This window comes from Aristolochia californica, unplaced genomic scaffold (genome assembly GCF_029961685.1).
Source record: "Aristolochia californica isolate CCGP_79_NKW_82.1479 unplaced genomic scaffold, dmAriCali1.0.hap1 SCAF_14, whole genome shotgun sequence".
Lineage (NCBI taxonomy): Eukaryota > Viridiplantae > Streptophyta > Magnoliopsida > Piperales > Aristolochiaceae > Aristolochia > Aristolochia californica.
In genome coordinates this window covers 3,407,401-3,460,671 of record NW_027181815.1, presented here as the reverse complement: position 1 = coordinate 3,460,671, position 53,271 = coordinate 3,407,401, and the positions used below count along the sequence as shown (strand labels likewise).

The following is a 53,271-nucleotide window of genomic DNA, read 5'->3' as shown; positions in this document are numbered from 1 at the left end:
GTTTTTTTTTTTTTCAATGGCTTTTTGTGTTTCTATGTGTCCCTAGTTTCTATGATGTGTAAAGGTTGTCTGATAAAGTTCTTTCTATGAGGACCATCTCAAATTTAGATTAGAAATGGCTAGAAGAAGACAACAAAATGCTCAAACATATGACATTTGGACCTTCGAAGAAGATTGCAAAATGCTCTATTTGTTGGTTGAGTAGGTCAATATGGGGAACAAGTTGCCCAATGGGGTTTGGAAGCATGAGGTGTATATGGACTGTGTCAATAACTTCAATGAAGACGCAATCAATAAAAAAACTGTTGAGCAGCTCAAGAATTGAACACAATTATGGAAGAAAACGTACCAAACAGTAACAAGCCAACACTAGTGAGTTCGTTTGGGATGCAACCACATAGCGAGTTGCTGTATGTTAATCTGAATGGCAAGACTACGTCAAGGTTAGTAAATCATGTTGTACTGCAAAACAGACAAAGTAAAAATTGTAACTATGCTTACAATAACATGTATTTTGTTCACCATGGGAAGATACTATCTCTACCATTCCAATAGACGTGTACCACGTTCTTGTGGGATTGGTGGTCCGTTGTATTTGCAAAAGGCATTAGACAAATCACTTGCTAAATTTTAAAAATTTTACAGGATGAATCAAATTATATTTCGCAAATTGCCAGAGTTACTTAATAGTAGAGGATTTTTATTAGCCACAATGACCATCTCAGTAGATGAACAACTTACATATTTTCTCCTAACTGTTGGTCAAGAACAAATGTATAGTGTCACAACAAAGATGTTTAATAGATCGAACTAGACCATAAGTAGGCATTTCAATAAGGTGTTCGATGTTATTCTCAAACTTCACTCTTATTACATTAAACGCCCTTCAAAATGCACTCACTCAAATATTTTAAACAATCCAATGTTTTATCCGTAATTTGTAATATCACTTGCCTTCTAATGAATAATTTCAGACTAATATACAAAGTTAGTCAATATTAATTGAAATGGTATAATTAGGATTGTATTGGAGTTATTGTTGGAACTCATATCAAAGCGAACATCCCACTTGAAGAACAACAAAGGTTCTCGAACAGAAAAGGGTTATCTCTGACAAAAAGTGATGGAAACATATACATTTGACATGCAATTCACTTATGTACTTGTTGGATGGGAGGGATCAGCAGCTGATTCCCGTGTACTAAAAACCGCATTGACTCGCCAAGATAGATTTTTTGTACTTGAAAGTAAATAATATATTTTTATGTAGTATTTTTTTATCTTCAATTATTTTATGTGGAATATATTTTTCTATTGTAGGTAAATATTATATAATCGATGCTGGTTATGCAAATCTTCTAGGATTTTTGGCTCCATATCGAGGAACTTGTTATCATCTATAAGAATTTAGACATAATATTCCTAGAAATAATAAATAATTATTCAACCGAAGGCACTCACATTTGATGAATACTATTGAGTGAACCTTTGATGCTTTAAAAGCTCAATTTCAAATGTTGAAAGATGCTCATCCATTTTCTTATAAGATTTAGATAAAAATTACGGTTGCTTGTTGCATATTATATAATTATATACGTAGAGAGGATTACAATGATATGTTTGAAACATAAGAAGATAATTCAGGTGATGAGTTTGGTGGAGGAGGCGATGCGGTCCAATTAGTAGGTATAAATGATGATGCAAATAGCGATGATAGTGATATCAATGGTCTTGTGGATGAGGACAACCAATCAACAAACATTCGAAGGCAACGTGCATTAGAATCCACAAGAGCCGCACAATATCGAGAGGCCATAGCAACTCACATGTAGAATGATAAATGATGGTTGTATCCTATTGCTTTTGAACATGTATCTTGTCATTCGTATGTATTAAACTAGTAACTTGATGATTTTAATATTAAAGACACAAACTCGTTGTTATCTTCCATGGCATAAACGTTTGTTTTTATCCTGCAAATTGTGGACTACTACGAGTAACTCGGTTCATTTTCAAGCATGTTTTTTAATTTTCTTATATATATGTTATTAATAATCTATCTTAGGTTATGGATAAAATAGTATATTTATTTATTTATATATTTATATATTTATATATTTATTACTATATTAAATTAGATATTTTAGATTGGTAATTAAAATATAGTTAAAGTAAGCATTTGTTCAATTAGTTGTCAATAACTATCCCATTTTTATAAATAAATAAACTAATCCTTTTTAAATTTTGTGGAAATATATGCTTAATACTATGTAAAAAATCCATCTTGTGTTATTAATAAAATAATATTTTTATTTATTCATTATATATATATTAATTATTGTATTAAATTAATGATTTAATAGTGGTACTTAACATATTGTTAAAGTAAACATTTGATCAATTCTTTTGGTTTAATTAACCTATTTTTATAATTAATTAAACCAGTGGTTTTAAATTTAGTAAAAATGTATTATTAATTAATAGTATGTACAAATATATATTGTGTTAAACATTTGATCAATTATTTTAGTTTGATTATTCATTTTTATATTAAAATATATCTTATGTTATTAATTTATTTATTATATTTGTTTATGTTATTTTTTACTTTGTATTTATTTATCTTTTATAATTAATCAATTCACAATTAATTGGCACGTGTAATTACTGTGTTAATGTACTATTCTGTAATCATTAATTGATATAATATAATTAATTAGTATTTTATTATATTTTAATTTTACATTAAATTACTTATTAGTGTAGTAATCATGTTTGTTTTCGTTAATTTGGTGTTTAGGTATACATGTTATATTTAAGTATATTATTACAAATTACTCATCCTCTTGTTTTTGTTATATTTCTCATTTTAGAGCATTAACCTTGGAAACTGTTTTCCAATGCACTTAAATTCGTCCACCATAACACCCAATTTGAAGTTGAAGTTGATTAGTTGTAAAATTTATAATGACATCAGGATATGAACTGCGTAATGCACATGAAGATCATGTCCTGAGTCAATCGGCTGAGTTGCCATTGTTAAAACTTTGAATTTTTTAGCTTTGTTTTTCTTTTCTTTAATTCACAAATATATGAATGTAACAGTAATGGCGGAGGTTTATCTTTAACCCTGTCGTATTGACGCTGTTTGGACATCGCCATTAATGGTGGCTTTCTATTCCGTGTAGCGATGGCGCCGTGCAGACAGATACGGGCGAGAACAAAAATTACTGAATTAAGCGAAGAGCTTCGGCGTGCATGAAATTCCGAAGCTTCCGCAACCTTAATTCAGTGCCACGACACAGTAGCCGAGACGGTGCCTTTCTGACTCTTCGAGCTGCTTCTCTCCACGCCCAAGTCATTGCAATCGACAAACGTAATTACGTTAAAAATTTTGAGGAAAGATGGACGGAAAAGGACAGGGAAGTATACGATTAATATAAAGATAATGATGATAGAGATACAGATAAGAATTAGATACAGAATCAAATTATAGAGTACTAATCTAATTCTATCTCCTACACCATAACGGCAATATTATTCATATTTCCTAAGTATAAAAACTAGGGGTAAAAATCTCCATCATGTCGACACTCTCTTGCTCGTCCGTTTGGTATGAGTCGCCCCAAATGGTCCTTCCTGCAACTTCCTTCGCCTGCCCAAAAGCTTCCACATTTTCAAAATGTCGTCATCTTCCTTGCTCTATATTTGCTGCCTCCGAAGAACAGAGTCGTAGCCTTGGTGGGTGCGTGGGATAAAGCAAATCGTGCGCACCCCGAACTCTCGTGTTTTGCTTCTGCTGTTCTTCTCTTTTCTGATTTCTCTCCCCGTTTCGGTTTCCGCGAGGGAGATTACTAAGGTAGGAGAGTAGAGATCTCTGGTTCCGAGGAAAAGAAAAACACCCATGTCGTTTTTTGAGGTATATGAAGCTGTGATTATTTCGGGTCTATGGCGAAAAAATGAGGCTCGTAGTCTTGAAAATTGAATTGTTATTTTTTTTTTGGGATTCGGTCTAGTCTGATTCAATTCAAATTGGTGTTTTTTTGTTGTGGGATTTAGAGCCATTGGTCTAGTTTACAGGCGTGAGGAATAAAACGCAAGTTTTATCGGGTAAGAGATCTCTTTCTAATCTCTTGTTTGGGGTGATTAAATTTAGATTTTTTTTTTCAGTTACAGAATCTTGGCGACCGTTATGTTTAATTCCTTCGAATATGTTTTCTTTTCTTTCAGACGCTCTAAAGAACTTAATATCAGAATCGCTGTCTGCTAAGAGTTGTAGTGGCACGGACATTGACGAATGCCGCGACGATTCCGCTGCGTTTTCCCTAAAGCTAATCGCAATCGCAATCGCGGCAATTTTTATGGCCGGAGTCACCGGTGTGGCAATTCCGCTCCTCGGAGGAAAGCGGCGGTTCTTACAAACGGATGGCAACATTTTCGTCGCAGCTAAGGCTTTCGTGGCCGGCGTGATACTCGCCACTGGCTTCGTCCACATGCTGCCTGACGGCGGCGAGGCGCTGGCAAGCAAGTGCCTTGGTCGCGATTCCCCTTCTCGCCGTTCATCGCAATGTTGGCGTCGCTCGGCACCCTTTTGGTCGATTTTGTTGGGACCCAGTTTTATGAGCGGAACCACATCCTCCGTTCCGGAGTTAACGATCGAATCGGGAATCGTGCCAGCGACCCGCGCATCGGCACGGCCACCCGCACGGGCAACGTTCGTGCGAGGTGGTGCAGGGGAAGAAAGTGGGGCACTTTCACGGTGGAACAGACGACGACGAGGGCCCCTCTGAGCAAGGCCGTCATGTCATCGTATCGCAGGTAAGTTCGAAATAGTTTCGCACTTCTTGCAGCGCCGAATGAACGTGCAGAAGCGTTTGCTGTTGTTGTAATTGTGGCTTTTTTTGTCATTGTGTTGGGTCTGCAGATACTGGAGCTTGGGATTGTTTCTCATTCGGTGATTATAGGACTGTCATTAGGAGTATCACAGAGCCCTTGCACAATTCGTCGGCTGATGGCTGCTCTTTCGTTTCATCAGTTCTTTGAAGGGTTTGCATTGGGAGGATGTATCTCTCAGGTATTACTGTCTGTTGATGAATAATGTAGCTGGATTACTGATGATAATTCCTTTAGTGCGTTCATGGATTGTCCTACTGGTGAGACTTCCCAATACTTGCGCCATGATCCAGTAGATTCCTGATAGCTTTTCTCGGCTTTGGGATATAGTTGTTTAAAGATGTATCTATTCCTAGTAAGCATCGGAGAGGAATGGACTTGTAACCGCTAAAACTAGGGGTGAGTGTCTTAGTAAAATGTCTTGGATTTTGAGTTTGGTGTTGAAACGAAAAACACCGCCATATAAAATGGCAATCTGTCATGTATCGTCAACATCTCGGACTTTTGACAGGGGAAATGGCTTGCCCCTGGCTAAACTTGTGAGCATTGTAGATTGTAGTATCTTTATATGGCTTTTGAGCTCCTAGTAAGTTACAGAGTTGTGCCCAAATGACAGTTGAAAGGGCGACTACAGAGTTGGTCATCTGGTTTCTTGACCAATTACTCCATGTGAATTGTGGCAACTCTGTGGATTGGTTGTATCAGTTCAAATGTAGTTGTGGATGATCTAGTAGATGCTGCTGTTTAAATCAGTCAAAAAACAGACCCAATATAAAGTCTCAAGAGTTGAGAATAAATATGGGCAGGAGGGAATCAACACAAGTAAATGATGCAAGGGAGGGTGTCTCGGTTGGTTAAAGATCTGAAACTTATCATCTTGCTCCTCCTGAAAATCTTAGACGACTTACCTGATATGTGAGAAGCCTTTTCTAGATGCTCCTCCCCTGAAATAATGTTCTTTTAACTTGAAGCCATGATTGTGACCATATCATCTTGAACTCTTCTACTCTAGATGCAGATGAATTTTTGGGGGATTGGATTTACTTTTTTTTTTTTTTTTTTTGTTCTTATTTTTGTATGTAAACATGATGGATGCAGGCCCAGTTCAAGACACTTTCAACTACTCTGATGGCTTGCTTTTTTGCCATCACAGCACCAGTTGGAACCACTGTATGAATGGGAATATCATCCTACTACAACTCAGAAAACCCCAGAGCCCTTGTAGTGGAGGGGATATTAGACTCAATATCTGCTGGTATCCTCGTGTATATGGCCTTGGTTGATCTCATAGCTGCTGATTTCCTCAGCAAGAGGATGAGTTGTAATCCCCGTCTCCAGGTAGCCTCGTACTTTGCCCTTTTTCTCGGTGCTGGTTTCATGTGTTCTCTAGCCATCTGGGCATGATGATGACGATAATGTAATTTTACCATGTTCAAAAGGGTTGGATGTAGTGAGATGTGAAATGTATTTATCATTCTTTCAAGAATAGAAGCCTAGTTCAAAATCATCTTTTGTTCTTCTCCATTCTCCTTGTGCCTAGTTATTCTTTCCTCATGCTTATACTCTGTAAGACTGGTTGTTTCCACTAGCGAAAAAAATTGGTAAGAACTTCATTCTGAAGGCCTGTGTTTTACTTTGGGGGGCCTAATTTTGGTGGAGATGAGTTCTTCTTTACCCTGTGGAGTAGAAACCCATCAATCTTTGCCTTAAAATGAAAAAAAATGTATTATTTATATTGTTAGTAGTTGATTGGATCATAAAAAAAATTATTGAAGGTTTTGTATAATTTCAAAATAATTTATTTTTGTCTCAACCTCGTAAACTTGGCTTAAAACCCATCATTGTAAAAATTAATTCTCACAAAAACTCGTTAAGCAGTCAGAATGTGATTAGGTTTCCAATTTGTGAAAGTTTTTTCAAGGGTTTTAGATTAATCTCGGGGCAGAAATGGAATTTTAAAATCCAACTCTGGCCTATTAGTGCACTCTAAAATGAAAGTGAAAATTATTTCACTAGTGAAAATAACCCCAAACTTGTTAATATACACTCTAAGTGGCGGGTGAAAGTGAAATACCTAAATTCTTAAGACAAATGAGTGAAAGTGAAATTACTCTTTAAGGCTACAGAGTTTATTTTCACTCACACACTCACTCTCTCTCTCATTTTTTTTTTCTGCTCATTTTGCCTTTTTTATTCTTGCATTTGGATATTATAAAATTAAGTATTTGTTTAATTAATTTATTTTAGATATTTTTTTTTTAATTTTATTAATTTAAACAAGATGAAATTTATTTTAGTTTATTAAAATTATATTTAAATAAAATTATCTTATAAAACTAAATCAATCAGAGTAATTTTATATAATAAATACTCTCTTTTTTATTTATATAAATTCATAATTTTAATATTTTATTTTATTTATAATTTAAGAGTGAGAATTTTGATATTAAAAAGTTACAATTTGATTAATTATTTGGATAATATAAAATTAAGTAAATAATAATTTAAAAATATTATATATATATATATTAATTTAATACAAGTTAAAATTTATTTTAGTTTAGTAAAAAACTATATAAAATAAAATTTAAATCTATTAAAGTGATTCTATACAATAAAATACCTTTTTTATATAAATTCCTTATTTTAACATTATATTTAATGTCTATTTTAAGAGTAAAAATTTAGATATTGTAAAACTAATAATTTGATTAACATTTGGATGTTGTAAAAGTAAGGATTTGTTTAATCATATTATTTTATATATTAATTAAATAATTAAACTTAATTTATTCTTAATTATTTATTAATTTAAACAAGTTATAATAAAATTTCTATTTTTTATTTACATAAATTTATGATTTTTAATATTATATTTAATTAATATTTTAAGAGTGAGAATTTAGATATTAAATAGTTACAATTTGATTAAGCATTTGGATATTATAAAAGGAAAATTTATTAAAGTATTTTATTTTTATAAATTTATTTTTTTAAAAAAATATTTATTAATTCAGATAAATTAAAATTTATCTTAACTTATTAATAAAAATAAAAAAATAAAAAACTAACATATAAAAGGTAAATCTATTAGATTTTCTATTGCATACATTAACAAAAGAAAGTTTCACTTTCACGGTAATTCACTTTCAAAAGTGCACTAACACACCCCCTCCCTCAAACTTATAATAGTGTTGGCCCAATTCACATTGAAGGAGATTCCAAGGTAGTCTTTGGATGGGGCCGTGACACTTCCTTTACGCCATGGAGGTATTGAAAAATTTTCCAGGAGATTTTAGAGATTAGCTCATTTTTTTCTTGTATTTAGTCTTACACTTCGAGATCTGCAAATTCGGCAACAAATTTGTTTGCCAAACAAGGAGCATCTCTTCAACATCTTGTTGTTAGTGATCTGCTCCCTATCTCTTTGTAATTTTTTGCCTTTTTAATGGATTACATCTTTATAAAAAAAAAAAAAAAAAAAAAAAAACCTTATAATAGTGTTTCTTCCCCTTTTTTCACTCTCTTTACCGTGTGTTTGTAGCTGAAGGTCTTTTAAGAAACCACTTTTTCATCGGGGCCGTGGTGTAGGGCAATGTTAGTGGAGAACCCATTTCGGATGTGGCACTGGTTGGATAAATGGGTCACATGTGACAAGGTACTGCCGTACTGGAACAATAATAAAATCCATTTGAATATTATTATAAGGTTGCTTGGAAGCCCGGTTGCCTCAGAGAATCCAAAATGCATGTGAGTCGAATAATTACAGTGTAAGGTGCAAGGACATCTTTCTCTCAGCCTTATTGAAAGTGGACAACGGACCCAACATCTGCAAAAGCCTTTTACTTCGTTGTAAATGTAGAGGAGGGGTGCCCTTGTGCACTTGGCTAAAGTCGTTACTCAGAAGCAATTTTCAGCCTCTTCTTTCTTGTTGTTTTCGCCTGTTAGTGCCAGTGAAAAATAAGGGAAATGAGCCATGGAGAAGATGTTGAAGATTGGGAGGATGAGGAGTCCCGAACGCACACAACCCAGTTTGTTTGGTCAATTGTAAATTGCTTGCCACCATTGTAGATTGATTGACATGAATTACCATCAGTTGAAACCGTTTGTCTGATCTTGCTTTTAATTCAACTCTTTAAGCATACTTACCTACCTCACCGCCCCCTGCAAGACTGGAGCAACTCCCTATTGTGTTTCACCATTACATGCTGGAAAAAGCACTGAAGCAGCAGGCACTGGGATCTGAGTTCTCAACCGGACATGGCCCGCCATAACAGTCCAAACGGTAGGGTTTCTCTTCTGAATCCTTTAATGTAAGAAGACTGCTTTAGCCGTCACATCTCATCCAAGTAAAACTCCTAACAGTCGGCTAAAGCAGTGGTTGGATAAAGCCAAATTGTCTACCATCGAAAGACTTCAGGGGTTGCGGTGCCTGTTGGTTGGGAAAGTTACTAGGGCTGTGTAGGGCAGATGGGCTTCCATCACCCCCGACGCCTTCTGTTACTGTCTGACATCTGCTGCTTCTCTGCTTTAAATTACGGATAAACAGTAAACTTGCCCATAATTGATGGGTGTTTAAAAGTCAGGTGATGATGCTAATTCTTTCGTATGGGAAGTCAATCGTACCATGAGAAGCTTCTGATAGTCAAGAAACCAGGATGAAAGCAGGTGTAAGGCGGAATGGAGGGGTTACAGAACGAATGAAAATTATTTGTCTTTTCTATGTTTTGATTCTTGCATGGGACGATAATAATGGCCAGTTGATTTCAGCTTTACGTTTTAGAGGATGCATGGTCTGGCCCCTCTGGTTATGCTTGCCCTCTGAATGATGAGGCCTTTTATCCTAGTGAGAATTGAACTCATGATTTTACATTAAAAATCCCCCGAGTGTCCATTGAATAAAGATGTAGTCCGCATTTTTATTGAATTTTTTAGACCATTCAGAATTTTTTTTGTGAAACGGCTCCCAGTTCTGGTATTAGATACGAGGAACTCCGATTTATAATATATTTAAACCTACTAAAATTGTTTATCGCGAGTATGAACCGTACTGACAACAGTCGTATCTAATGTAAAACATGGCATCGTATCAATGGTTGTTGTTGTTGTTGTTAGAAACATTGCTTACAAGTTAGTTCACTGCAATGGCCAAATAGTTCTTAAATGAAGAAGCTTAAATTTCAGAGTTTCAGTAATGATGTTTCCTAAAAGTTCGCTCGGCTGAATTACCGAGTAGTAATGAGCGTTTACAGATACAGAATGAATTATGGGTTGGTGCCATCGGAAATGAAATCAAATGCTGTTTGACTCCATCCGCACTTCCCGAGACTTTAATGCAGACAAGGAGAAAACAGTAATAGAGAAGAAGGGTCAAGCTATCAGCTTGAACAAACCAGAAGTTTTCAACCGGAGGTACTAACCACACCCACCATAATTATTGTTATTGAATTTTGATATTAGTAAATATTTTTTCTTTGGACTGGGGAGGAATCTTTTTCTCACTGTATCACTTCTTCCCATCAACGTCTCTCCTCTCGTATGTTCTCTCTTGCTTCATTTCTCTTTTTAGAGAGCATTCTCTCTCTTCTTCAAAGCCTTCTGTGTTAATTCCCTTTATTCAGTCATGAGGGGAGAAACCGTCGCTTACATGGGAATCTCGAGCAATTGCTATTGCCCGTTCGCCGAAGAGAAATATAGTGTGCGCAAATCCCAATCTGGATTTCTTGTCCTATGATGCCATGTTCGTGCCTGAGAACGGGTTTTGCGTGGACTGCTTGTGGATACTTCCCGTCTTTAGTTCGGATGGATTACTATAGATTGCTCTTTTCCTGTTGGGCGGTTGGGATGAGAGGCTTGTGTTTTTCAAGATAGAAATTAAACAGAATGGGGCGACGAGCTTTCCTTTCGGTGTTCTTCTGGGCTTTCGTTACCTCTGTAGTCCATGGATCTCGAGGTAAAACAATGAGTTTAGTATCTATTGTATTGATTTGTTTTCTACCCGTCCCGTCTTTGCCTGTCTGAGATTGAGTTATTGACGGCTGTTCGAAATGATGGGATCATCTGTCTGAATCGATTTGTTTCTCTTTCGTCATGTAGTTGAATTTATACGACCTTTTCTGTTTTTCCTTGGTAAAAGAACAATATATACTGGATCCGAGCTCCTTTTTATATTTCTCATGTAATAGTGTCGCTCTGATCATTTGTTTAGCGACTAGTGTCCGAGCCCGAAATTTGCTACTCAGTTCTTTTAACTTTTGTTGTTCTCACACCAGTTCGTTCAGTAATCTTTGCAATGGAGCTGAATTGTTTATATATTTGACAGTGTCTGGTTGTAAATTCTCAAAATCTTGCAAGGACATATCTTCGTTCAAACTTTACGTGCAATATCTCATGTTGACCTATACAGCATGATCGAGTTTATCAGTAATGCTGTATGAACTCATGAACTCAAAAATTGCTCGAGTCTGTTTCTGATTAGCCTGTTCTATCCTCATCCATCCCCAATTTTACTCTCTTTTGAGAGATTTGCTCAATTGGCTGAGCCCTTTCATTCACTCATTAACATTAAACGGTTAACATCACCTAATTCCTTCTCTTTTTCAGATGTGGTGTCTAAACCTCCCAAGAATCTGTTTTCACTGGCTATTAATGAGTCTAAGTTAATTTGTTGTTCAAAAGAAAAAGTAGAAGTCAATTTGGTTGATAAGGATGAAAAACATTATCTTTTGTTATGTAAAAATGAGATACTAAAATAGTTTTAACACTATCTTTTTACATTGCAAGGAAGTTTGCTTCCAATCTGCCATACACGTTCCTGTTAACCTAATGAGTGATGAGCTTCATTGTATTCCAGTAACATGCCTGATGGAATTTCGGTTCCTTGCTTCATAGCTTCAAAATGCTGTGAATAGGAAAACCTTTTAAGCCATAAAAGGGTGATATTTAAAGAAGTTGGAGAATAGTAGTGTATTCCTTTTACTTTATTACCTATTTCTACATTTGTATGAAGCTTTCATTCGTGTAGCATTTTGTCAATAAGATTGACTTATTCTTAGAGGATATTCTCAGTATTCTCTTGTTATTTTTGTTTCGAGCGGTCTTGCAGGGTCTCCATCATCAAGTGGTCTTTTGATTCATTCAAGGGAAGTGGCACCTACATATCAGGCAAAGTCACCTATAGGCAATGCACCAATATCATTGCCTATACATAAAGGTAATAAGGATTGATCAATAGACTTTTTACTTGCTGCTAATGTGATTGCTTTTTTTTTTCCCCCACTTTTGTTACTTTTCACATCATCCAGAGGCAAATCTAGATGTAATGCAGTTTTATTTGCAATGCAGAATCAGTTTTACCTTCTCCTAGGGCATTGCCTCCAACTTTAGCAGCTGATCCTCCATTTGTCCAAGGGAAAAGAAAGCCCTTGCCAGAAAATGCTCAGTCCCCTCATTTAACAGGGCATAGACAATCAAGGGTGATGTCTCCTTCTTCAGGAAGTCAAGAATCTCATAGACATGTTGTGACAGGTATATTCCAATGATATGTCTAATAATTAAATCTGTTGAGCATACTATCTGTGTATTCTTTTTAATAATGGTTAAATTGCATCTTATAACCTACCTAATATAATAAACGGTGATAATTTTTAATTTGAAGTGACTTTAACACACTCTCTGTTCTTAAATTACAGCACCATATCCATCTCAGCCAAGAGTACTGCTACATACACCACCTATCAAACATCAAGGCCTGTACTTTATGTCTGCTTCTCTTATCATTTTTCAACTATTTTGTTTTTGGGATGTCAACATTATAAACTGGCATGCAAATAAAGCTTTAGATAAGTATTATATAGATCAGAACTTCTCTTTTACATCCTCATTGTATTGTGGGATGTTAATACTGTTTTAGACGTCTGCTTTTTCAATTGGTAGGTAATTGTTTAGGAAATAAATGCTGTTTGGTTAACTCTTGGGGCTTCTCTTTAATGATATGGCCAGTATGTGGAAATTGGAATTGGCCCATTGGTTTTCGTTTGTGTTGAATTTCTGGAAAAGAGAAAAACTTTACTAACTTGATATAATTTGAGTACAATGAACCTCTATTTATAATAGAGGGAACAAGTAGAATTTAATTACAATTAAACTACTCTTGTCCCAGTTACCCTCAGAATTAACACTAAAAGATAAGTCCTAGAACAATTGAACATAAATAGAAGACTAACATAACTAAAACACCTTTAACTTAGACTCTTCTATGAGACCTCCTCCTGTGTGAGACTCCTGTAAGACTCCACCATAATAATTTTGGCTTGGTGAGATTTCTTACTCGGAAAGTCATGTAAAACTCTTCCATATCTGCTCTTCAACACTCTCCCTCGAGATGGAGTTTATAACTTCCACTTACAATGAAAACAATTTTTGATCTTCAATCTTGGTCTTTAATCTTCATTGGCTAAATTTTTTTTCATAGATGTTAAATCTTCATCATTTGTTCTCCCCCTTTTTTGAATATTTTAGTCACATAAAATTACCACAACATGTAGAACAAAATACCTTTTTCTTGTACTTCTCTTTCTACTTCTCCCCCTCAAGCTGGGGATAAAAAGGACATAGAGACCCAACTTAGATAAAACACAATGTGGGAGATGAAAATCACTCCTAATTGTACGACAAAGCTCCATACACCAGTTAAAATGCTCATAGTCTGAAACACACTCCGCTCAATTTTAAAAGCGGAAAAACGACCCAACTTTAGGGAACAACAAAGAGACTACTCACTTTTATAAGGGTAACTAAAAAACAAATCATCTCTTGAATGAAGAATAAAAGACTTGACTTGAGTTGGATGTTGGGCACACTCTTATACTTTTTAGGTAGTGGGTCTAGGCATTAATATAAGAAGTGATAAAAACATAAGAAGATAAACTGAAGAAATACTAGAGGAACACAATTTTAACTGGAATGAGGCGACTATGCAACACTCATACTTCCAAATGAATCTAGAATATGATCTTTTTTTTTTTTTTTTTGAGAAACTAGGGGAGACTATAACGGTAGAACTTTTTGACTAAATATAACTTTTTGGAGGTGAGCATAGTTTTCGGAATTGATGATGCGTAAGATATACAACCAAGTAATAAAAACGCAAAACTTGAAAACAACATCAAAATAGAATTTTTTTGCATACCTTGAACAAGCACATCATGGAGTGATCAATTTTGACTAAAACTCTCTTAATAGAAGAGAAATTTGGCTAAAAAACTAGGATTCTAGGAGAAAAGGAAACTCAATTCACACCAATGCATGGAAAAATAATAAGAGAGAAAATAGGAAAAAGGAGAGATTTTTAAAAAAAACTGAGCTTTAGTACTTATGATATCAATATCTCCCACAATATAGATTAGAATTATAAACCGTTTGTTTTTAAGAAACTAGACTAAAAAGACTTTGAATTGATACCTAATTTGATATAAAAAACTTCGTTCTTGAATCTGTTATGACCTTTTTATTTTCTTCATTTTATAGCTTGACGGTTGCCGACTCCAATGCGAATATCTCCTTACATAGATCAAATTGACAAAAAATTTCTTCTTCTAAAACTAGACTTCTATATATTTCGTTCAAGTATAATATTTCTTCATAAAATATACTTATTTTGAGAGAAACAATCTGATAGATTTCAGACTCTATAATGTAGTTGAACTGAGTGCTCTCTCTTATTTGGCTAGCATGACCATTGACTCTTCCAATATTGATATCTCCCTCTTGAAAACTCAGATTGAGAATTGGTTTAATAGGTAAGAAAATATACTTACAAATCTATCTTTTGACATATAATTCTCCATATGAAGTCTTGTTCTTGATGGCATAAAACACTTTGAAAGTTGAAGTTTTTTGCTACTACTCGAACCTCTCTTGCAGTCCATCCTTTGCTGCTTCAAAAATCAATTTCTCTTTTTAGAAAACTCCGATTGCCAAAATTCTTTTTGCGTTGGAAAGTAGACTGGAAGTTCTTTCTGTCAATATATAATTTGCAATATGAAAAGTTCAGTATGGAAATACGAACGCCAAGAAAAGTACAGATATTGGGACAGGAAAGGAAGAAAAAGGATCACATTATCTTTGTGGATTGACCGAGTCAACTCACAGAACTCTAATGCCATGTTGAATTTTTGAAAAGACAAAATTTTACTAACTTGATATAATTCGAGTACTATGAGCCTCTATTTATAATAGATGAAACAAGTAAGATCTAATTATAATTAAACTACTTTTGTGCCAATTACACCTAAAATTAAATACTAAAAGATAAGTCCTAGAACAATTGAACATTAATAGAAGACTAACATAACTAAAACACCTTTAACTGAGACTCTTTTGTGAAACCTCCTTCTATGTGAGACTCCTGTAACACTCCTCCATATTAATTTTGGCTCTGTGAGGCTTCTTACTATGAGAATCATGTAAGACTCTTTCATATATATTCTTTAATAGTTTGGTTCTTTTTTACTCATAAAAGTTGATAGATACTTATTAGTAAAATTTAATTGAAATTTTAATGAAAATGTATTATAGAAAGAGAGAGGAGAAAGTGTTATAAAAGAAAAAGAGAATAATCTAACTATTGTGAATTGATGGGCAAACCTCCTTAAATAGACTACTGATTTGCAGAAATTTTAGTACAATAAGGAGCACTAAAACACAAAAGAAAAAATAAATAGGACTCATAAAGCTAATATTCTTTTTACTTTCTGAATATAGAAATTAAAACTATAAACTGACATAGAACTAAAACATACTGACATTCTGAAATCTGTCCAATGATAAACTGATTGCAAACAGCTTCTCTAAACAGACTAAAGTTTCTATTTGAGCTGTAGTTCCTGGATACTATAATTCTACTAAACCTAGCTAGATGTTTGACTTTCTGAAACTACCAAACCTAAAATGGCTTGAATTATAAGCATTTGGAAGTGGCTGTGCTGGTGTTGAAGTTCATCCTCCACAATTCTGACTATTCTCAACTCTTTTTTTTTACTATGGTGTATGTTTTGTTTCTGATTATATTTATCTTTACCTCTTAGTTGCAGACCCTTCTACTCCTCCAATGTCAGAATCCCACCCCTCTGATCACCATAGGCAACATAATGTACCAGTTGCTGTGCCTCCAAAACCAACATTCACCCACTTGTCACCTTCCAAACGATCCCCAACTAAAGGTACTCTCTCTCTCTCCCTCTCTCTCTCCTTCCCTTTGGTTGTTTTGATTTTTTTTGCCCGCAAAGGGTTTATTAAAACATTCTCCCATCTCTTGCAGGGTTATCACCCATAGTGACACCTACACCTGAAACTAGTACCAGTGAACCACATGTCCATTTGTCTGCACCTTCTAGTCAACTTCCTCATCTTCCACATAGGAAAGTGTCGCATCATCCTGCCTCAGCTCCTATGTCATCAGTGACTTTGCACAAGCATCATCCAAAGATGGGAGCCATGAGTCCTGTTCCTGCACGTGCGTACAATATTCCTCCATCTTCCCACAGCCATGGTTGGTTTCAGCTGAAATTACTGCTAATCAGATCGTCTTTGATAAGTCACACTAATTTGAATACGCAATAAATGAAAATCTTTCATGTTTGCCTTTTTTAATGTTTCAGAAAAAGCTCCAGTTCATTCACACCCTCGTATGATCTTACCTAAGAAGCATAGGCAAAGGCCCCAAGTTCCTCCACCGGCAAATGAAGGTGGTTTAAGACTCTGACAACCCAAAACTATATATCACTGATTTGAGTTCTGTACCATATTGAGTTAACCTTTGATTGAACTGCTGAATTTCAGGTCCCCTCTCACCCATGCGGTCTCCTCTTTCTCCACAGATTGCACCTTCACCTGCTCCATCCAGGCTAAGTATAGGAGACTTGGTTTTCTTTTTAAAAATCTTATTAGTGTTTTTGTCTTTTTGTTCTTGAAACTGAAGCTGTTTTACTGACATTTTTTATTTTATATAGGGCCCCTTTACTCTCGAACAATCTCTCCTCAAGGCTCTGACCTGAAGAAGCCAAAAATACCAATTGCACCACCTGTTCATATATTACCGCCCCCACCTCCTAATGAAGGTAGCCTAATATCTAGTTTGTGTTTATATTACTTGTCTAGTCACTGGTACTTAGGAATTTCAGAGTTTCTGTTTCTTTCTTTATTTTTAAAGATTTTTTCTTAACTTAGAAACTGTGGAAAGATGAACTGAAGAAAATTTTGGAACTCCAAGACAGGAATTAGGGAAACCTTGTATAATATGCTATTAAGTTGTCTTTAATGTCTACAAGCCTTTTTCATATTCATCTATCTCCACACCTCACCGAAGCTGAAAAGAAGAATTTACATCTATGAAGGCTATCAGACTTTATACTTTTCTGCTTCGTTTTTGCACTTTTAATCATAATCTTGCTCATGTATCTGGAGATTGCAAAATATTAAAAGCTTTGCAAGAATGATTTTAAGCAGACACCTTGAAGTCCTCTAGTATAGCTCCATGTAAGTGATAGTATCTGCAATTGGTGATTTAACAGCTTGATTCATTTGAATTGCAGACTGTGCAGCTTTGGCATGTTCTGAGCCTCTAACAAATACCCTCCCTGGGTCACCCTGTGGCTGTGTATGGCCCATGCAAGTTGGGTTCCACCTTAGTGTTCCACTCTATACGTTCTTTCCATTAGTTTCTGAACTTGCCCAGGAGATTGCAGCTGGCGCTTTCATGAAACAGAGTCAGGTTAGAATAATGGGAGCAAATGCTGCCAGCCAACAGCCAGATAAGACCATTGTTCTAATTGATCTGGTTCCTCTTGGACAAATGTTTGATAACACTACAGCAGTGTTGACCTATGAGAAATTCTGGCACAAGCAAGTTGCTATTAAAACCAATTTCTTTGGCAACTATGAAGTGTTATATGTTCGTTATCCAGGTTAGGTTCTGTGAATATGTTACACAAATACACACACCCAAAGATGCTGAATCCACTCATCTTGGTTCTTCTATCCTGTACAGGACTTCCTCCTTCTCCTCCTGTGCCACCTTCAAACATTAGTATTGATGACAGTCCATTCAGTGACAATGAAAATGGAAGGGCAATAAAGCCTCTAGGAGTTGATGTGAGAAAGCAAAAGAAAGGCAAACTTTCTGGTAGCCTAATTGCGATTATAGTTCTATCATCTGCTATTGTTTTTGTCTTATTCCTTGGGGTTGCTTGGCTTTTATTGTTAAAACATGGGCGCTTGAGCAGCCAGCCTTCACCCACTCCACGGAATTTAGTTGCTCCAGGAAAGGTACCAGGTAAGAATTATAGCAATATCTAGTAAAGCTTGTAATTGTGGGCTGAACCTGTGTCTCAGCTGCTGAGATCCCTTCAAACTATCCTCAAGGTCTCTGGTGCAAATTATGATATAACAAATGATTAAATTTTACCTTTAATAACAGTTAGTTCTGTTTTTGTGACAATAGGTGGGGGTGGATCTACAGTACTTTGTAGTGGACCTAGTTCTGCTTCTTTGTCTTTTAGCTCTAGTATTGCACCATATACAGGGTCAGCTAAAGCGTTTAGCCTGGTGGAGATTGAGAGGGCCACAGACAACTTCAATGACTCAAGAATACTTGGTGAAGGTGGTTTTGGTCTTGTTTACAGAGGAATTCTTGAAGATGGAATAAAGGTGGCTGTTAAGGTTCTCAAAAGAGATGATCAGCAGGGTAGCCGAGAGTTCTTGGCTGAGGTTGAGATGCTTAGCCGTTTGCATCATCGAAATTTGGTTAAGTTGATTGGTATTTGTACAGAAGAGCATAGCCGATGTCTGGTCTATGAGCTCATCCCAAATGGCAGTGTGGAATCACATTTGCATGGTAGTGTGCTTTTCTTCTGCTTATTTATTTATTTAGTTTTTTGGAGGAAGTTAGGCTCAACATAATTTTTGGTCAGATGTTGACAAGGAAATTGCACCACTGGATTGGACCGCTCGAATGAAGATTGCACTTGGATCAGCTCGCGGTCTGGCATACCTACACGAGGACTCAAGTCCACGAGTGATTCACAGGGATTTCAAGTCCAGTAATATTTTGTTAGAGTATGATTTTACTCCAAAAGTGTCTGACTTTGGATTGGCAAGAACAGCTCTGGATGAAGGACATGAGCACATATCCACTCGGGTTATGGGAACTTTTGGGTATGAAAAGTTACTGGCTTTTTTGTCCTTCTTTAGATCCTTTGGAAAGCCAATCGTTATCCTCTAACTTGGACCATCGTATTTTTCCAAAAGATAATCAAATTTCTAAACTTAGGGTCACATTCTTTGAACTAAATAATTCAGAACTTGCCACTATGAAAAAAGTAATGTTTTACATCCAAAGGATTTCATATTGAAAATAGAGTCAAAAGAAGGAAATGTACTGATCATATGTCTAGTGACAGGAAAAAAAAATGAATGAGCTAGATGCTCAACTGAGTTTTATCTTTTTTGAGCTGGCCACGTTGGAAAGCCTTTGTTGGTGGTGAAACCTTGTTAACTTTCAAACAAATCTAAATTTAATATGATCAGCCAATGGAGGAGGCCTTGAAGTGACCAGCTGAGTTTTGGGCTTCTATTTTTGTTTCCATGTTTTCTAGTCATTTTGATTATAGGCATAAAATTCTGTTGTTTCTAGATTTTTCCTTCTAGTCTAGTCATGTTGGTGAATGGGCATAATGTCATATTGATTTCTTGTTTTCCAGCTATGTGGCTCCGGAGTATGCAATGACAGGCCATCTTCTAGTGAAGAGTGATGTTTACAGTTATGGTGTTGTCCTTCTTGAACTCCTGTCAGGAAGAAAACCAGTGGACATGTCACAACCTCCAGGTCAAGAGAATCTAGTAACATGGGCCCGCCCTCTTCTCACAAGCAAGGAAGGCTTGGAGACAATTATAGATCCAGCTCTTGGGACTGATCTGCCATTTGATAGTGTGGCTAAAGTGGCTGCAATTGCTTCCATGTGTGTGCAACCCGAGGTTTCTCATCGTCCATTCATGGGGGAGGTTGTTCAGGCCTTAAAGCTCGTGTGCAATGAGAATGAAGAGAAGAAAGAAGGATTTGGCCTTAGTAGCCAAGCAAATTTGTCTGGTCAAAATGCAGAGGCTATAATTAGTAGTGGTTCAGGTCAGATTCCAGAGACTCGATCATTTATATCTGCAGATTATGAATCAGGGCCCGAGGCCGAGAGGGCATTATCAGCATCGGACATATTCAGCACCTCAACAAGGTTAGTGAGGCATTCTACATCAGAGTCATTTAGGAGGCATTCTAGCTCAGGTCCATTGAGAACAGAGAGAAGCAGGCCTTGGTGGAGAAGCTTTCCAAGTGGGAGTGTGAGTGAGCATGGGCTTGCACTCAAGTTTTGGAGGAGAGGATCAGATGGAGGGCAAAGGTGGCCATTATGAGTCTTCTCTTCTGAATCATGAGTTCAAGATCTCAACTATACCTGCTTATGGGCATGCAAGATGGGAAGCTTGTGATGGATAAACACGCATTGTCTGTGAATAAGGGCAAAATTTCTGTTTCACAAGAGAGCTAATAAAAGACCACTCATAATACCCAGCATGTTTGAGAGACATTTAAACTGTCGTGTGCATAGTAGCTGGAATAAAAACAGGAGCTGTTGGATCCTCGCAAGGCCTCATCCATAATATTGAGAGACATTTGCTGGGCGAGTAATCTGTCTTCCTTGCTTTGTGACGGAGGATTTTGTGGCAATTAAGTTCCAAGTACAGTCCTTTGTTTTTTTTTTTTTTTCCATCTCTTTCAAGGCATTACTAAGTTCAAGAACATTTGAACTTACTATCCAGAAATGTGCCACAGTTGTATTTGAAAGTGGTTCTTTGTGTTGTAGCCCCATTGGATCATTTGTGGAATATAGAGCTTTTTGATGGAATATCTGATCACTTCTAGACATACTTAGAAAAGGGTAAGGAGACTAGACTCAAACACAACTCTACTTTTTAAAAATATATATTATTTTTATAAGAATGTCACTTATTTTATTATATTTTAAAAATATCATTATTTTTTATTATTAAAAAATAAAAATAAAATCTGAGTTACCATAAATATAAATATCTAATTTTCTTCTTCTTTATAAACTATTGCCCTTCCTTCACACAAAATTTACACCTATTTCCCTCTTTTGGCCTTCTCATAATATAATGTACTCCTTTTAAATAAATTTTTATTTTTAGCACCACTGCTTATGGACTTAAACATATTTTTGTGGATAGATATACATCCAAATCGTAGTAAAATAGAGAGTCGATATGTCCGAGTGGTTAAGGAGACAGACTCGAAATCTGTTGGGCTATGCCTGCGCAGGTTCGAATCCTGCTGTCGACGTTTTAATGTTTTTCAGCAGGTGAGGACGATTCTGAGATGATGGCACCGTTGGCTCCATTTGGGTGCATCCCGCATTCAATGGGGATGGTCATTTGCAGCATATTGTATAAACGTGGCTGGACATATTCGATGGGGATGGTCATTCCCAGCATATTGGATAAACGTGGCTGGACATATTCAATGGGGTTGGTCATTTGCACCGTTTGAAGCAATTTTTCCTACTCCTTTTGCTTTGTGCTTCGCCTAACAGCTCCTTAAATGCCAATCTGCAGGAGGAGAGCAGCAAAGAGTTGATTCAGTTGAGCCTGTGGAGAATGTCTGTTTTCCAAGCATTGAAGATGGCAAACTTCTTTATTGGCCTCTTTCTCTGTCTTACCTTAGCGAGAGGTTTTTCTTCATCTTCTCTTTCTATTCATCTCTTCTCAACAACTGCATCTCTAAGTTGAGTCTTGTTCATACACTGGAATCCTTTCATGATCTTCTTAACACAACAATAATCTGTTCAGGTAAAGCTCTTAATTACCCATTTCTGGGGAAGGCGAGCTCATTCGCTACTGACACAAGGTCTTATGACTATATTATTGTGGGAGGAGGCACAGCTGGGTGTCCACTGGCTGCAACACTCTCCCAAAACTTCAGCGTGCTAGTGCTGGAGAGAGGTAGATCCCCATACGGAAACCAAAACATCTCTTACATGCAGAACTTCCACATCTCATTGGCCAACGTCGCTCCAGGCTCGCCTGTGCAAGCCTTTGTCTCCACTGACGGGGTCATCAATGCCCGAGCTCGAGTCTTGGGCGGTGGGACTTGCATTAATGGTGACTTCTACACAAGAGCCAGCCCAAGGTACAACGGAGAAATGAGAGTTGAATTTCATGATCGACTTCAAAAACTTTTTATTTTTATTTTATTTTATGATAATCCAGGTTCGTGAGGAACGCAGGCTGGGATGCGGAGTTGATGAAGGAGTCTTATCCTTGGATTGAGAAGCAAATAGTTAACTGGCCAGAGCTTGCGCCATGGCAAGAGGCCTTCAAAGATGGACTTCTACAAGCAGGTATCTTGCCCTTCAATGGCTATACCTACGATCACTTGTATGGGACCAAGGTGGGCGGTACCATCTTCCATAAGAAAGGGTTTCGGAACACAGCTGCCGATCTCCTCTCCCCTGGCAATCCTGCAAACCTCCGCGCGTTGATTCATGCTTCAGTGCAGAGGATTCTGTTTGATACAACAGGTACATGTATTCCATGGAATTTCTGGCTTGTGAATTATCAACCTCAAGCTTTTATGCAAAGAGTAACTGAGTTAGGATGGATGTGACTGTAGGGAGGAAGCCGATGGCCATTGGAGTTGTTTTCAAGGACGAAAATGGGAATGATAACAAAGTTGTCTTATCAAATCGAATTAACGGTGACGTGTTACTGTCGTCAGGTGCAATTGGAACCCCGTAGCTGCTGATGCTGAGTGGGATTGGGACGTTGTCAGAACTTAGGAAGATGAAGATCCTACTGACTCTCCGGAACGATTTCGTTGGGAAGGGAATGTCAGATAATCCCACGAACACCATCTTCATCCAGGTCGTCGGAATCACAAAGCTAGGGTCCTACATCGAAACCTACAGCGGATTCTGCCAATCTTCCGGCAGCATTCAACGCAACCATGGAATCTTGTCAGCTGAGGTAAAATGCCCACTGAATTTTATATGATGAAAATTCTGTGGCAGATTCGTCAGCTGTCCTCCATCCCTCCCAAGCAGAGGACTCCAGAAGCTATCAGAGCCTACATGGAACCCAAGCAGAACCTACCGTATGAGTTGTTCAGAGGAGGTTTCATCCCGTCTCGCTGCTCCCTCTCAACAGGCAACCTCAGACTCAACTCCACCGACGTGGATGACAACCCATTAGTTACCTTCAACTACTTCAGCCACCCAGAGGACCTGAAGAGCGCTGTGTCGATGGGGTCAGGATAATGGAGAGGATCGCGAGGAGCAGGCACTTCACAGAGCTCACGGAAGACGACGAGTACACCATGACCATGCTACTGAACATGACCGTGCAGGCTAACGTGAACTTGATTCCGAAGCACTCCAACAATACTGAATCCCTGGAGCAGTTTTGCAAGGATACTGTAATAACTATATGGCATTATCACGGGGGCTGCCATGTGGGTAAGGTTGTGGATTCGAATTACAGGGTCCTTGGAGTCGACAGCCTCCGAGTCGTTGATGGGTCGGTGTTCAATGAGTCACCGGGAACAAATCCTCAAGCGACTGTTATGATGCTTGGCAGGTAAGGCGGAAAGCATTTACTGGTAGTCTTATTCTTTTCATTTGACACATTACAGTGACCTCCACTTCGTCTTCCTTTTTCTTTCTGCAACTGTTCTATTTCTCATTGTCGTGTGGATTACATGGGAGTGAAATTGTTGAGGGAAGTACTTGGATCTGCTGCTGGAGTGTGACTTGTGAACGCAGGAAACAGCTTGAGTTCTTGTGTTGCGAGATGAACAAGACTCGCATAGTTTGATTTTAGTGTATGTTCAAAGACTACGAATAAATCAAGAACTCTCTGAGATCCTCAACTCAGTTATGATGCCTAACCCAGAAATGGAATCTAATTAAACAGAATTTGAGCCGTCACTAAAAACCAGTCATGGACTAATCCAGTAGAAGAGCTTTACATCAGAAGGGTCTTATTCACAAGATCAATCAATGGGTTTAAGCGGTACATGGTGAAATACTGTGTTTAAATAACTTTGATTGCCCTCTATTACTTTAAGGCATTCTGGTCAAGTAATTCAATTAAAATGGTAAAACACTCTTAACCAGACATTAACTAGGATGAGGGTCAACTGCCGGCGAAGAAGAATAGGTTGCAAAAGAGAGAAACTGGATGAATATCAATGCGAGCATCGGTCCCCATTTATTTGGTTCGTCAGAATTTATTCCTCGTGGCCAAGCGAAGGTCAAAACCTCAAAAATTCCCAACAGTGGAGGCCAAAGGCAAATTCCAACCTCTCTTGCCTCTATAAATAGAGCTCATTCTGTTCCAAGTTTCCCATAGCAGTAACAGAAACAGCTGATGAGGAGAAGAGCGGTCTTACGTGAAGAAGAGAGCCTTCTTTGGTAGCCAAGAATGACTTGCCTATTCCCTCCGCATGGGCTTGTTTTACCTATGCCCTTTGTTTATGTCCAAACTAGTCCTGCCTGTGGTTGATAGCAAGTCTCCTTGGCTAATCTAACAGGCTCTTTTCTTTCATGTAAGATCTTCTTTTTTTTTTCTTTTTTTTTTGACATGTTTTGCTGTCTATCTTGATTCTAGTTATTTGAGGCGCATGTTTCAAATCGAATGTTGAGCTATAAATGATCAATAACATGTAAACTTCTCACTTGCTTATAAATTGTTGGAATTATGGTTTCAAATATATTATTTATAAAATAAAATTATCATGATTTTAATGGCATGGAACCCACTTCTAGATGTTTAGTTATTGGATGTTCAGTACGGGGGATAATGGCCAGCACATCCCCCTGTAGAGGTAGATTCATTGGGTGTATTGACTGGATACATCCCTTGGGCATAAGGAGATGTATCTCTCTTAAGGGGATGTATTTTTCTAAATAGTCATTAGTGTTACACCCTTTGGAAATTTATAAATTCATTTATAGTCTTACAAGTGAGGTAAAGGCTAATTGCACACCCAGTCTGGCTGAACGGGAGCAAGCTTATCACTTGTAAACGAATTATCAAAGGTTATCTTGTGTATTTCTAAGTTCTATTTATATTCTTCAATATGAAAGGTATGTTCTCTTTATTCTTATTATATTCAATTATATGATATATATATGACTCTCATAATAAGAAAAATTATGAAGGATTTAATATCTATTTTTATGATATTTATTTTATTATTATTAGACATCAACATTCATTGAAGTTGTACTTGGAAGCTCTTCTTATGTGCCTCATATTAATATAGCATGTGGGCTTGAAGCTTTGAACATACTCCACTATGTACAGTACCTAAATAGGTCCAGATCCGAGCCCATTCCGCTTACCTTTTATCTGCACTGGCTGTGGTCCGGTATCCAACGTTCAGGGTGGCAAAATACGGACGGCTGAGATGAGTTAAAGGAAATCGCCATGTGGGTTCCTGTATCTCAACGGAGTCGATCGCGACAATAGACGTGGCGTGTCTCTCAGCGTTTACTCATCTCTGCTGGTCAGTGTTCGCCTCTTCCCATTTAAAACCCTACTTTCGTTCCCTCTTCCTTCTCCAGATCGGAGAAATCCAGATTCGAGTTTTTGAAGATCTACCATGGCGACTTTGAAAACGGAGGTCATTCTTTGCCTTTTCGTTTTTGCCCTCTTTGCTTCCGCTGCCTTTGCGAGCGGCGATGCCCCGTTCATAGTCGCGAGCAAGAAAATCAGTCTCACCAGGCTCAAATATGGAGCTGAAAAGGTCGAAGTCTCGATCGACATCTACAACAAAGGATTGGAGTGAGTCCTCTTAAGCCTTCATTTTGTCTTAATTCAATCTTGGTGATAGTGCTCTGATCCTCTTATATTGGTGGGCCCCTTATTCTGCATTCAATTTTGGTTTTTGCTATCATTTTGTATATTTTCGCCATAAATTTGTTATTTTATACTCTTGGCGTTCTGTTTGCGGCCGATAATCTATGTTTTGAATTGTGATGAAGTTGTCTAGTTGGTTGCATTTTATTGCACTCTTTCATGCTAGTTTTGGTTCAATTATTCGCTATGCTTTCAGTGAATAATTAACTCAGTTCACTCTAATTAACTGCCAGACCCAATTCCGATATAAGAGGATTATGTCATATTAAAGACCATATGTGTTTTTTTTTTCTAAACTTAACACATGAATCAGCATCAGATCTTAGGTCAGTATGCTAACACTCATCCCTTTTAAGAAGTGAACCCTGGCAGAAAGCTGTTGAAAAATAATCACTCACATAATTATAAGTAACACAAATAAACCCAATATTATAAAGACAACTGCTTCACCAATCACACAAAAATAAATAATTCAATATTACCTACAGTAGGTTCGAGGCGTTTATTCACTCTCTTTGAAAGAGATTCGTCTCCTATATTGCATCATGGAGACGTGCACAATACTAAGAAAGACCCATGAACTCAACAAAATTTTTTTGATTGCTCGAACCGGATCAAACGAAAGTCTTATTCTCCTTTTCTATCAAGAACCAAGGAACACCCTTAAGAACCCTTAAGAATACTTAAGAACACTCAAGAACATTGGGACACGAAAAGATTTTTCTTCTTGAGCACACAATGATGTTTCTTCTATGTCTCTCTTGTTTTGTAGTTCTATTTATAGTGCTCTCTAGCAACTTTAGTAAAAGATCCCCTTGATCTATAGAATGATTTGACTTTCCAGATTTGTAACTGCACGATCTGACAGTCTAGATAAGTAATTGCCCATCTGAATTTCAGATTTGTAATTGCATGATCCGACGGTTTAAATCAATAACTGCCTAATTTAACCATTCAGATTTTTAATTGCATGATTCGATGGTTCAGATTAATAACTGCCTATTCTGATCATTCAGTTTTGCAACCACACATCGAACAATTTAGATTTATAACTGTTTTCATCCAATGACTATCATCCACGTCCATCCCAATGGTCGGATCGTTTTGATTGTTTTGTAAAAAATTGCACTTGCTTGCCCAGACACTTGCATGTGTGAATGCACATATGTGTGTGGTAAACAAAGAAACATACGAGACTACACGCACGTGTGAGCATGGGCACTTCACATGCATGTGCGCATGTGTCTCACACACGATAACTCAAGTGAGAATAAAGATTGAAGTATTTAAACCTTTTGTTTCCCATTGCTTTTAGCAATGTGGAACTAAAGGCTAAACAAGTCCGCATGCATGCCCGAGGATCTCTCGTACGTGCGTGTTTTTTTCAAATTAAAAAAAAATCTTAAATAACAGATTTGTACTCATGCATATGTTATTTACTAAATTGTATCAGATCAAACATTTCTTATGTGATAGGGAAGATTGAATAGGTACACAAATAATGCTGATAAAAGTCATTGGGATGCTATTGAAAAACTTTTAAAATATTTTAAAGGTACCATTAACTATAGTATACAATATTCTAGATTTCCTACTGTATTAGAAGGGTCTAGTGATGTATACTGGACTTCTATTTCTAATGAGACAAAGGCGGTTTTGAATTTACACTAAATGAACTTGAAATGAAGAGGAGAGGGGGGGGGGGGGGGGGGGGGGGGTGTTAGTCCACAATGAACTTCATTTAGACTTCAATTCATCTTAAATGAATTGATTCAACTCATCCTTGGGTGTTAGTGTAGACGAGTTCAAGTGCACTGGAAAACTGATTCCAATATTAGTGCCCCAAAATGAAAAATATGATATAAACAAGAGCATGGTACCTAAACAGATAATTAACCAAAATAAACATGGTTACTACCCTTATTAGTGAGATAATTAATTAGAAAAATGGAATAATTAAACCAAAATAATTGATCAAATATTTTCTTTAACAATATTTTAATTACTAGTCTTACATTTCTAATGGCCGGAAAATAGGTTTTATTAAACCAAAAATAAAAATGAGACAATTAAACCAAAATAATTGATTTAATAATATTTTAATTACCACTATTAAATCACTAATATAATACAGTAATTAATAAAATAAATATAATGAATAAATAACGCTGGTTTAATTTTTCCTAACTTAGGAAAAAATAAATCACAACGTCGTCTTCCTCACGACGCCGATAATGGCAAGGGCTAGCCAGCAGGCAACAACGATGGAGGCGGCACTCCAACTGCTGCCACTCTGACTGGATGCTCTGCGATAGAGCGGCCAAGAGGGAGAAGAGAGGGAGGCGGCACTCCAATTGCCGCCACTTTGACTGTATACTCTTGGAAATGTCACCGATATGAGTGTGACTGTGAGGTTGTAGTCTAACAGAGAATTAGGGTTTGTTATCTAAGAGGTACTTACAAGTGAAGATACGTATGCATGGCCATTACGCACTACTCCAATGAAATTCACATACAGAACTAACACTTAGTTGTTTGACAATCTTAAACCTATACATAAATCCAAGTTCAAGATTCGTTACTTAGGATTGGTATGGGTAGCAAAATACCAATTAGATGAAGGTTCAAGTCTGAAAGACACTTGTCATTGAAAGCTATAGTGTATTGATTGCTCGTACTTTGAATCTTAAATATTTTTGCCTTTTAAATCATTTGTCAATTTTTAAATTTTAAAAATGGTGGGGAATATTAAGAGTTATTTTTTTTTAATTTGAGCACACGTGCACGAGAGAGATTTGGATTCACGAGCAAGACTTATCTAGCCTTTAATCCCGTATTGTTAAAAGCAATAGGGTGCAAAAGGCTTTAATACTTCAATGCTTTATTTTCTCTTGAGTCATCATATGTGTGAGACACACTTGCATGTGCATGCGAGGTGCCCATACCCGCACGTGCACGTGGTCTCGCATGCTTCTTTGTTTACCACACATGTACATGCATACACATGCCTGTGTTTGAGCATTACTTGTAACACGTTTGACATATGGGGCCAAACAAGTGCAATCTTTTACAAAATGATCAGAAGGATCCTAGCGTTAAGATGGATGTGGATTATAACTGTTGGATAAAAACGGTTATAGATTTGAACTATTGGTGTGCGGTTACATATCTAAATGGTTAGATCAGGCAGTCACTGGTCTGGACTGTTGGATCAAGTGATTACAGTCTGAACAATCAGATCAAGTAGTTATTGATGTGAACCGTCCAGGCATGCGGTTACAGTTTCAATGGTCAAATCAAGCAGTTATAGTCTAAACGGTCAGATCAGATAGTTACTTATTTGAACTATTGGATCATGTGGTTACAAATATGAACGGTCATATCAGGCAATTACTGATTTGAAACATCGGATCATGCTATTACAGATCTAAACAGTCAGACCAGTCAATTACTGATCTAAGTTATTGGATCATGGGATACATATCTGAACTGTGAAATGAGATAGTTATTGATTTGGACCGTTAGATCAGACAGCTACTGATATGGACTGTCAGATCGTGTGATTACAGATTTGGACAGTAAGATCATTCTGTAGAGAACTCTACAAGGGGGAGGTTTTATTGCACTAGCTAGAGAGCTCTATAAATAGAGCTACATAACAAGAGAGAGAGAGAGAGAGAGAGAGAGAGAGAGAGAAAGAGAGAGAAGAAAAATCAATGTGTGCTCTAGAAAGAAAATCCTCTATGTCCTGGTGTTCATGACTGCTCTTGAGGATGTTTTTCAGTCCTCGAGACACAGAAGATAAATCCTTTGTGTCCTGGTGCTCCCGACTGTTCTTGAGTGTTTTTGGGGTGTTTTTCTGTCCTTGATAGAAAATGAGAATGAGACATTTGTTTGAACTGGTTTGAGTAATTAGAATAATTCTTTGGAGTTTATGTTGGTGTTTTTATTTTGAAAATGATGAATGCACGTCTTGAGCAAAGAGGTATTGTTTCATTATTCATTTTTGTGTGATTGGTGAAGTGGTTCGGCCAAGAGGTATGTTTCGGCACCGGCTTTATAATATTGGAGTTTATTTGTGTTACTTATAGTTCTTTGAGTGATTATTTTCCAACAAAAGCAAGTGATAGAGCTGAATAGAAGAGGACTGATATAGCTGAACTCGACATTGTGGGGATAAGAGCCTGATAATAGTGATGAATCATCTAGTTTGGTTGTGCTGAAGGCACTTGGATACATGATGTGGACTTGAATTTTTTCAATAAAGGTTACTGGCACACGTGATGCCCCAGCCTCTTGTTATTCTTGGACCCCAGGACCTCAATAAGAAACCTCATACATGTGACCTCTGAGCCAAAGGCCAATATTCTCTTTGATCTTCATGGATCTGAAGCTGTTTTCCCTATCATTTTATTATCATGATGTTGTTTTAAGCTTCTTGTTTCCCAAGCATTTGAAGTTTTGTCTGTGGTTGTTTGAACATTTATTGATCTTTTAGCATTTTTCAGTTTTGTTCTTGTAGTTATGCTCACCAATTGACATTGATGTGAGTTCAAAACAGTTGGATATCTTGTAGGAACTGCATAGTTGTTTTAACAGCTTAGCAGGACTTTGTAAGAACATATTTGCGGTGGGGCAAGAATGTTTAGCACTTGGTTTGTTTTATGAGTCTTACATATTCCAACGTGTAGCCCAATGATTGACAATTTAAAGATGAATAGTTCAGAACACAGGAAAACACCTATATCACCCTTAGCCCTGACAGCTGTTTTTCAATAACTTGCGTTATTGGGACTGCTGACGGAAGTTGATATCTGACCATCAAGCTTACATGCATGAAAAAGAAAGCCACACTCTTCTAAGAGTAATCTGTTTCTTTTTTCTTCTGCATTTCTTCTTAGGATAGTCAAGGTCCTAAGTGGAATTCTGAAAGTTATTTCCTATCTCTGTCTTTTGAGCTGTTAATATCAAGATCGGTTACTTCAGCCCTGGTGGATTTTTTTGGTAATGGTAGTAAAATGTTATCCATGATATTTCCAAAAAATATAATAAAATGCTATCCATGTGATTTTATCCCATGTGAGCAGGAAGGATAAGGATAGGATTTTGCTAAGACCATTGTTGCCTTCACTTGTAAGGACAGCAGCAATGTCAGAGAACCCTTGTACGCACTTTTTGGTGGCACTTCCTTATTGTCCTGCTGGACTGCAACTTGGGTTGTTGAACACCTGGATGCTTTTCGGATATCTTTCTATGATGACTTGGGCTGAGATAGCTTACCTCTCTAATGGAAAATCTGTCAAATGTTGAAAGATGAAACTAATCTTTGGCTAGAAGGGTTAACGGGTCAGCTATACCAGCGTCAGTGACTTTCCACTATCTTGCTATTGGGATGTTGGAAGTGACAGTATTATAATAGTTACTGCTGTTCTATTCTTTTTGTCATTGCTATTAAGTTATGTGTGGTCATATCATTGTATTGTTTTTCCAGGACTGCATACGATGTAAGCCTCAGTGATGATAGTTGGGCTCCAGATGTATTTGATGTTGTCAGTGGCAATACTTCTAAATCATGGGAAAGGCTTGATGTGTAAGTTTATCACTACATTTTTTCTTTAATTTTCCAAAAGAAAATGATGTAGATCTTTGACATTATTATGGTCTTCAGGGAATCCAAGGTTTCTCATTCATTCATTCTGGAGTCAAAAGTGAAAGGCCTGTTCTACGGTGCACCTGCTGTTATCAAGTACCGGGTCCCTTCAAAGGCAGCACTCCAGGTCTCAATCAGCGACCCTACTGAAATTCTTCTTTCAAATGTTTTCTTCTTTTTCAGACTCTGGTTAAGTTGATTAAATTAGCATGGTTTTCATGTTTTAGGAGGCTTATTCAACACCCATACTACCATTAGATATCCTGGCAGAGAGACCTCCAGAAAAGAAGTTTGAAATAGTAAGTTTTTCTTCTTTTTTTTTTTGTGGGAAATCCTGGTTCTCTTTCTTGTTTTGTGAAAAATTGGTTAGTGCTCTTCCTGTTAGGAATTTGTCTCCATGATCTGTTTTAAATAATATCTGACTTCAAACTATTTTTTGTTTCGTGGAATCACAATCTATTACCCCACCGAACATCTCTAGGTCAAGGTAAGCATTGCATAAACAATATTTTCCTCAGTAAATCTTTTCTCTCTTAAGCCTTTATTATTTCCTTGAAAAATTCTCATATATAACACATCTTTTCTTGCAGAGGCTGCTTGCAAAATACGGATCACTTGTCTCTGTGCTCTCAATCGTAACCTTGTTCATTTTCATGATCACGAGGCCACCAAGATCTGGTGCAGCCAAAGGCAGCAAAAAGAGGCGTTAATTTTTTTTAGTTGCGCAGATAATTTTATACTGTCTAAGAGGCAAGCATCACACATTGACTTGCAGAACACAGGCAAACTGTTTTTTAAGTTTAGGGTAGATTTTTACTTTGTAGTTACTAGGCTCAACAAGATGCTGAGGTAAGGCTCTGTCGTGTCCGCCCTGCCAATGTGTCCCGTAGACTGACTCATGGGTGTTTTATGGATTGGAAGCGGAATTTAACAACCAGTGACTCATTTGCAAGTGAAGGTGGCCCAAAAGGAATCTTGAGGCTATTCAGAGATTATTCTCCCGTTGAGCTAGTGGACATATGTACGTGTTTTTCCCAGCTTTAACGTTTCTGTTTTTTCTTCTGAATGACATATAATTGTTAACTTCATAGTTGGGGTGGGTCTCCATTGTTTTCTCTACTTTGACCACTTCATGGCTTTCAGACGAAGAAGGTTCCCATTGCAGCATCAAATCGCCATGCCTGTTTTGAGTAATTAAATTTGCTCAATTTGCATTTTAATTCATGAAGAATGATTGTGACTCGATGCAAATTACAAATAATCGAGAGATATTTTTAAAAAAAAAAAAAAAAAAAAATTGCCCATGTTCTGTTTCCTTCCTATGCTGGATCTTGTTGTTGATGTGGCCTGAAAACATAAGAATCGACTAGAAGTGGCGTTACTTGCATGTATCAAATTATGACGACAATTTCAGATTTTGAATATGGAGAGGCTTTATCAGAATGATATATGACATATTTGAGATTACAGAAATTATAATCCCTTATTACGAATATTTGACTTGTTGCGTCATGGGCACTCCAATAAAATATGCTTGTCAAGCTCAACAGAACGTCAATCAGAATTGATAACCGGTGAGTCTTCAATGTAAGTCTCTGCCCATGCATCCGAAACCATTCCAATTTCCGGCTTCTGTCAAACCTCTTGTATTTCTGCACGTATATTGTCTCTCTGACTCTTGAGTTTCATGAGAGTCTCTTAGTACGTGTGGTATTTGATCCAAGCCGTCCAGATTCCGGATAGTTGGGTCCGAGGGAATAGCGGCCAGGTCGGGAAGAAAACCACGTGTACGGCTAGGAAGTGAGTGCCAGACTGGCAGGTTAAAATGTGAAAAATATTAAAAAAAAAAAAAAAAAGATCATAGAAAGGAGATATAAAGGGAATGTTTTGGACACCGGGAAAAAGCTGGCAAGCAGCAGATTCCTGAGCCTGAGCGCCCCAACTCTGGAGTCAGGAGAGTCAGGACTCGGGAGTGGAAGGAGCCGAGCCGTATGCGCCGTGGCAGCTCTCATCAGAGAAACGAATATCTTCCTTCCTCTTTTCCCCAAACATCTCGTGACCATTCCCCACATTCCTCGCGTTTCGCCCGTTACCTCCGACTTGTTCCAGAATCCTGCCCCGCCGTTGCCTTTCAAAACCGTACGCAACCCCGAACCCGAGTCTGTGCACACGGATAACTCGTCCTCACCCAACTCACTTCTTACTTGCCACGGGTTCAGGTTGACTCAAACTAAACATATATATTGATGTCACATCGAGTGTGATACGGTCTCCACTTTACAGACCCATTTTCTTTTTAAAATTACAAGTCTGGTCCGGTCTGGTCCGGCTAGCTCTCTAGTGCTGGTACTGTAGCAATCACAAAAGCAAAATGCGTTGTGGGTCCCGCAACAAAAAAAAAATAATCGGAAAAGAAGCTCTCTTCACTTCCTTATGGAATGTGACGAAGGTGTCGGAATGTTCCCTTAGTGGCCGAACCACTTTCTTTTGCAGCCCCTCTCATACGTTTCCACGTTTAAGGTTATATTAGTCATTTCATTCCTTTTTGACCCCCATCGCCCTCTGTATTTATCCAATAGGTTCGCACGTACCGCGGACGTTTTATTTCAAAATCCGTATGGCCGGCGCACGTGTTGCATTATTGAACTTAAAATTTTAAAATTACCAATGATTATGTAATAAAACGTGTTTAAATGTATTTGTTAAAGTCAACGGGCGTATGATCTGGTTGACTTTTTAATAATAAACCAAAGTGGTAGTTGACTTTTCAAGGTGGAGACTTAAGAGAAGGTTCTTTGAAAGAAAACATGATGAACAAAAATTAGAGACTTAAACACAACAAAGTTGGGGAAGATACTCAAGTATCAAATTATTGGTGCTAGTGAATAAATACTATCTAGGGTTAAATTTGTCATTTTTGTTTATTTCCACTATATTTTCAGTTGGTTTTCAAATTTAACTTTTCGATTCAAATGTGCATTTAAAACTATTCGACATTAGAAAAGAATCTAAAACTCGCATTAGGTGTAAACGCGCTTGAAAAGCGAGTTTTTTTTGAGTTTGAATTTGAAATGAAAGGACAGCGAATTCTTAGTGTCAAGAAAATCGGTGATGCTTTACCTACAAAAATCACCAAATATGGTTTTATGCCGCGTCCTCCAATTGCAAAGTTCAAAGTTGCTTGTTTCTTATAGGGTAAAAATGAATGCCAGTTAGTATGTACTTAAACTATGATTAAGTAGATTACTATACCATACTTATTTTTGTTTTGCTTTCAACGGTAATTTCCTTTTGATGTGATCTTAACTTGTATTTAATCTAAGTGGAGGGTGGCCTAACCCCAACGGAGTCCCAACTGCTCCACGTTTTGTTTAAACGGAAGGGTACTTTAGTCAATTAGCATCATAAAATTATGTAATTGACCAGCATCTCCTTTCACGAAAAGATACAAGCCCTAGTGTTTTTCCCCCTCGGCCTAAAAAGAAGATATCCATTTGTCATCTTCTCAGAAACAGAATCCCCCTATTGGACGAAAATACCCTTGAAAGGAATCCCATACAGAAAATAGGGGTAGTATAGTAGTTTAACGTCCTTTAAATAGAAAACCTGGTAGAAGATATCCCAGTCTTTCAAACCTTTTGCTTATGGTCTCGGGGACTTTTACTTTTTATTCTCTATTTTACCCCTGTTTTTAGTAATATTCCATTGGGTGTCCTAAAAGGGAGCCAGCTTTTTAATTTGGCTTTTCTCCCTTCTCAGTGCTTTAAAACCAGTTGGATTTTTTTTTTCTCTCTCTCTCTCTCTCTCTGTCTCTTCTCCCTCTTCTCCTTCTTCTCCCTTTCCTCCCTGCAGCTATCGGTTCCTTTTGGTTTCCCTTTTGTTCTCCGTGTTTTTTTTTTCTCATTTTGTTTTCTCTCAGAATGACAGCGCCGAACATGGATACGATCACGGCTTCCTTGGAGAGATCCATGCAGAACTGTTCTCTCGGCGGCAGCCGTGGCGGCCGAGACGACGATGGAGACGGGCGTAGGGAAGCTTTCCTGGTGGAGAACCGACCGAGCGCCGAGTCGACCTTGGAGCTAAATTCTCATGTTTCCCTTCCGTATCAATGGGAGCAATGCCTCGATTTAAAGGTTAACAGAAACGCTCTCTTTCTCCTTTATATTCCTTCTTCCAGAAGTAGGCGTCGATATTTCTTTGGGGATTCTTTTTGTTTTTTTGTTTTTTGTTTCTCCATTCTTTTATCTGATTACAGTTCTATTTTTGTTTGTTTGATTGCTTGGTGTAAAGAAGACGAACGTTTTCATTAAAGATAAGATCTTTGCAACTTTTGGGTAATCTATTTTTTCTGAGAAAGTTACGGCTTTCTACAACCTTTTTTTCTTGGTTCCTTTGTTTAGACTTTCTTCTTGCTGGATTCTGAAATATTATAGGCAGCCATTGCTGCTGTTTCCTTTTCGACGTTCGCGATCATCATCGGTGGCGACTGAGAAATTTGACCACTTTCCACGCGGCCTGCGTAGTTCTTTGTTTTCCTCTATTTTATCGGGCTTCCTTTTCTATTCTTTTTGTTCTCTCGTCTTGTTCTGATTTGCTTGTTTTCATCTTCCCAACTTTCCTGCTTCACTGAGTTTTTTCTCTGGATTTTATCTGATGCTGTGACCTTCTTTTCTCATTCAGAAGGTTTCTTCCTTGCAGACGGGAGAAATTTATTACATAAATTGGACGACGGGAACCAAAGCGAAAGATGATCCGCGCAAAACAGCAAGCTTTGAAGGCGGTTATTTTACAGAAGAAGACAGTTCAGACGAGAGCGAGGACTCTTCCTTCGTTTCATCTCCGTCTTCGAGAGAAGACTACCGCTACGAAGATCAGGTTCTGGTGGTCGCCGGGTGTAAGAGCTGCTTAATGTATTTCATGCTCCCCAAAAGGGTCGAAGCGTGCCCGAAATGCAATGGCTTGCTTCTGCATTTCGATCGGCCCGAAAATGGGTACTTGTGAAAAGATTTCCATTTATTCATTCTATTTTTCTCTCTTTGGAATCCCCCTGATGAAAATGATTTCATGTGGTTTCGCCATTAAAAACCAAATGGTATCTGTCTTTCTGCTTTTTTCATCCTTCACCATCTTCTTCCTCTCTTCCTCCTCTCATTTTCTTAGGACCCCATCACTGCTGCAAACATAGAGCTGTTCAAGGTCAATGAGACGGAAAGCAAAGAATAAATCGATCATGATTACGACGTGTGCTGCGTCTTTTTAATTCTTTCTGGGTTTATGCTAATTTCCATACGCATGTTGGTTTGTTAAACTGCTGATAAGAGAGAAATCACCAGGATGAATTCTTGTTTAATCCCGTATATATATTGTTTATACAAATACGGTCAATCTACGATTCCTGCCAGCAAGCTCTCTTTGACTCATCCATTTTTTGCTCTGCAGATTTTTTAAGGAATTTAAAAAGAAAATTCACACCAGTAGTTGCAGGCTTGCAGATATCCTTTAGCTCTTATAGAACATGCAGGGTTTGCAGGCAACTATGTTTGCAACTTGCCAGTACGTGGTAGTTTATCGACCGATACAGTATCTGGGATTTCGTGTTCTGAGAAATATCCTATTTCTACCATCGCTCAAATCCATTAACAGGATTGATCTCATTAAGGGAACCCTTTTGGGATTTGTTTACATTTGGTTAAGACGAGGGAGAGTCTCTATCTCTGTGAAGGGATTAAAATACCTAAGAGCAGTGTGTCAGGGGTAATTTGTCTGCTCTTTCCATGGATGGCAAGCCAACAAGGGCCTGCCGCATGTGAGCCATGTGCTGGCCGGCGTCCACGAGGTTCCCCGCATTCTCACCGGTAAAACCAGAGCTTCGTTTGAGAAGCGGGAGGCGTTCAGTATTGATAAATTAACAACTTATTTTTAAACTTTAAACGAGAAACTAAAATGAGAAGGATTTGTCGTCCTTGGTTTGATCTCCTTGCTGTTTACTGTTTGAGTAATTAGGGTTTAAGTCCAAAGATGAAAAAATGTGCGTGGTTTTAGGTGACCTCTGGAAATGGAATTTACGTTTTTATATCAGAAGGGGTTGAAGGAAGATGAAGTAGGGGGGAAAGGGGTACTCTCAACAGAAACAAATATAGCATTATTTGGATTGGATGGTGCGCAGATGGAGCGAAAGTTTGGAGGAGAGGCAGGAGAAGGCGACGTGAGGAGACAAAAAAAAAAAAAAAAATGTAAAAATGGAAAAGCAAGGAAGCCGGGTTCTTCTGCTCTGGGACTGGAATATTGGAACCGCAAGAAACAGCCGGGAGAGCTGGAATTTGTGGGTGGACCCCTTTTGACGGTCATGGCGTCCGGAAATATTCGTTTCGAATTTTATCAACTGGTGGAAGCTGGAAGCTCCGCTCCCGGTTACTGTGGCACGTACAAAAGCTTGCTGCTTTGCAGCGGTCCCGCAGTGTGCAACCTGGAGCAGACAAAGGAACCTTTCCTTGATTGGCAGAAAGGAATCTCAGCAGAGTCGCACAGGGACGGGGAGAGAAAGGTAAGTAACACGGGGAACGAGACTTTCTTTTATTCCATCTTCACTCTCTCTCTCTTTCACGTTCGGGTTTCAGAAATCAAAATTCGATTCTCTCTTGGCCGTTCGTCCGTTGCAGTACACTTGCTTGCCGAACAGTCTCAAAGACAAGGCTTTGATCCGGCCATGACTGCCTGCACGCATGTCGATGCTTTATTATTCCCTGCGAGAGAGACTCTCGCAGTTACGGTTCTTTCCTTCCAATTCATCGTTAGAACTTAGCCCCAGCCTAGCAATTGCTCCACACACGCCCTAATTCATCGTTAAAACTTAGCCCTAATCTACATTATAACATCGATGAAAGTTTTCAAACATGAAAAGAAGGTTATATTCGTTGTTATCACAGTTAGCAAGTAAACATATTTTGGAAGAACTACATCTTTAGACATTACCCTTTATAACTTTTGTTTACTTGCTTGCTTTTTAGGGCTGGAAATCCTCATCTAACAAGTAAAACTTGTAATGGAAGCAATTTACCTTTATTACACCCCATGCATCATGTTGCCAATCAATTTAAAGGGGACATAAAACAAGTAAAGTCTCATAACATATTTGTTTTAATTGTCTACTAGATTTGAATTACAAGGCTATATTTAACATTGCCACATCTAGTCAGTCATGTTTGGAAATTGCCCTTAAAATGAAATAGACATCTATAAAGGTTATTTTGTATTCTCTAAGTAGATTCACTCAAATAAAGGAGTGGATGATCTTGTAAGTTTCAAACTCTCTCTATTTTAGTATAAGACAAAAGTCTCTCTTTGCTCTAATTTAGACAATATGAACACAAAGATTACTGGACTTTACGCTTGATTGATGCTTTTGAATTTATATACATTCAAAAGTTTTATTTACATGTCTACCCGTTTATGTATGGTAATAGATAAACATCTGGGTAGTAGATTACTCTTTTCTAGTTCAAGATGAAGTGTGGAAAGGAGTTGGTTTAGGGTAAAGATTGAAATATAATAGAAAACAAATCTATGGGGGAGAGGGAGAGGGAAATAGTGAGAGAGTCATGGGGGTCCCGAGGGACAGAGGGACCGAGAGAAGGAATTGTGAAGGGGAGAGCAAGAGAGGGAGAGAAAGAATAGAGGGGATTGGGATGGGAAGCTGAGAAGGGCCGAGGGGGGGGGGAGTCTAAAGCCCTTCCCACGTTGAAGCCACTGTAAACTCAGCTTCAGATCAATCCCTCCCTTTCTCTCTCTCTCTCTCTCTGTATTTCTATGCAAATCCGCTCTCTTGCTTTCTCAATCATCTATCTTCTTTCTCTTGCATTCTTTCTGACAGCCGCATTTACCTTTTGGTTCTGGTTCTTTCAGTTTGTCTTTTATTTGAAAGTTAAATTCCAATGTTGAAAAATTAAGTCCAGCATTGTTGTCTTCTCTTCTGTGGGATTTGAACGGTCGTTTGCCTGATTCGTAAAATTTCTTCATTTTTTAATCCTTCCTAATGTCATGATTAGTTGTTGATTTTTTTTCCACATTTTTTATTCTTTCCTACTCTGCACGTCACGGTTAGTTGTTGAAATACCCCTTCTCTTCTGTATTGGATTTGAACGGTTGTTTGCCTGATTTGTAAAATTTCTTCATTTTTTATTCCTTTCTACTCTGCATGTCATGATTAGTTATTGAATTTTTTCCATCTCTCAGGTTGGCATGTCTTAGTCTACCTTGTTGAACTACCAGTAGTTTTGATTCGGATATCTTGGTTGGTGAAAATTGTCTGAAAATGTCTCCCCTATGTTTGAGAGCTTCTCTAGTAAATCACTTGCTTTTGAAACTTGAGGATCTTACTGCTGGTTGTTTACTGAACTTTAAGGATCTTATTTATTTTTGTTTGCTTTTGATTTTGTTGAAAATGGATGAAGAATGTTTATGAAATTTTTTGGGTTTTTGACCCCTCCAATGGCCTACATCTATTTTACCAAGGAAATAATCTGTTTTTATTCCAGATATATTGCTTTTGGGCTGTTCAATGCTCTCTTTCACCTGGGTTACTTGTGGCAATAAGTGTGCATGCTGGTTCGTAATCCACATTGAATGTTCCCAAATCCCTGAAGGCTCAACACTCGCTGTTTTTTTACTGGGAGCAGTGTGTCTTTCTGTAATTTCCCCCCTTCCTTTCTTCAATTTTTAACAGTATAAACACACCTCCGTTCTTCCTTTGGCCGAGGGGAGAAACCTGTTTTTCAATGGACTGATGTCTACTCCTGCTCTAATCCTCCCATTTTTTTCCCTCCCTTCTTCCTCTTGCTGATCTTCGATTTCTCTCATATCTCTCTTTCTTCCATCTGATAAATAGTTACTGTTCGGACCATTGGATTGCGCTGCCCAAAATTATTTCTAATTTGAATCTTTTTTTATCTTCTGTTTCTTTCTTCTCCATCTATGATGGCAAACCGCTGCTCAATCTGCTAATATTGATATTGCTTGCTATCCCATCACTATTAAGTTGAAGCGAAAAAGAAATAGGAGTAGCACTCTCATTACCGTAAGTTTTCATTTCATTCTCATCTTAGTTGTTTATTATCCATGAAATTTCTTTTTGATTGGAACACAAGGAATGAAAACAGCAGTCAGTGTTGCAAAGTGTCTGGAACTTTTACATGATAAAGCCATCCTCTCTTACTTCATGGTCTGAAGTCCTCAAACATTTTACTTGGAGAGAATTACCATCCCAAACTATCTGATATGGGTCTTGCAAAACTGGGACCTGTTGGAGATGTCTCCACCGAGTTAGCAATGGTGATAGGTTGTAATGGATATTGTGCCCTTCAGTATGCAATGTCAGGAAAGCTGAGTTCAAAATCAGTATCTATAACTTTCGTGTTGTTCTTTTGGAGATTAATTCTTGTGGGGAAGCAATTGACAATTCTAAGGATGCCGTGAAGCCGAGTTTAGTTGCTTGATTCACTACAGTTTTTTCTCTGGTTCTCTCATTTACCCATTGTGAGTTACACTTCTTATATTTTTAGTTTGGTTTCTTTACATAGTTTCCTTGTTTTGTTAAACCATGCATGATTGCTATGTCCAGTTGTTTTGTGAAACCATACTAGATTGCATCTGCCCATTTGTTTTCTAAAACCATGCTGGATAGCTTATGTCTCATTGGTGATGTTGTCACTGCTCTCACTGACCTTCACAAACATACATCCCTGATTTGCAACCACCAGTGCAAAGTTGACACTTGGCTCAGCAGCATCTACTCGCTCAAACTTTGGTAACAATTGTGGGAAGCAAAATGATGAGTCTCGAAGAGACGAATCCACTAGACAAAACAGAGAATGTTTGTGTTTTTTAGTTGAGGTTTCAGGAAGTTTGACCCTTCCAACAATGTCCTTATAATAACTTGTTGTTCAATTAAATGCTTCTGAACATCGTCTTCTTTGCTGTCATTGCAAAGTTGTAGATTATTAGCTATCATAGTACTAGGTCAAGTAGTATGCATAATTTTCTTGTTTATGAGTGAAAACTTTTTTTGATTGGATGTTAGATTACCTTTTATGATTTGTATTCTTAAAAAAGTATATATGATAGTGTTTTTATACGAAAAAGAAGCCTCTGTGGCCTAATGATAAGACACCAGGCAATTGGAAATCTGGGTTCAAGCCCCAGTAGAGTCATTTTTTTTTTTCATATGGTTGATGGCATACACACTGATTCTTTTGATGTTCTTGATTAACTTTATTAAAGACAATGAGATTGAACTTCCAACATGTACAATCCCTGGTTGAATTTTATAGCTCGTCTTCTTCTTAGTTGTTTAGATTTCATCTTCTAAGAATATATTTTTCTTGATTACATAGTTGCCTGATGGACTACTTTTCGTATTGAATAATCTCTAAGACACTGGAAAATAATAACTGATGGATTTTTTTCTTAAGTGGCTATAGAGATTCTTCTGATGAAAAAGCTGCAGTTTAGGTACAAAATTCTACCCTTTGTGTGGCCTTCCCGTCATTATTCAGAGTGTCCAAGAACAAGAATATAGCTGCACTGCAATAAGATCTTTCGCAAGACTCCCGAACGAACAGTAAAGAGAACACGATGCAATTGCAGCTTACACTGTTGGATGTGCAGGTTCGTCGAAAATTGATGAAGAAGAGGAGGAATGTCCATGCCCACGAAAAGATCAGCAAATTCTTCCACAGGTTCAGATCGGAGTGCTAAGAAGAGTCTCAATGGTGCTGTGAAACAGAAAAGCCCAAAAGAGGAGAAACACTTCATCTACCGGTAGTAAATGGCGAGCTTGAAAAAATCAAAAGCTGAACAGGTACCTACTCTTCCAGCAATTTAAGTTTGACTTGGGACCATGCCAGGAACATCCAGAGTGGCTTCGTCGTTGTCCAATAGAGCAGAGTAAATGTATCACCTACCTGTGTTAAACTGGTTCATTCAGAGAAGAGAGCAGCTTCATGGTAGTCGATTTATCTCAAATTACAACATTTGGATAATCTGTAAACGGTTGTAGCAGAGGTTGCTGGGAGTTCTTCCGACCGAGTTGGTTATTCCTTTGACTTGGTCATTTTATGGTAGGGTTGTATGACTTGGATCCAGGGTGGGTTGTCGGAGTACAGCCTTTGGGGCTCAAGGCGAATTGAAGGACTCGCTAGAAAGTATTTGAGGATGAGCCCTCCCTGAATCTTCACTTGGTAAGTCGCAAAATATTTTGCTGAGTATAGTGGGGTTTTAAACATTTTCCTGCAAAAAATTATGCTGACAGTATATTTTATTAATTATTTTAGCAATGAAAATTTTTAGGCGTACTATGCTAAAAGACCTCCGTAGAAAGAGCTGGGAGTTGTTTGGCTATTGTAAAAACGATGAACAAGTTTGTATGGGTTTTGGCTTTAAAAGTTGGGAGATTAGAGTTACTTTAAAAGATTTAAGTTTCTGGTTTTGCTTTCATCTCCTTGTTGGAAAAATCCAGAGACAAAGTCGAGGTTCTCCCCTTTTCATTTTTTCTTGCAATGGAGAGATCAGAAACAAGAAGGAAGGGCAGTGAGTTACTGTTGGCTTTTACTAGGGAAAAAGACGAGGCCAGTCAAGGAAGTAAAACTGGTTATTTACCAGCAAAGAACCAATGGACAGTCGCATCTCTCCGTGATCTGTATTTATTGATCAAAATTAACCATTGACTGCTTCAATAAATACTTCTGAGGTGCAACTTGCAAGAACGAAGAAGGGTACTTTCAAAAGGGAAACTGTTGATCGGTACACTCAGCTTCTGTATTTTCGTGTCAGTTGCGCCGCTGGTCGCCAATGGATTGTTTACCAAACGCAGTCCCAGAACTTTAAAACTCGGTAGCACCTCTCGAAGAATCAAACCGTCTGTGTTGGGTGAAGGCTCACCTATGGTGCTAGGTGCCTGCTTTGATGCAAGTTCAGGTTCATCCAGAAATGAATACAAGTTAAAACGACTTTTTGGCAAGTGATAAATATAGGATTTTTCTAGTCCTTTCCCCTGTTCTTGAGATGCATTTCATGAATCGATATCAATACTCTGAGCTCAAAACAAATCTTTGAATAGAACAATGGAGATTTAGGTTTTTGTATGTGCTTGCAACCATCCATTTCCGTCTGATGTCCATCTCCGAAAGGTTGTTCTGAAACTCAACTGACTATGACTGCACAACCAACTCAGATTTCCATCCTTGGTTGTACAGAAATCAACTACTTCTTTCAGACTTTTCATCTCTCCTGCCTGGAATTTATGAGGCCCAATTACTACCTCCGCATACTCGAACTGAACCACCTTATTGTGGTAGTGCGAAGTAGGGGTGACTTTGAATCGAGCCGGCTCGCGAGCGGCTCGAGTTTGCCTCGGTACTGGCTCGGTTCGATTCGTTATTTATCAAGCTCGAGCCGAGCTCTCGAGCACCGAAATTGGCTCGTTTACCTTAACGAGCCGAACTCGACCGAAGTCAGGTTTTGTTCGTCGGCTCTCGAGCCAGGTCGAGATGAGTCGGATCGGTATCGGGATCGGGAGCGGGAGCGGGAGCGAGGGGGGGAAATTTTTTCCTCCCCTTGTCACTGCCGAGCCCCTCCCGTCGGTTGTTGTCGCCGCCTCTACCGCCGTCGCAGCTGCTCGTCGGCCGTCTCTATCGTCATCGTAGCTACTCATCGGCCGCCTCTATGGCCGTCCATTCGATTTCTTCCTCTCCTTGTTGTCGCCTCTGTTTCCGTCGCCGCCGCTTCCGTCACCGCCGCCTCCATTGCAACCGTCATCCCCGACGACAGGTCATCTCTGGCATCTTAACCTCCTTCCTCCGCGGCGGAAAACCAGAACCTAAGTTCAGGGGAGAAATAATCTCCCCCCTCCCCCGCGCAAAGATGATTTCGTACGTGCGATATCATAAAGTAAAAAAAAATAAAAAAATTCCTTAAACTCTCTTCCTCATAGCTCTCGAAAAAATTAAAAATAAATTTTATAGAAATAAGTTTCTATAAACTATTAGTGTCTCATTTTTTTTAAACATTTTTCTAATTGAAATTTTTTATTAAAAATCATATAATTTTCTAAGTAAGATTTTCGTACCAAGATGGGGTAGAAAACTGTATAGAAAATTTTTGAATAAGTATTTAACAGTTGATGCTGTAATACTTTTACCATGAATCAATTTTCATTGCAATTTTGTGTTTGATATTTTATTAATTAAAAAATTTATCGATAAGTATAATAATATATTAGATTGATTATTAATTTTTATTTATTTCCCTAGAAAAGGCAATAAAAGGTCCATTTAACTTTCCTAAGAAAATTTAAAATATTTCTTGTAATTTTCTAATAAGTCACTAATAGTAATAAAATTTTATTTAAAGGTTTTTTTTGGAATATGTATCATAGGAAAAATATTTTTAGTTTTTCCTAAATTTTCATCTAGGGCACTAAGGAGGCCATAATAAATTATGACCAAATTCAAAAATTAAAAAACAAGCTAGACAACAATTGGAGTAATAAAGATTAATATTGGTACATTTTTAATCCATTTTTAAAATTTGAATCCCCTATCGTTATATTTTAAAAAAATATATGCATAATTTTATATATAATTTATTCAAAGCCACTCCTACGTGCGAGATCATAAACAAGGAAAAAAAAAAAATTCTTTGTCTCTTCCCCGTGGCTCTTAAAGAAATTGAAAAGATATTTTAGTAGAAATACGTTTCTAGAGACTATTAGTGGTTTTTTCAATAAATGTTGAAAATATATTTTTAGTAGAAATATGGGAACCTCATGTTTTTTCAAAATATTTTTCTAATTATAAATTATTTTTAAAAAATCATATAATTTTCTAAGTAAGATTTTCTTGCCAAGATGGGTTAGAAAACCATATAGAAATTTTTTTAATAAGTATTTGACAGTTGATGATATAATACTTTCAGCATGAGGCAATTTTCATAACAATTTTGTGTTTGACATTTTATGTGATTAAAAATTTATCGATAAGTATAATAATATATTAGATTAATTATTAATTTTTATTTATTTCCTTAGAAAAAGCAATAAGAGGTCCATTTAACTTTCCTAAAAAAATTTAAAATATTTCTTGTAATTTTCTAGTAAGTTTCTAATAGTAATAGACTTTTATTTAAAGGATTTATAGTTTTTATTTGGGTGATTGTAAATTGATAGTGATATTTAATTTAATTTTGTTGTGTTTGATTATTTTATGAAATTTATTTATAATGTTATGCAGTGTATGAAATATATAAACAATTTCATGGAGTATTTATAGAATGTATAGAAAATTTTATGGAGTATTTATGTAGGTATTATGTATATTGGTTATGCCGAATTTGATACAAATATTATATATATAGATTATGCTCAATTTTAAGTAGAAGTTATGCCCAATCTTATACACGTATTATATATATATATATAGGTTATGCCCGATTTTATGTAAAATGTATTCATAATTTTATATACATTTTATTCGATATATATTTTTTAAAAAATTTTAAATATATGTTGAGGCTCAAGCTCGGCTCAAACTCGTTGGGCTCGAGCTCAGATCAAATTTTTAGGCTCAATGGCTCAAAATATTTAAATAAAATTCGGGTCAAATATAAACAGGCTCTTCTCCGCTGACTCGATGCACTGCTGGCAAGTACCTCTTCCTCTCATCTTCCCACACGAGTAGATGAATCTGGTTGTGTACGCGCACCGGACCAAATTCCCCTGTGTGGAACCTCATCCACCAATCCAGATCAGCCTGGATAGGAATCTCAACAAGCCACCAATCTCTTTTCTCCGTTCCCAGTTGCGTAAGCTCGGATTCCCATGCTTGCAGAAGCGACTACGACCGTGCCCGTTCGGCTCTGGTCTTCTATTCTAGCCTTCAATCTCGGGATTTCGATTAAACAAATCGGAAAACATAAAGAAATCCGTTCTCTAGCCAATTTCTCGTTTCTCCCTCCTCTTCCGATGCAATGGTAGAATCAGTGAGATCGTATATTCTCCTGTCTTGTCCCATTTAATCCTCCTAAAAGCTCAACCTCACTGAAAGGCGTTTTATTGACTGAAACCTAAGTTGATTGTGTTAACACATTCGGCGTACGGTGGGGCTGGACTCATTAGGAGCTGCTTTTCTATGCTTTTATAGCTGTAGTTTAAAGGATTCAAAACCGAAACAGATTCATGGACTCCATCCATGTGCACATTGAAAATGTCATCAGAGGTAGGAGAAGCTCTGGCCCATGTTGTTCAAATGAAAACTACAGCACAGAATTTGATTTTTAGTTGTTTTGTCCTAAAACCATCTCCATTGACAAAATTGTTAATAAAATTTGGTAGTCTTTCGGATTTTAAAAAATGGTTTTTAACTGCTTTTCAGTTCGTACTTGACTGGTTCGCTGCTTTTAACAGTGTTGATGATTTACGCGATATCCCACTGAAGTGGAGTTAAAAAGCAGCATTGATAGATCTTGCAATATATGCTTCTGTCTTCTCTATCAGCCATGAGAGCACCATTTACATCTCGACCAAATCAATTACACGGAAGCAGTCAAAAGCATCTGGGTTTCTGTTGCCATTTCTCCATCTAATATCCCCACCAAGCCATTAACTAATTTTAGTTCTATACTAATAAATATAGCAAAAATGGAAGGCGTTATTACACTTGCTTCCACCACTATTCATCTGTTTCACTCCTTTTGCAATTCACAGGAGCTGTGATGCGAGTATTAAGGAGCTTGCAGGGTGCATATAAGGTAGCAGGACGAGCACCGGTTCCATTCGAACTTGCATTCATGACCTCATAAATGATTTACCAGCTTTGTTGCTTGTCCTTGTCTTTAATAAGTTGAAGATGGGTTAATTATTTAAGTTCATCCATCTCCTTTTGTTCAAGGCCAAGTGGAGCAGAACGAAGGAGGTGGACTTGGCTGTGATCAAGTTTTCATGTCCAGATGATGGCAAAGTTTTTGCTCAAGATCTTGTTGTGCCTTTGCATACTAAGAGTATCCCAAGGTTCTTCTTTACACTTTGTTCCTGTCTTGTGCTTGCGAGAACCGGACTAGAGAGATACAGGGGCGGTTGTTTCATGCATGTACTGTCGAGGATTTCTGCCGTTCTTTCTAAAAATGCTTCGTTTGTCGCTTGATTTCTCTCTTGAGTGACCATTTTCTCCATTTATCTCCCGGCTATCAATAACAAATTTCCTCATTGGTGGTTATGGGAATCGGCTACCTAGTATCTATTTGCAGTACTTGCTTACGTCCCAACCCAATGAAGTCAAAAGAAATGAAGCAAAGATGATGAAATTCCCTCTTTCATTTTCTTTTTTGCACACTCTGTGTCATGTATTGCTCAGAGCTTGTGGCAATAATCCATATCTTCCCGTTTCTTCTGTTCCGTCTTCTGTGCCATCCTCTGTTTTCCTCCTTTTCGTGTTAGTCCAATACCAGGCAAAAACAAAGCAGTGAACGAAATTGCAAACATGGGTTTCTTCTTTTTTATTTTTCTGCCGAAAATCATGACCAGGGTGTTTCTTTTCTTCTCTTTCTCTCGCACAATGCTCTTACTTAGCCAGGTTCATGTGAAAATACTGCAGGGAGAGGGTTGAAGCATCCATTCCTGGAGAGAGCAAGCTCGTTTGGTGGCGATGAAAAGGCGTACGACTACATAATCGTAGGCGGAGGAACTGCCGGGTGTCCTCTGGCAGCCACTCTCTCTCAGAACTTCAGTGTGCTGTTGCTGGAGAGAGGGGGGTCGCCATACGGAAATCGCAACGTCTCGTATATGCAGAACTTCCACATCTCTCTTGCGGATACCTCTGCACAGTCGCCGGCTCAGGCCTTCATTTCCACCGACGGGGTCATAAATGCGAGAGCTCGAGTCTTGGGAGGTGGCACATGCATAAATGCTGGCTTCTACACAAGGGCTAGCCCACGGTCTGTTCTCTCTTCATATCAATCCATTGGTGTCTTTGCTTTTTTTTCTAGAACAAGAGTATGCTGCACATGATTCAAGAACAAGTCGGAGTAGTTCATGGAGAAGACGAGTTTGCAATCCGGGTGTTTTGGATTTTCGTAATGCAAGACAAGTTCTAATACAGAAGAAAGAAGATTACGGAGTGTAAGCAAGCTGTCACCGGAAAATGTAAATCCAGTTGAGGGGATACTGGTGATAATTACCGTTGATCAGACTATCGGAAGTTTTCTTTCATGTCGCAAGAGAAATAAATTATTCACGAGTAGATGTTACATCTCTTTAATGGCTGATCAACTTTGCAGTAGATTAAGCCTATTGTATGCTGAAAGTTGGTTCTTGTTAGGAGCACCCCGTTTTCTTGGTTCCCTTCGTTGAAGAGCAGAAAGCAGGGAGCCACCCACAAGTTTTAATGTTTTATATAAGATATGTTCCATAGAGAGAGAGATTACTGAATCTTTAATAAACAGGGTCCGGCCCAAGGACCCAGAAATGGCCGCCATGGAAGTGAAGCTCCAGTTATTCCCATTTCATCTCATTTTTGTGTAGTGCTCCCGCAGGTACGTAAGGGACGCTGGCTGGAACGACGAGTTGGTGAACGAGTCGTACCCCTGGATTGAGAAGCAAATCGTTCACTGGCCTGACCTCGCGCCTTGGCAACAGGCTTTCATAGATGGCCTTCTCCAAGCAGGCATCTCGCCCTTTAATGGTTACACCTATGATCAGTTGTATGGAACTAAGGTTGGGGGGACCATCTTCGGTAAGGATGGGTTTAGGAATACGGCCGCCGATCTCCTCGCTGCTGGGAATCCAGCAAATCTTCGAGTCTTACTTCATGCTTCTGTCCAGAAAATCCTGTTCGATACAAGAGGTAAAATTTCATGCAGTCCTTGTTTCCGATTCACCTGGGTGCGAGGTTTTACGCGAGAATTAACGTGATTAAATGGAGTGAATTTGCAGGGAGGAAACCAGCGGCCATTGGAGTTGCTTTCAAGGACGAAAATGGGAAGTTGCACAAAGTTTTCTTGTCAGATCGGGTTGAGAGCGAAGTGATTCTTTCATCAGGTGCCATTGGAACACCGCAGCTGTTGATGCTGAGTGGCGTCGGGCCTGCGACCGTATTGAGAAGGATGAAGATTCCAGTCGTTCTTGAAAACAATTTTGTGGGGAAGGGGATGTCTGATAATCCCATGAACTCCATCTTCATCCCCACCAAGAAACCAGTGGTACAGTCGCTTATCCAGACGGTTGGGATCACAAATTTGGGTTCTTATGTAGAAGCCAGCAGTGGATTTGGCCAATCTCCAGACAGCATTCAGTGCAACCATGGGATCATGTCTGCTGAGGTTTGTCGATTGCACTCCCACAAGCATCGAAACCTCATAATTCACAATTCACAATTCACATTTCACAATTCACAATTCACAATTCACAAATCCAAGATAATCCATCATGTATCAACCATGATCGTGTTTGTAAAAATGACTGAATGACTCCGTTTTGGCATCTAATCTGCTATCTATTTGCTAAGACATGTTTTTGCCTAAAGTGAGATGAAATTTTGATGTATCAGATTGGTCAGCTGTCCACTGTTCCTCCAAAGCAGAGGACCCGAGAAGCCATTAATGCTTACAAGGAACACAAAAAAGATGTTCCATACGAGTTGTTCAGAGGGGGATTCATCTTGTCAAAAATAGTTGGTCCGCTTTCAACCGGCCATCTTAGCCTCATCTCCACTAACGTTGATGACAACCCCTCAGTCACCTTCAACTACTTCAGCCACCCAGAAGATTTGAGACGCTGTGTCAGAGGCATCAAGACGATGGAGAAAATTGCACGGAGCAAACCCATGAAGGCACTGATGGAAGACGACGAGTACACAATTTCCATGCTCCTTAACATGAGTGTCAAGGCCAATGTGAACTTCATTCCAAAGCACAAGAATGTCACTCAATCTTTAGAACAGTTCTGCAAGGACACACTGATCACCATATGGCATTACCATGGAGGTTGCCATGTAGGAAAGGTGGTTGATCGCAATTATCTGGTCCTTGGTGTCAATAATCTTCGTGTAGTTGATGGGTCTGTCTTCGTCGATTCACCCGGGACAAATCCTCAGGCCACTGTCATGATGCTCGGCAGGTAAGAGCTTGCAATCCATTTCCTGTTCCTATTCAAAGAAAACAAGCAGGAACTAATCTGAATTGGAATTTGCAGGTACATGGGATTGAAATTACTGAAAGAAAGACTAGGAAAAGCATCTTGAGTGTAGTGCGAGAAGCAGAATGGTTGTCACTGTAACTCATAGTTTGGTGTTTGTGTCAACTTGTAATAAAAATATAAGTGAGCCAATCTATTGTACCGATTATTCATTAATTGGACCTTTTTTTGTTTTCTTAACAGTCTTCTCAGTCGAAAATAATACTTTAATTTCAATCATATTTTCCCATTCACATCATTGATTTAAATAGCCGTTTTACAGAATATACATAGAATAATTATGAGTGATTAACGGGATTATACAATCACCGGATTTACATAATATTTATATGATTTCTCTTTAAGGGAATAAATATCAAAGTAAATCTTAACACTCCCCCTCGAGTTGGTGCATAGATATCACTCATGCCCAACTTGTCAAGACAATTGTTAAAAACTCGGTAAGACATTGCCTTGGTTAGCACATCGGCAAGCTCATCCTCAGATCGAAAATGAGGGACTTCAATGATTCTTGCTTCTAACTTTTCTTTAATAAAGTGTCTATCAACTTCAACATGTTTAGTTCTATCATGTTGGACTGGGTTATGGGCAATATCACATGTTGCCTTATTGTCACAGTATAATTTCATAGGATTTGTCTGCTCAATATGTAGTTATTGTATCAGATTTTTTATCCATAATAATTCACATATTGCCTTGGACATTCCCCTATATTTGGCTTCAGCTGACGATCTAGCCACCACCTCTTGTTTCTTACTTCTCCAAGTGACCAAATTTTCACCTACAAATGTAAAGTATCCAGATGTAGACCGTCGATCATCTATTGATCCAGCCCAATCGACATCAGTATAACCTTTAATTTTCAAGTCACTTCCTTTTTTAAATAAGATTCTTTTCCCTGAAAATGATTTCAAGTAGCGCAGGATACGGTTAACGACATTCATATATTCTTCACTTGGAGAGTGCATAAATTGACTAACTATACTTAGTACATAAGCTAAGTTTGGTCTCGTATGTGCAAGATACATTAACCTCCCAACTAGTCACTGATAACGCTCCTTGTTAGCAGGGACTTGATCTGAATGTGTTCCCAGTTTCAAATTTTCTTCCATAGGAGTATTGACCGGACGACATGTTGTCATACCAGTTTTCTTCAATAAATCTAAAACATATTTTCGTTGAAATAAAAAAATTCCTTCCTTGGATCTTGACACTTCAATACTAAAAACATATTTTAAGTAGTCAAGATCTTTCATTTCAAATTCTCTAGCAAGATGACTTTGCAATGATTTATTTTCTTCTGGATCATTCCCATTTACTATCATATCATCAACATACACTATAAGAGCTGTAATGGCCTCTTTGTTATATTTCAAGAAGAGAGTATGATCTGAGTTGCTTTGCTTGTATTCGATAGATTTCATAAGATTTGTGAACCTTCCAAACCCCGCCCTCGGGGAATGTTTCAAACCATATAGGGATTTCCTCAGTTTACATAGTTGTCTGCATCTTTTGTTTTGCATAATACATCTTGGAGGTAATTCCATATATACTTCTTCTTTGAGATCTCCGTGAAAAAATGCATTCTTAACATCAAACTGATATAAGGGCTAGTCAAGATTCACAGCGAGAGATAGTAGAATCCGAACAATGTTGATTTTGGCTACTGGTGCGAATGTCTCCATATAATCGATCTTGTAGGTTTGAGTATATCATTTGGCAACAAGTCTTGCTTTGAACCTTTCAATGGTGCCGTCGGCTTTATATTTAATGGTAAATACCCACCTGCATCCAACTGGTGTCTTTCCTACAGGTAGGTCAACCACTTCTCATGTTGAATTCTTTTTTGGGACCTCATTTCTTCGTTCATGGCTTCTTTCTACTTAGGATCTTTCAAGGCTTCCTGCACACTATTAGGAATAGATATAACAGATAATTGATTCACAAATACTTCATTGGCCTTTGAACAATCTATGATAAGACACAAAATTATGCATAGGATACTGAGATTTAGAGGTGAGAAGAGGTTCATAATTGACTCTAGGTTTTCCTCTTGTGGTTCGATGAGGTAGCACTCTTAGTTGAGTTTCAGAACTTACTTGAGGCTCAGACATGGACTCGGACTCATAAGGCATTTGATCCACTGGTACATTATGAAGGGGTGAAGATGACGGCTGAAACTCTAGTTGCACAACTTCCATCTGGTCTTGTGTGTCTCCATCCTGTGAAGATGTTGGCTGAGACTCTGGTTGCATCGCTTCTATTTGGTCTTGTCTGTCTCCATCCTGTGAATCATGGTCATTTGTATCATTTTGATGTTCACTGCTGTAATCTGAATACTTACCACTTGTAGAAACTAAGATATCTAAATGATGATTAAGGGTCTGCAATTCAATCTTGTTCTCCCCCTGAATTGAAGATTCGGGAGTAGAATAATACATGTGATCTTCATGAAATACCACATCACGAGTGACATACAATTTGCGAGAGGGAGGATGATAACATC

The 53,271-nt window shown here is 37.9% G+C and overlaps 4 protein-coding genes, 1 non-coding gene and 2 pseudogenes across 7 annotated transcripts; all 7 read left to right on the top strand.

Annotated features, from left to right (window-relative positions):
• The first annotated feature begins 3,904 nt into the window (after positions 1 to 3,904).
• LOC137950234 (zinc transporter 4, chloroplastic-like) lies at positions 3,905 to 6,383 on the top strand (annotated as a pseudogene).
• Positions 6,384 to 10,416: 4,033 nt separating this feature from the next.
• Positions 10,417 to 20,846, top strand: LOC137949542 (receptor-like serine/threonine-protein kinase ALE2). The gene is made up of 14 exons (XM_068795607.1): positions 10,417 to 10,846; positions 11,999 to 12,106; positions 12,238 to 12,420; positions 12,585 to 12,643; positions 15,989 to 16,115; positions 16,214 to 16,444; positions 16,554 to 16,640; positions 16,735 to 16,803; positions 16,905 to 17,012; positions 17,487 to 17,858; positions 17,942 to 18,226; positions 18,395 to 18,787; positions 18,864 to 19,107; positions 19,653 to 20,846. Exons 1-14 carry the CDS (start codon positions 10,777 to 10,779, stop codon positions 20,353 to 20,355), a joined length of 3,039 nt encoding a protein of 1,012 aa, XP_068651708.1. The 5' UTR covers positions 10,417 to 10,776; the 3' UTR covers positions 20,356 to 20,846.
• A 373-nt stretch (positions 20,847 to 21,219) lies between these two features.
• TRNAS-CGA (transfer RNA serine (anticodon CGA)) lies at positions 21,220 to 21,301 on the top strand. The gene has a single exon. It is a non-coding gene; the product is annotated as a tRNA-Ser (tRNA).
• Positions 21,226 to 23,764, top strand: LOC137950233 (protein HOTHEAD-like; annotated as a pseudogene).
• Positions 23,765 to 25,502: 1,738 nt separating this feature from the next.
• On the top strand, positions 25,503 to 32,656 carry LOC137949970 (uncharacterized). Its single transcript, XM_068796262.1, has 6 exons — positions 25,503 to 25,803; positions 31,370 to 31,468; positions 31,547 to 31,655; positions 31,756 to 31,827; positions 32,010 to 32,015; positions 32,119 to 32,656. The coding sequence occupies exons 1-6, from the start codon at positions 25,622 to 25,624 to the stop codon at positions 32,236 to 32,238; spliced, it is 588 nt and encodes a 195-aa protein (XP_068652363.1). The 5' UTR covers positions 25,503 to 25,621; the 3' UTR covers positions 32,239 to 32,656.
• A 2,659-nt stretch (positions 32,657 to 35,315) lies between these two features.
• LOC137950680 (protein CURLY FLAG LEAF 1-like) lies at positions 35,316 to 36,542 on the top strand. 3 transcript variants are annotated; one of them, XM_068797272.1, is made up of 2 exons: positions 35,316 to 35,661; positions 36,227 to 36,542. In XM_068797272.1, the coding sequence occupies exons 1-2, from the start codon at positions 35,449 to 35,451 to the stop codon at positions 36,527 to 36,529; spliced, it is 516 nt and encodes a 171-aa protein (XP_068653373.1). In that variant the 5' UTR covers positions 35,316 to 35,448; the 3' UTR covers positions 36,530 to 36,542. The 3 variants fall into 3 exon arrangements, with proteins under 3 accessions (XP_068653373.1, XP_068653372.1, XP_068653371.1); XM_068797271.1 differs by having other exon boundaries at positions 36,212 to 36,542; XM_068797270.1 differs by having other exon boundaries at positions 36,209 to 36,542.
• A 10,940-nt stretch (positions 36,543 to 47,482) lies between these two features.
• On the top strand, positions 47,483 to 50,984 carry LOC137949703 (protein HOTHEAD-like). The gene is made up of 6 exons (XM_068795851.1): positions 47,483 to 47,585; positions 48,169 to 48,508; positions 49,106 to 49,416; positions 49,506 to 49,891; positions 50,119 to 50,687; positions 50,763 to 50,984. The coding sequence occupies exons 1-6, from the start codon at positions 47,525 to 47,527 to the stop codon at positions 50,809 to 50,811; spliced, it is 1,716 nt and encodes a 571-aa protein (XP_068651952.1). The 5' UTR covers positions 47,483 to 47,524; the 3' UTR covers positions 50,812 to 50,984.
• The last annotated feature ends 2,287 nt before the right edge of the window (positions 50,985 to 53,271 follow it).

Bases quoted from the DNA above. Each gene is read 5' to 3' on its own strand.
- LOC137949542 (XM_068795607.1), top strand. From the start codon at position 10,777: ATGGGGCGACGAGCTTTCCTTTCGGTGTTCTTCTGGGCTTTCGTTACC. The intron at 16,445-16,553 runs GTTGGTTTCAGC...TTAATGTTTCAG, and splicing joins TCCATCTTCCCACAGCCATG to AAAAAGCTCCAGTTCATTCA. The intron at 18,227-18,394 runs GTAAGAATTATA...TTGTGACAATAG, and splicing joins TGCTCCAGGAAAGGTACCAG to GTGGGGGTGGATCTACAGTA.
- LOC137950680 (XM_068797270.1), top strand. From the start codon at position 35,449: ATGACAGCGCCGAACATGGATACGATCACGGCTTCCTTGGAGAGATCC. The intron at 35,662-36,208 runs GTTAACAGAAAC...TTTCTCATTCAG, and splicing joins AGCAATGCCTCGATTTAAAG to AAGGTTTCTTCCTTGCAGAC.
- LOC137949970 (XM_068796262.1), top strand. From the start codon at position 25,622: ATGGCGACTTTGAAAACGGAGGTCATTCTTTGCCTTTTCGTTTTTGCC. The intron at 25,804-31,369 runs GTGAGTCCTCTT...TTGTTTTTCCAG, and splicing joins ATCTACAACAAAGGATTGGA to GACTGCATACGATGTAAGCC. The intron at 31,656-31,755 runs GTCTCAATCAGC...TTCATGTTTTAG, and splicing joins CTTCAAAGGCAGCACTCCAG to GAGGCTTATTCAACACCCAT.
- LOC137949703 (XM_068795851.1), top strand. From the start codon at position 47,525: ATGATGGCAAAGTTTTTGCTCAAGATCTTGTTGTGCCTTTGCATACTA. The intron at 49,417-49,505 runs GTAAAATTTCAT...GTGAATTTGCAG, and splicing joins AATCCTGTTCGATACAAGAG to GGAGGAAACCAGCGGCCATT. The intron at 50,688-50,762 runs GTAAGAGCTTGC...TGGAATTTGCAG, and splicing joins ACTGTCATGATGCTCGGCAG to GTACATGGGATTGAAATTAC.